The sequence below is a fragment of the Hipposideros armiger genome, unplaced genomic scaffold, assembly GCF_001890085.2.
Source record: "Hipposideros armiger isolate ML-2016 unplaced genomic scaffold, ASM189008v1 scaffold_4, whole genome shotgun sequence".
NCBI lineage: Eukaryota > Metazoa > Chordata > Mammalia > Chiroptera > Hipposideridae > Hipposideros > Hipposideros armiger.
In genome coordinates, this window is record NW_017731354.1 from 5,967,729 (window position 1) to 6,030,098 (window position 62,370).

General features: G+C 48.1%; 1 protein-coding gene and 3 long non-coding RNA genes across 9 annotated transcripts in view; 1 reads left to right on the forward strand and 3 right to left on the reverse strand.

Annotated features, from left to right (window-relative positions):
* LOC109383697 (uncharacterized) overlaps window positions 1-3,126 on the reverse strand; it is an 8,911-nt gene extending 5,785 nt beyond the window's left edge. For both annotated transcript variants that reach the window (XR_002124274.1, XR_002124272.1), the window contains exons 1-2: window positions 3,042-3,126; window positions 1,198-1,300 (exon numbers count right to left, since the gene is read on the reverse strand). This is a non-coding gene — a long non-coding RNA (uncharacterized LOC109383697). The remainder of the gene's footprint in view (window positions 1-1,197; window positions 1,301-3,041) is intronic.
* Window positions 3,127-14,348: 11,222 nt separating this feature from the next.
* On the reverse strand, window positions 14,349-38,899 carry SALL1 (spalt like transcription factor 1). Of its 3 annotated transcripts, XR_002124166.1 has the most exons (5): window positions 36,647-36,821; window positions 24,226-27,650; window positions 22,939-23,075; window positions 20,677-20,807; window positions 14,349-14,744 (listed from the first exon to the last, which is right to left on the reverse strand). XR_002124166.1 is itself a non-coding variant. In XM_019643733.1 (4 exons), exons 2-4 carry the CDS (start codon window positions 36,720-36,722, stop codon window positions 22,635-22,637), a joined length of 3,942 nt encoding a protein of 1,313 aa, XP_019499278.1. In that variant the 5' UTR covers window positions 36,723-36,739; window positions 38,568-38,899; the 3' UTR covers window positions 21,453-22,634. The 3 variants fall into 3 exon arrangements, 2 of the variants coding, with proteins under 2 accessions (XP_019499278.1, XP_019499270.1); XM_019643733.1 differs by lacking the exons at window positions 14,349-14,744; window positions 20,677-20,807 and adding an exon at window positions 38,568-38,899 and having other exon boundaries at window positions 21,453-23,075; window positions 36,647-36,739; XM_019643725.1 differs by lacking the exons at window positions 14,349-14,744; window positions 20,677-20,807 and adding an exon at window positions 37,929-37,963 and having other exon boundaries at window positions 21,453-23,075; window positions 36,647-36,739.
* On the forward strand, window positions 37,573-60,363 carry LOC109383386 (uncharacterized). 3 transcript variants are annotated; one of them, XR_002124169.1, is made up of 4 exons: window positions 37,573-37,809; window positions 48,804-48,960; window positions 57,392-60,000; window positions 60,189-60,363. It is a non-coding gene; the product is annotated as an uncharacterized LOC109383386 (long non-coding RNA). The 3 variants fall into 3 exon arrangements; XR_002124168.1 differs by having other exon boundaries at window positions 57,392-60,363; XR_002124170.1 differs by lacking the exon at window positions 37,573-37,809 and adding an exon at window positions 38,196-38,344 and having other exon boundaries at window positions 57,392-60,363.
* On the reverse strand, window positions 39,732-41,064 carry LOC109383385 (uncharacterized). The gene is made up of 2 exons (XR_002124167.1): window positions 40,497-41,064; window positions 39,732-40,110 (listed from the first exon to the last, which is right to left on the reverse strand). It is a non-coding gene; the product is annotated as an uncharacterized LOC109383385 (long non-coding RNA).
* Window positions 60,364-62,370: the final 2,007 nt, after the last annotated feature.

Consider the following 62,370-nt stretch of genomic DNA (forward strand, 5'->3'; position numbering starts at 1 on the left):
TTTTATGACAAAATTAATCTGGAGCGTGACTTATGGAGCCCAGAGGGAGGTCACTGGGGCTGGTAAATATGTAAACATGGCTTTTTCGGTTTCCGTTTCGCATGAATACAAAATAAACTGCGGCCTCTGCACGCTGGAAAGTTCTTCCTTAAAGTTAATAAAATCTGTCAACTTCCATAAAGGCTGGGAGGACGGGGGTCCACAGGTGCAGGCGCTGGGGCTCAGGCTCTGGAAGCCGGGGCAGCTAATAAAAAGCCCTGGGCACCGCGCGCCTCCTTCCCCATCAATTCCCATCAAGCGTTATTAGAGTCATCTGCCGCCTCGGAGGTGCGTCCCCCGCGCTCGCCCCGCAGAAGCGACAATGACATTTGGCCGCGCTGCAGGTGCGGCTGTGTGTGGCCGCGCGGCCCGAGTGGGGCCGCCTTTGTGGCGCTCGGGTCCTTTGATCTGGGTCACAAAGGGCCGCAGAGCTGCAGCCCCCTGCTTTCTGCTGGGGGCAGGAGCAGGGAGAGACGGAGGGGGGCCTCGGGAGGGGGTGATCCATAATATTTATTTCAACAATAGCTTCAAATCTTTTTAAACATCATAAGAACACGGCTCATTAAGCCCACAACAGCCTTGAAATTGTGTTATAAAACCGCAAAACAGAAATCAATACATTTGCCAGAAAGGAGGTAATGAAATATATTGAGTTGCCTGAGAAGTGGTTTGTATGAATCATAATATTATTATGTGCGCATCAATTCCATTTCCAATACTTAAAGTTAACCAGCTAGGGAAGAGCGCCCTGAACCCTCGTTAAACAGGCTCGCCCCAGTTACTTGCCAGGCCGGCGCATCCTATAAATAACCTGGGGAGAGGGGCCAGATCAATGCTCCGCACCCCAGAGCTTCAGCTGCCGCAGCCCTATTGCTTCCTGGCCTGATCAATACGGGCTCACAATGGCCCGGAGAGCGCCGGGGGCAGGCGGCAGGCCCGCAGCTCCCAGCCGCAGCCTCCTGACCAGAGCAACGTGGCTGCTTCCACCCAAGGGTTTTGGCCAGCTGCTCGGCCCCTCCTAACCACACCGCAGCTTCCCTCACCAGAAGCTTCTATCTCTTTCTCTACCGTGGTGTCTGCGAATCTGAAGACCCCAGCCTCTGACCCAGCCCCCAAGCAGCCCCCCAACGGGTGACAGTTTGTGTTCTCAGTTCTTACTGTTGGAGAGTCGATGTTGTTTTCTTTCTTCTGTCAGCGAATTAAAACTAGACGCATTTTTCTCCTTCTCCTGCCTGATATTATTTCGAAAGAGGACCTGATTCTGTAAAGTACAGGAAGGTAAAAATCGGGTTTAGATCCAGTTTGTGGGCCTCAAGTTTATGCAGTTTGTGGGGGGGGAGGCGTCCTCATCCAGAAAAACTCTCTTAACTTTTGAAAATTTCATTAAAACATATGAGCACATTGACAAAGTCCCTCCCGGCCTTCGAGGTGGCCTGACAAGTGGGGACCTCAAAGCTGGACTCACAGTTTCTGGGAGACTCTGACCCCAGTGAAAGACCAAGGCCCCTGAAATCACCTAAATTTCCATGCTGCCTCCACCTTCTGGAATGTCAGCTCCTGAGGGCTGCGGCCTTGTCTGGCTTTCTTCCCTCCCTGTCCCCAAAGCACAGAGCCTGTCACATCGTAGGTGTATGGTGAACAGGGGAACAGGGGGGTCTGGGAGTCGTCCGCCTTGTAGGGTGTGCCAGGGAACCAGGGGCTCATGTCCACAGAGGTTTCTCTGAGGCGCTGAGTTGGGCAGCCTCGGTATCTAACTCAACCTGTGGCCTCTGCGCTGTGCATTTGTAACTTGTACTGGCTGTCAACATGAGGGCTGGGCGACTCCTGGAGCATTAGCAGGTACTCAGTAAAACACGGACAGCGTGTGTAAATGTGTATGCACACACGCGGGGAAACCTTCACGCCTGAACACATGCACACACGAAGCTGGGTCTGTGAAGGCGCGACTCCCCAGGTGATCTGAGTCTGGGGAAAGACTCTTTCTGTCTCAGTAGATTCCAGCAAAGCAGGGTATGAGGGGCCAGAAAAGTGTTTTTCAAAGTGGAGTGATTTGGCCCCCCAGGGGACATTTAACAATGTCTGGAGACATTTTTGCTTGTCACAACCTGGGGGGCAAAGGGTTGAGAGGGGGAAAAAGTGGTGCTACCACTAGTATTGAGCGGGTAGAGGCCAGGGGTGCTGCTAAATAGCCTACAATACACAGGACAGCCCCCACGACGAAGAATTGTCCCACCCCAAATGACAATGGTGCTGGGATTGAGAAATTCTGGGCTAAGACTGCACCAAGGCTTCTTTCTTGTCAGAATTAACAGTGCTGTTGGCACTGTTTCAGCCTCAGTGCCTTTGACTCTGCGTCTCTAGAGGAGGGTGGGCGGGGGGGACCCCATCACCTCCCTTAATATCATGGCTGGGTAACAAGGCCTCATTCCAGCTCCCCACTTGATGACCACTGACAGTCATTGTCCTCAGTGTGTTGCTGCCACTATACCTCTGGGCCTTTGCTCCAGGACCACTTGAGGACGAGCCCTTTTTCTGACCCCTTCCAACACACCACCTAGTCACCCATTTGTTGAAGGTTGGCTCCCCCAGCTCCGGCCTGGCCTTTGAGATACCTGACTCATCAAAACGGCTTGAACAAATAAATCATCAATTTTGAAATCAGTGGCATCACCTCTGCTCTTCCACAACCTCCCCTCCCCCCGCATGCATACCCAACACCCTCCTCACTACACCCCTAACGCCCCTACCCCCACCAGACACCTCACAACATGTTCACCTGCTGAAGCTACTGGGATAACCATTTCCAACTGTGCAGTATAAATACAGGTATGAGACACTGAACGTGCCTGTATTTCAGAATCTAAAAGCTGGGTGACAAGATTTTTTCCAACACTAGACTTTTTCCTCTTGATCTGATTCTTATTCCCCTCCCCCCCTCCTCCCTTTCTCCCCTCCCCCACTGCCCATTGTCTCATGCTGATCCCGGAATTGATCACTCCTACCATCTTGGTCACTTGCAAACACAGACTTTGCGACAACCCAAGTGTCTGCTCTCACTGGCCAGGAAGGATCAGCGGTCACATGCACTAGCACAAATGTGATTCTCTTTGTTTGGAGAGGGGAGTGTCATCTCTTTTACATAATCCCAATTACACACAATTAGCTGACTCAGGCCAGTGCTGGCCACTTATTGACAGGGCAGATGGTCACCCAGGCTATGATTTTGTCATTGCATAACCTGGAAACCACTTTAATTTGGGCACTGAAACGAACAGACAGTCTCATATTTTCATTTGGTCTAATACCTTCAGATGATCGTTTTAAGAACTCAACTAAAAAGTAATCTGTTCTGTAGTTTTTAGGTTTAAAAAAAATGGTGTTTTTTTAATCAAATTGTTCTCACTTCCAGTATGTATCTGAATGAGACTAAAAGAAAAATCCTGCAGAACAAAAATTTTCCATATTATAGAGCTCATAAATGCCTAAGAAAATTAACCCTGATGATTGAATTTTAAAACTTCAGAGGACAAAATTTAGGGAAAACTAAAACAATCGCCCAGTCCTGAACATATTAAACTAACTCAAACAAAATAACTCAGTCATCTTCGAGTTAGGATTTGCCATTACTTGGTCATGGTTTATGGGACCAATATTGAGTAAGAAAAGTCAAAATGATTTCTTTCTCTGTAAATTTCAAGGTTTTGTTTATAAACACAGAGATTCCATCATAAAATATATAGTGTTTTTTTTTTAAACCAAGCACGCAAAACATTAGGAATGCTTCCAAAAATGGCAAGCGATTTATTCTTGTTTACTATGTTTATGATCTGCAGGATGTACATAAAGTCTGGAAACATAGGCAAATATAAACAAGTGGTCGAGAACATCTTTCATCTTAAAAACAACTAATAATATCTATGTTTCCAGATTTTATCGACATGTTTTATTACCACTGTCATGTAGACAGTACAAATGAAAATCAACTTAACATTTCTTATGTGATGCCAATGTGTACTCAAGTTGAGAGTAAATACATCTTCCTCTACAGAGGAACGTACTAAATTTGTGTACATTTTTTGGAAGGCACATCAAAATTTAAGTGAATATTATTGAAGACGCCTTTGTAAAGTGAAGAATCCTTTTGAGACATGAATTTATGCGTTTTTGAAGTTGAGGCCTGTATAGATTGGATTTCCTTAAAAAGCAAGACACAAAATGATGAGGAACACTGGGGACGAAAGACATGAAGCTTGTCATTCCAGTCCCCTGAGCTGTGCCGCAGCAGGCATTTCGCTGTGTATTGTGTATGGTTTAATCTCAGTGGATTGCCTTCCCTCTCTCCTGCCTGTATCAGGACACACCTTTGGCCACAGAAACCTAATACAGGGAAGATCTTTGTTTTACTTGATTCCTAGGCACGAATGAAGCAAGATGTAGCAGGAAGAACACAGAAAATAGGGGAAATGTGCAACCCTATGTTCTACTCCGAACTCCTTCAAATATTGAGTTCTGTGATCTTGGTTACACCGCTTCCCTTCGGGTAGGCCTGCTTCTTTTAGTGTCAGCCAAATTATTTCAGGACTAAAACTGCTAGAATTGTAGTACTATCTATCAGCTCCATTGATGAGGAAGTGCCATTTTGTTTTATCAAAGAACCCCACTCACAGAACAATACGTGAGTGAGAAAGTATTAACCACAACCTGAAATGTCTGGTCCACTGAGAGGCCAAGGTGCATCGACTGGAAAAAAATCTTAGGTACCAATTCCAATCCTCTTACTTAGAATTGAAAAGTCAGCTTGAACCAGGACATGATAACTTAATGCTACAACTATGTGTAAAACTGTCTCATGTTCCACTTACATTTTAATTCTTGAGGGCTATGCGGATATCATATTTACAGGGCATCACCTTGGTATCTGGCAGGCAGATAGATGCTGCCTAAATACTTGTTCAGTCAAAGACAAAAGTGATCCATCCATTAATTGATGATGGACCCCTCAATCCACCAAAATTGATCATCCATAGAGAGATGAATGGATAAAGAAAATGTACAGTTATACAGTGGAGTATTACTCAGCCACAAAAAAGAATGAAATCTTGCCCTTTGTGACAACACAGATGGACCTAAAGGGTATTATGCTAAATTAAATAAATCAGACAAAGACAAACGCGTATCATCTCACTTATATATGGAATCTAAAAAAAAATAAATGAATAAACAAAACAGAAACAAACTCATAGATATGAAGAACAAATTAATAGTCACCAAATGGGCGGGGGTTGGAGGGAGGGGTGAAAAAGATAAAAAGGGATTAAGATATGCAAATTGCAAGATTATAAAAATAGTCAAGGGGATGCAAAGTATGGCATAAGGAATATAGTCAATAATATTGTAATAACTATGTGTGGTGTCAGATGGGTACTGGATTTATCGGGGTGATCACTTCACAAGTTATATAAATGTCTAACCGCTATGTTGTATACCTGAAATTAATATAATGTTATATTTCAACTATATTTGGAAAAGAAATTTAAAAGGTCACCACCTGTATACTAGATTGCATACTAGATGTTACAATCTAGGCTAAAGATCGTTAACGTGGAAGCTCCCCTCTGAAAGACAACATTGATTGCAAGAATAAATCCAGATCTAACCCCTTGTGGCTTTTATGACTTGGAGTCACTGTTTTGAGGAATTCTATAGCAGGAAACATGTTTGTCCACATTTTTAAGTTGATTCCTTTCAACCTCCCATTCTCAGCACCTCATTCACCACACATACGCATTCCAGTCCAAACCATTTGAATCTTAGATTCATTGGAATATAAACAAATCCAATTTGCTGCACTGCCTAGTTTATAACAGTCTCGTGTGTGTGTGTGTGTGTGTGTGTGTGTGTGTGTGTGTGTTCTGTGCTGCCACCTGCATGTTTGGGTGCATCTGTGTCTGCAGATGTGTCTCTTTTGCCAATGAAGAGTGGGCCTGCCTTGCAAATCTTAAAAGCATCGGCTGGATCACTTTCAGCAGTTGAATCAATATTTTAATGGAAAATTACAAAGAAAATAAGTACAGTATTTGGAAACCAAAGGTTGCTGACCAAGAGCAGAAAAATAAAAGACTGCACATCACCTAGAAGAGAGAGGCTGGAGGATTGACTACCCATCCATCTCTTTTATTTCTCCACTTATTTTAGAGCCCATGTCTTCTCCTTCAGCTCCTGATTGCTTACTTTAAGTTGTCTTCCAGTTCCGTGGCTGTGCCTTCCTTGTCTCCCCACCCCCTTTTCTCCCATTGGTAGAGCCTCCCAAATGGTAGAGTCTGTGCCATTAGCCGATGTAGCTGATAAGAGCCCAGAGATGCCTCTTGCCTTCAGCCAACCCTGGGGCGAGGAGATGAGGAGGAGGGAAGATGTCTTCCTCCTGGAAAGTGATCTGACGGCAAACGAGGCTCTGCTGACCCCTCCCCGCAGGTCTGGGGCTCTGCAGATGAGCCACATAAAATACTGCGGGAGCAAAGACGCCAGCAAGGGCAGCGCGCAGCAGTGATCCAGGTCAGAGGCTGAAATCGATGTCCAGGCATGAATCTCTGACCTCAGCCCACGCCCGCCTGCTCGACATGCTGAGTCTGTGTTACTAAAGACTGCGTTTCCATTGTCACGCCCCAGAACGTGACCCCTGATTCTGTTGTTTCCCATCTCTCACCCAGCACCTATGTGGGAAGGCTTTTTTTATGTAATCTTTTAAATACCCAAAACACAGTTCTAAACATGTCCAAGTTAAACTCCTCTTCCATTCACAAGAAACCCCAGAAAGAATGAGGGCAGAAGGGGGCGAGCAGCACGCATTTCCTTTGTCTGTGTGGAACCCGTGGGATCTGGACCGTCCACAGGGAAGCGTCATAGCAAACGGCGTCCACACCAACTGTCTCCCGGAAGGAAGGTCGGGTCAAGTCCCAAAGATGGAAAGCTGGTATAAAAGGGATGAGCACATTTCTCTACAGAAGGGAAGGGAGGTGGTTTCCTAAACGCAGTTCTTCAAGTTCACACATTGCAAAAGCTGCAAAGGAGTAAAACCTCTGTTCAAGGAAAGGCATAGAGAAGAGGATTCCAAATTCAGCTGAATTTAACTAAGCACCCATCAAACTAAGTACTCATCAACTCCCCCGCCCCCTTTGGAATTCAGAAACTCGATTTCCGTGTTAGCTGTATCACTTCTCTGCCTTGGAAAGTGTTCTTGACTGAGCTCGACCTGGGACTGTGTCCACATGGGAGTATGGACCCAAACCAGGACGAACTCCAGTCCATCCTTGGAACTTAATTTTAAAATGATCGTCTCTGGTTTCATGTTTTTTCCTTGTTATTTTTAAATTTCTAATACAATAATAAAAAAAAATGAAAGTAGAATACCAGATATTCCAGGTTCTAGTAACTGGAGTTGTAATTATTCCAAAGCAGAATTCCAGGGCAAAGTCCTGTACTTTAATGGTAGACGGCTCATTTGAATTTTAAGTGGATGTTGAATATTAACCCTGACACTGCCCTGGACAGCAAGTTTCTCAACCTCAGCGCTATTGACTTTTTGCCAGATAATTTTTTGTGGGAGGGGGCTGTCCTGTGCACCGTAAGATGTTCAGCAGTAACTGTGGACTCTACCCAAACAAAATTGTCTCCTGACACAGCCAAACGTCTCCTGGGGGCAAAGCTGTCCCCAGTTGAGAACCCCTACTCTTATCAAGGGGAAAATTCATGTATTAGACATTTCTATTCCACTTAAAAGAGAGAGAACAGAAAGTTGAAGTGTTTTTCTGGACCGTAGTGTAAAAGAAATGAAGAAAATATGTATTTCCATCCATTTCGTGGAACAGTAAACCATTAAAATATGTTTTTAAAGACACTTTAGGCATGGGAATTAACTCATTGTATAATGTTAAATAATAAAGGAGCAAAATATGAAAGTATATTGCCATATATATGTATTCTGTAAGATGCACCTATTTGAAAATACTGAAAATATTCTGAAGGGAAGAAACAAAAATGAAAACCATTGTTATCTGTGGGTGATAGGATAATACAGTATATGTTTTCTTATTTAAATTCTTCTATTTGCCCAGATTTTCCACCATGAAGATACACTTCTATAATTTTAAAGTGGACACAGAAAAAGAACAAAGAATCTCATATTAGATGGCACATGAACAAAAAGCTGCAAACACTGCTATCCTCTATTCCTAATGTAATTTTCTTCTCCACTCTGAAGGACGCAGGGTGATTCCTTTCCTACTCATCTGATCCTTTTGCTCATTAAACCCTCACACATGTTTCACTGAGTAGCCTTAAGTTTCTAAGGTCAGAATTCATGACATCATTTATTTTGCTTTACACTTTGCTTCCCAACCTGGCTATGCTTATTCATTCATTCATTCATCCATCCATCCATCCATCCATCCGTCCATCCATCCATCCATCCATCCATCCATCCATCCATCCATCCAATAGCCTAGCACTGTGGTAGGTACTGGGAATTCAGCCGGGAACAAGGCAGATAGAGTCCTGCTTTCATGGAAGATGGACAGTAAAGCAAAACACACATACATGAACGAGGTAATTCCAGATGGGAAGAGGAGCTGTGATGGCAATAAAACATGGTGATGCGTTAAAGAGAAAGAATATAGGAGAAAGCACTACTTTAGACCAGGTGGTCAGGGAAGGCCTCTCGGGGGAGGTGACATTTGAGCTGAGAACTAAAGGACAAGAGGAGAGAGTCATGGGGAAAACTGAGGATATAGGGGCAGTTTTCCCCAGCACAAATTTCTAAGTCCAAACATATAGAACACAGCACGGAACAGTCAAAGAAGAGAAGAAAGTCCATCCATGGAGGCTGGAGCTTCGTAAGCAGGAGTCCGAGGTGGAGATTTGACGACTGATTACACAGCCTTGGTCAGGCTTCGGGGCAGACACGCTGAGAGGTGGCAGCGGTGAAGCAGAATTTTGGGGGCTGGAGCTCTGGAATCTGCATTTTAAAACAAGCTTTCACAGTTATTTTGATGCACTGGAAATTTTGAGAACCATGGTTCTAGAGTATTCACTTTACTCAAAAGTTGTGGGAAGGATGATGTCAGAGGCGGTAAGTGCAGCAATTCAGAGTCTTGCTCCTCAGAGTGTGGTCCATGAACCAGCATACCAGCACCACCTGAGAACTTCTTAGAGATGCTGACTCAGGCCCCTCCCCAAATTTACCAAATCAGAATCTGTATTTCAATGACATTCCACATGATCTGAATACATGAGAAAGTTTCAGAAACACTGATGTAAGCTCGTACATTATATATCTCAATAAAGCTTCTGCAGAGAAGAAAATGGCAACTGCGTGATTTTTAGTGATAAAAGATTAGATAGCAACAAAATACCTGGTTATATTATCATTTTTCTCTGGTATCAGGGAGCCCCAGTTAAAAGGCTGAGTAAACTCTGTTCTAGGTCACGCCTCTGGTCATCCTTCTTGGGATGAACTGTAGTGTCTATACCCAAACCTGCTGGCTTTTCAAAGGTCCACTTAACTGAGCAATAGATGCTGACAATTATTGTACCACTTAGATTTTTTTTAAGGGAGGGAAAGTCCTTTATTAAAGCAACTAAGCATACATATTTACTATGCCATACCAGTATTTTATATTTGAACAATATGTAAGACTTAAAGAAATACAAACACTATTGTAGCAACAGAGACTTCTGTCATTAACCCTTAACCATCATGAATCTTATTCTTGTTCTCTCTTCCTCTTACCCAGGATGCTTTGTAATACTTGACACATCTCACTGCACTTTGTATTAGCATCTAGGCATCCTTCCTTTACTCTGTAAAATCTGTCTCTCTGTTTTCTAATTAACATGGAGTGGGATTTGTTGTTTCTTTTGTTTTGTTTTTGCAACAGCTTTTGCTAATTCTAAGACAGGTCTTGCTTCTTTTCCTTCAGTGGTCAGGAAAAGACCATGTTTCTATGAGTCCTGGGTTTTCTCTTTGGCTTCCTCTAATCAAGAAGTGTTTCTTTCAACTGACCGTGGCTCCTAACTTTACCTCTTTGTCCTTTAAAGCCATAAGCTGTTATTTCTAGTAGCCATCACTAATGCAAGAATAAACACCCTGTTTTCTCCAAAAGGTCTACATTCTGTTAAGGATACCTAGAACTAGTAAAGGCCCAATTTCTATCAGTGCTCTGTTTTATAAAAAGGATATTAAAGTAGGATGCAACAGAGCTTGAGAACAGAAGCAAAGCGCGCCTCTTCCATGTTCAAAGACTGGCCCCTTCTCCCACAGTGATGATGGTTAAGTCCACCTGCCCACAGGTGTGCAGAGATTTACTCCAAACTATGAATGAGAATTCATAGATAAGAAACGCTATCTTTTTTTTTTTTCCTTTTTCTTTATTTGTGGGGCGGTGCCAGCGGATATTCTTTTTCTGCCCGCATCAGTCGGGAAAGACATCCCTGTGGGAAATCTGACCTTTGCCCTGACCCTGGTTGGAGGCAACTTCGATGGATCAGAAGGAGACAACGGGACGCTTTGCCTGGGAGAGCGCCCCCACCTGGCACAACGATGACGGCTGTGTTACTCGGGTTTCTGGGTGGAGTCTGGGGTGGTCCTGGGTAAGCTTTTGTGAGGGGCTTTTTCCCCAAGGCAGGAAGGCTGTCGTCACCTCCTGACTCCCGAAGCTGACGTCCCCGGAAATGTAGTCCCTCACTTAGCTCACTGCATGGCCTACGGCAGTTTGCTCGACTTTTCATCTCATTGGCTGTTGCACTGCTCTGGGCCCTAACCACGGAGAATATAACTATCCTACAGCCGTCAGTGTTGTTGGCAGTCCCTATTAATATTCCACTGGGGTACTGCAACTGCTTTTTGAAAATTAGCCACCTAAAACAACACAGGCCATTCCTCTAGGCATTTCATAAAGAGTGTAAGCAAACCGTGGGCAGATATTTATTCTGCTTTGGCCACTGATGTGTACCAGAACCAAGAACAGCGCCTGGCGGAGAGCAGGTGTTCACTAAACATTTGCTGAATGAGTGAATGAACTCTACCCAGCAAGCTGGCACATGCCCAGGTCTGAGAAGGCTTCTCTGAGCCCCTGTCCCTCTTGTGGCTACACTTTCCTGCCCTGTGTGCAACATCTAGGACACCTCACTGTGCTCCGTGGGCTTCCATGGCGGGGGTCTCCCCCGCTCTGCAAGCGCCAGAGGGCAACCCTGGGCCTTACCAAACTGCCTGGCACTTAGGAGGTGCTTCATAGTTTAGTAAACTTTTAAGAACCATTCGATGAAGGAAGAAAAGAGGTGAGGACACAGAGAAGGTGGCAAGGAGAAAAGGAAGGGAGGCTCTGGGTAAGTGGTTAATTAGAGATAACTCCTACTAGATCTGGGGTAAGCCAGCTTTTTTTAATCTTTGGTGTGGCTGGGTCCTAGCTGAGCCTTCCAGACTCAAAGGTGGGAGAGCGTTTCTTGCCAGAGGGCAATCACAAGTCCGAAAACAGTGTTTCCTTAGAGCGCTGGGCTAGAGGAGAGAAACACTGGATTTAAATAGTTCTCTGCCCCTTTTTAAACAACCCCAGAAAGATCTCATGGAATTCCCAAGACCTCGGTTTCCTTATCTGTTTAAAGGGAATGGTGTTACCATCTGCTCTGCCCTGTAGAGCTAAAGGGAACCTGGAATGTGAAATTGCTTTAGAAAGTGTAAAGCCTCCCGCAGGCAAAGGATGATTGGGGAAGCTTCCTTTCCCCAGCTTAAAGCCATCTCATTCTCTCCCTCCTCCCTTCTCTATCCAGCATGGCCAGCAAGGATGTCTACAAGAAATCCAGGGTTCTGTCTGAACCCAGCGATCTGCTTCCTGACGGAGCCCTTCTGAAACGGCCCAATGGGATGGAGTACCTTCTTTGGCATCTTCGCCTCTTTAGCTTGAAGGTATCTGCGTCCTGTCATTCCACCCCAACTTCCTGAATCAATCTGTAGTTCATCCATCATTAACACCAGGTGCTTCTGCCTCTGGGCCTCTTGCCTCACGTGCAAAATGAGCTGATTGGGACACCTCCTGGGAGAAAAGTCACCTGCCTACAGAGGCAAGCAGGCTGGTAGTTGATGGAGGTGGGTTGAGTGGGAACTCAGGAAAAGTGGAGAACGAATGGGTTTGCTCCATCCAAAGGGGACAGGTGTACCTTTTTTGTCAGCCAATTGTTGAAATGTGGTGAGGTTAGAACACTAGATCATCTGACATTCAAAAAAAATCTGAAAATTTGAACTTTTATATGAGATCTCCTGACTTTCAAATGTTGGCAATGCTTTCAAATATACCCTGTGAGCCAAATAAAACACATATGTGGCCGAACTCAGCCTAGGAGTCTCCACGTTGTGACCTGAGGCCTCTGGGCATCTTTTTAGCTCTGAGAGCTTTTCTGGGCTGTGGCTTTTCTTTTTTTTTCTTTCTTTTTTTTTTTTAAAGATTTTTTTTAAAGATTTTTTATTGGGGAATGGGAACAGTGCTGGGGAATTGGGGGAAGGGGAACAGACAAGTTGTGTCGTTTTTTTTTTGTTCTTCAGTCTAGTTCTGTAGGACTTTGCTTCACTGGCCCAAGTTGGCACCATCATTGCGCTCTTCCCGGGTGAGGCACATCAGTCGCCGGCTTCTGGACAGCCGCTCACTGCAGCTGCTGGCCACTCACGCTGGCTGTGGCTACACACGGTAGCCCATGGCAACCCACTGCCACAGGGACTGCAGCCTACGCCGTCGCCGGCGACTCACAGCAGCCCAGCTCCAGGTCGAGCTGTTGTTCAGCATCTTAGCTGTAGAGGGCAGTGTCACTGGCCCTCATATGTGGGATCCGAACCGGGGCCCTCTGGCATCCCAAGCCAGTTCTTAACCATCGCGCCACTCGGCCGGCCCGGGCTGTGGCTTTTCTGAGCCATGAAATCTGCTCAGAAACCCCCCATGCTCATTCCACTCTTCTTTTTCCTCTCCTGTCCTCCTGTGTCTCACCTGAGCTCCTGTGACAGCCTCCTTCCAACCCTGGGCATCTGCACGTGTAACCTTATTTGGAAACAGGGTCTTTGTAAATATATTAAGATGAGGTCATCAGGGTACACTCTAATTTAATATGACTAGTGTCCTTATAAGGAGAGTAGAAAAGACACAGAGACAGGCACACTCAGAGGAAAGATGATGTGAAGACACACAAGGAAAACACCATGTGACAACGGAGGCAGAGATCAGAGTGATGTGTCCACAAGCCAAGGATGGCTGGCCACATCAGAAGGCAAGAGAAAGGCATGGACCAGATTCTCCCCCCAGATCCTTCAGCAGGTACAATGGCTCTGCCACACCTTGGCTGACTTCTAGCTTCGAAAAGTGTGAGAGGATACGTTTCTGTGGTTGCATTTGTTACCGCAGCCCTAGGAATCTAATACACCGGCCAGATCAGCAACTCCAACCTTCTCGCCCTTCTCTCCTCCCTCGTAGCACGCCCAGACCCTGAAAACCTGACCCTCCTCTCAGGTTTCCTAAATTTCCTAAAATTTTAATTACTTCTCTACACAGTTCCTTGATTTTCCAGGAATTTTTAAATCCAGCTTTGTGTGCATAAGAAAACATGAACCTCATTGATCTTTCTCCCAGGGAGACAAAAATATACCAGCTGCTCATGTCTGCAAACTATTTCTTCACTGTGATAATTCAGACGCAACATTTCCCCTCCCCGTGAAAGACGGCATGACGTGCAGTCTGTGAAAAAGGAAAAGGAAAAACAGATGATATGTTTTTCCGTGAGAGAGGGAAAGAAGGTGGGGATAAAGCCCCCCACAGGGCTAGGGGGACGGATCATTTCCTCCAAGGAAAAGATACAAAAATAATTTGATCTCCAAGCATTTAGCAAGGTCTTTACAGGGTAGATGGTGGTTATCACATGCATCAAGCATCCAGTGCTAGCTGGAGGAAGGTACTGGAATTAGTGTGGATCCCTGCTATTTCTGTCTACACTGCATGCTGAGCACGAAGGACTCTCTGGTGAGAGAGTTCTCCTGTTTAGAGAGCAAATCACTTGCCTGTGAATCCCGGTGGATTCTACTTCTCGAGAGACCTATAAATAGAGTAAGGAAAGGGGCAGAGTTATTGGTGTAGTTAGAGAAAGCCTGGCACGCTCAGTCCTTTGGGGAGATAGGTGACGGGGGAAAAGGACGCCATGGCGGTTAACAGCTGAGCACGTGTGGTCTGCAGCCTGGTTGCCTGGGTTTAAATTCTTGCTGTTTACCAGGCGTGTGCCCTTAGATAATTCAGTTAACTTTTCTGTAGTTGCCTTATCCATAAAATGGGTGCAATGACAGAATTCGCCTGGTGGGGTCATTACAGGGATTAAGTGAGTTCAAGTAAAGCGCCTGGAACAACGTCTGACCCTTGTCATTGTTAAATACATCTTTTTGAAATGGTTAACTGTGGCCCCAGTGACACTAAGGAAAGAACTGCCTGCAAGGTCAATGGCTTAAAACAACACCCGTCTATTCCCCTCCATCTGTGGGTAGGCTCTGCTCTGTCTGGCTCACTCAGGCCCCTGCCGCCGGCTGGGATTTGGCTGATCTTGGTTGGGTTTACCTGGGAGTGGCTCTGCTCCACATGCCTCTTCTTCTTTTCCCAAGACCAACGGGCATGTTCTTCTCATGGTGATGGCTGAGGCACAAGGGCACAAGCAGAAACATGGAGGCACCTTGAGGCCCAGGCTTGGAACTGACAGGCCCTCGAATCTGCCTCCTTCTATTGGCCAAAGCAAGTCACGTGTCCAAACCCAAAGAGGCAGGATGTCCACCCTGCTCTGGGGGCATCACTGCAAGTCTCAAGGCCAGGACTGTGGCTAAGAAAGAGCTGAAGAGCTGATGCCAATGACGTGAACTGCCACCGTCCCTTTTTTTCTTACAATGTACGTAAGAAGCATTGGACTGAGAATGCAGGTTGAGATACTACATCCTGAACTTCAACTGCCAAGCTGGCCTTGGGGCAGTCACTTCTGCACCCAGACGGAGAGGGATAAATCTAAATAACTCTATAAATAGATAAATAAATAAGTAAGTAAATAAATAAATAAATAAATAATAACTCAGGCCCCAGCGCCCACACTAACTCCTGTGCATCCTAAGCAGTTCCTTCCTGGCCACCCTAGCTCTGAGGATTTAGGTAAGTGTGTGCTTGCACATGTGTGTGTGTTAGTCAGAATCTGATCTTTGTTCAAGGCTGGCGGCAACCTCCCTATCTGACCAGTGTTTCTAACAGGACCCTTTTAGGAATGATTATTCGGGACTACATACTATTAGGCTACGGGAAGCTTCATAGTTAGCACAATAACTAAGGATGCTTAGAAATGGCAGGGTTTGGGAGGGATGTTATCTTAGTTACCTAAGAGCTGGGGCCCAATTACTAAGGGAGGAGGGATCTTAAAGGGACAGTGCAGCTGTTGCAGTTATAATTAAGCTTTCCTACTCATGTTGCAGTTTTCTCTTTTGCACTCATGTGTGCGTTTAAGGAGGAATCCCCTCCATGGCAAAATGCTGTTTACATCATTTACGCCCAAAAGGCAGCCCAGGAGAGAACCGAGGCAAGCCAGCCCCGCAGCCCAGCCGCTAGCCTCTCTACCGCAGAAGCAGTCGCTAGAAGACTCTGCATAATGGATGAGTGATTGCAAAGAGAACTGAAAAGCTGTGTCACCTACCTGTACCTACAGCACCAGTCTTCCCACTCCCAGACCTGACTGCCAGACCCCTCTCTCAAGCCCCTGGTTCTGTGATTCCGGGTGAGAAATAGAGGGGAGAACCATATTTTTCAGGGCCTTTGTCAGTGGCTTTCAAACTTTTTGATGGCAACTTGTGCTAAGAAGTACATTTATCATTGTGGCCCAGGGCACACTGTGTGTGTACACACATACGCTTCATAAGCGCGTTAACAAACGCTTCATAAGACACCACTAACCCTTACTACAAAGTGTGATGTACTCTGATATTTTCTATTCAACTACATTCTAAAAATAATGCTGGTGGTGGCCTACTAGGCTGATTTCATAATGGGTTCCATCCACAGTTTGAAAAACTCTGGGCCCTTCCCAAGGTGTGTGTTGATAAGTAGCGGGGGTGGGGAAGGGGACCAGGAAAGGAAACTCTTGAAGACCCACAGGACTCACACTTGTCTAAAGCAAGAGGCAGTTGGTTAGAAGAAAACTAAGAAAGGAGATAGCTAAATGAAGCATGAGGGTGTGCTCATATCCTTTTGACCTGGAGCACATCACCAAATGGAAGTGCACTGTAAGGACTTCTCCTGCACAGGACTAGGAAGACTACTGGAGAGAGTTGATTCCAATGTCTCCTAGTCTTTCTAAAATAAATACATATCCTTAAGTTTTAAAAAGCGAGTAATTTAAACGAGATTAACAAATACGTACGTACAGGTTTCCTCGCTACTCAAAGTAGAGTGTTCCTATGAAATCTTCTGTAAACTGAACGATGTAAAGCAAAGAAGCAATTCCGTTAGGATGCATCTTGCTAACAGATGCACAAAGTAAGTCGAGATAAACCAAGGATGCTCAGACCCAGTTCAAAGCTTTCGGGCTTGACGAGATGCTGAGTGTGGTTCCCGAAAAGGAGCTCGGCGGGGCCCCCTCGCTGATCAGGCTTACCGCTGCTGCCTCTGTGCCGGCGCGCTGCAAGGCAGACGCTGAATGCTATTTTTGACTTTTGCCTTTTTCTGTAAAGCGAAAATCCTCTTCGAATTTCTTTTGATTAGTGAAAACAAGTACTAACGTAGATCTTTCATAAAGCAAAGTGGTGTAAAGCGAACTTTCCCAAAGCAAGGAATACCTGTAAGAGTCTAGGTGGTACTCCAATAATGTGAAATTGGGGACATGGTAAGATTCTGATAGATGTTACAGGGAAATATTGATGGAAATCGAACTTCTCATAGTACAGATGGGGAAACTGGTCCATGGGCCAGGCTTAGGTTTTGTCATCTGGTAAATGACAGCGGCCCTGCCTGCCTCACAGGATTGTTATGAGATAAGACATGTGGAAGCAACCCCAAATTCTGAATAAATCAATAGAAGCAGCTCTGCAGGCTAACTGGTATCCTCCTTCCCGTCCCTTACATCAGGAGAGGGGTCTGCCAGGTTTGTATCTTATCCAGGTTTACAGGTGACCGTCTGGGCCTCACGTGCACTGTGGCTGGGGTTACACCAAGAGGATGTGACCCTTGGCGCCTCAGCATCCATGTCCCAACAGACCACAGTGTGTCAGAATTCAGCTGCGCTCGGCAAGCTGGAAGGGGTCCCACCCTGGATCTCACGAGCAGGACCGACTTGTGCGGCCTCCCACATAGCACCACTGTCTTCAAAGCCCTTTGCAGAACGTAAGTAAAAAGCTGCCCTCCGCTAGGTGAGCAGCCAAGGGCCCCACACAGAAGATGGCCTGTTCCCCGCGGTGTTCATAAAGGCTCGTCACATTCCCCACCCCCGTTGTCCTGGCTTTGGACAGGGCTAGAGCCAAGCTGACAGGCGGTCCCTGAGTCTTTGTTAAACTTGAGCTCAGATAGACGTAGAAACACAAGAGGAGCCAAATCACATGTTTAAACAGTTAAGAGGAAACCAGGCTCAGCAAGGAACTACAACCCTGGATTTAGCTTGGGTGAATTTTCCTTCTCTGGGATTTCCTGTCCCTTTTCTGGATGTTTCTATCTATCAAATGTTCCCTGGCAGTTGGTTTAAGGCCATCAACTCTGCGGTGAAAGAAAGCCTTACATACACAGGCCTTCGGCTTAGCTGCTAAAATATCAACGGCTGCCGAATGGTGCAGACCCAAAGCCGGGCTTACAGGACACAAGCTCCAGCCTCTTGTCTATCTGCCCTCAGTGGAAAGAGAGCCCAAACCTGAGGAATGGGCTGAGAGTACATCCAGAACAGTAGAGGCCAGCACACTACCCCAACAACTTCCTGGGGGGCAGGGACAATAGGATTGGTGGGGGGTGGTAGGTCCTTAAGGAATGTAAAGTGAGAGAACCCAAAAGCCGGCCTCCTGCAACGTTCTTAGACTGCAGTTAAATTTTAACAATTTTTTTTTATGTAAATCATCTGGTACTCTCAGTTGTATGGGGGGGGGCTGCATAAAGAGGGAACAATGGGCTAGGATTAGATAATTTACTTAGTGCTAAAATTCCAGGAAGTATGTGTTGATCTGGGCCTGGATCTGTTACTTTTTAGCTCAAATCTAAATCTTTATCTGCCTAGTAGAGTTGCGAGGACATTTTTTTTCCTTAGTCATTTTTACAGTTGTAATTTTTACCCTCTTTCATCAAATAGAGCCGGTTAGATTAGTAGCTCTTAGCACAGAGATGAAAATATTGGTAGAGCCCAATGGGCCCTGTTTTGTTTATCCTAATGGAGCAGGCTTTGATCTAAACAGATTTCCTGGGGTCTGGAGGAGATGACCTAATTCCTGTCTTATCCGTCTCCACTTTCTGTGAATCTCAGATTGCGCTTTACTGTGGAGCCCTTTGAAATTCACTTTACATTTTTTCCCACTTTGTTACCCCCTCTGACATTTGTTTCATTTGGGGTAGAGTGTGTAACTCCTAGTAAAGACTCCAATGCTTTATTTTTCTAACAGGACTGCGAAGTTTTAACAGAGTGGGAGCTTTTTTTTTTTTTAAGTTCTCTCATTCTTGACATTCACAACACGCCAAAAACAATAAGCAAATAATCTACTGCTAGAAATTTATGTCAACTGCAAATCATTTAGGATTTTCTGTATGAACATTTTTTTTCCAATTAAAAAAAATTGTCCCTACATCTGCATAAAAGACAATTGACTAAAGGTGGCTCATGAGGATTGAGGCATGAAAACTCGAAGCTCTGAGTTAGCTTCTGGTATCTCCAATTGTTCTGCAGGGACCTGTCCCCTCCTTCACAGCCTCTGGAGTGAGGGATCTTGGGCAGCTTTGGTCTGCCATTGGTTTCTCTCCCTTTTCCCTATGTCTCTGTCGATCACCAAACTGCTCTTCCAAGTATATTTTTCAGAAAGAAGGAAGCCCCTGTGTGTGAGTGTGGAGGTGGGGAGTAGGGAGCAGTAGATGGATGGGGAGAAAAGAAAAACCACAAAGAACATAGGAAAGACACAGGAAGGGAAAGGATTAGGAGAGGGTGAGACAATGACAGCAGCAGTGAGACAGAGAGAAAAACAAAAGCAGTTACTAAAAACCCCAGGAAAACCCCAAGTTGCTAACATTTGTCAATTTTGCAAGATGGGCACAAGGGGGTTTGTTACATGATTCGTTGCACTTTTCTGTATTTTTACAATTCATTTTAAAAAAGAAAAAGAACTGGGGAAAATGTCACCAAAATGAATATTTTTAGTTAAAAAATTTTGTGAATTTAGCTGTCATGACAGGCAGCCACAATCCAGGAATTTCGGTTCTTGACGGTTCCCAAACTACTTCGGGGCACCTTAAGTTTCAGAAGGGAAAAGACACACAAGTGAAGCGAGGCTTGGCAGGAGGGGGTGAGGAGGATGGTGAGGTTCGTTACCATCATCTGCCTTAAAATAAACCCTGTTGCTTTTTAATATAAACCCATTCCTCCTCTGCTGGGCTAAGCCGAAAGGCTGAGTGTATTTGTCACACGGTGAGCGGGAGCAGGGCCGAGGGCGATGTCTTGCGTTGGAAATGCACGGTAAGGGGAACGGGCAGGTGATGATCAATGGATCAGAGATCTGACTGGTAGATGGCGAGGCGGGGACAAACGCTGAGAGGGAGGGACCGGACAGACGGAGACCCGGTCGCTCCGATCGGTTCCTAAGGGCTTCGGATGCCTCGGGAAGTCTGTCTAAACGCAAAGCTGCTTTTGCTGCCCTTAGCTCACTTTCATAAAACGCCAGAAGGGAGGAGGTTGGTGGTTCGAGGGCAAAGAAAAAAACTTGCCCGCCCACCCTGGACCGCCTGCCTCGCCTCGCGGACATGGACGCGCAGCCCGGGGTCGCGCAGGGCCGGTGGGAGCCCAGGGGGTGGGGGCCGCGGGGTTGACGCCTGGACGGGAGGGGCGGGAGAGGGGTCGGGCTGCTGGCCTTGCGCTCAGGGCTCTGCGGCTGGGCCCGTGGAGGGGCGGGTGAGGCGCAGGTTGCATGGTGTCAGCCTGCCCGGCTCGTGGCCGACAACCCTCTGACCCCCCCCAGCCCCCCAGCAGGTCCCCCAGGCTCCGTCCCGGGGCGCAGACCCTGAGACCACCTGGTCCACGTTGCGCCCATTCCTGGCAAGGAGGTGGACGCCTCCTTCGCAGCGACATCGCCCGCCTGCGGGCCGCGTGGAACCCGAGCTTCTGGCCAGAGCGCCGGCCTTCTCTCAGGCTCCCCACTCTTGAGCCAAGAGGCGGCGTGGGTTTTCTGCACCTCCTCACCGCGCACACCCCCATCCCCGCCCTCTCCTGCTTTAGGGGAACATCGCACCCCCACCCCTCTCCCCATGCCGGGGCCTGGGGGTAGCGCTCACTTTCCGGGAGGCCGGGCCTGGGCCCCCAGCCTGGGGAGGCCTGCGCCTGCTGGAAGCTTCTACGGAAGGCGGCCGGACGCTTCTCCCTTACCTGGGCGCGGGGCAGGCTGCCGGCGCTTCACTGCCTCCCTGAAAGAAAGCTCGCTGACCCCTACAGACACCGACTTCCACCCTGTCCGTTTGCTGACCCTAAACAGTGCTCAGGAGGAAAACATGTTTCCCCTAGAACAGAAGGGAGAGAGGGACAAGTGAACACTGATGACGAAACAGTCAAGTCGACTCTACATACAGATCCTTCCGTGATCGACTTTTCCTCTCAAAAATGCATGTGTTTTAATGCCTAAAAGACCAATTAAATAAAACACACGGTGACCTCTTTGGGCGGCGGTCCGGTTTCAGAGCCAGATTATATAACACCCCTGCGTCGGGGGCTCTGCAGCAGTGCTGCTCTGCACCGCCTGAAAAAAAGCTACTGTATCCCGGGAAGCGAGACCAGAACAGTTGAAATAAAGCCGAAGTCTGAATGGGTAACAAATGTCCTGTTTAAGGAAACTTACCTGTCCGGGGTGAAACCTCCAGTAACAACTCTTCATTTCATTTCATTCCCACCCCCACCCCCACCCCGTTTTTCTTGGGTGGGGGTGGGGGTTGTGGGAAGTGTGGCCAAATGAGTAATACTTATTGAGACAATATCTAGATCCTCCAAATAAAAAATATAAAGAAAAACCACAGGCCCATGCAAACCTGTTTCTGTTCCTCCCTTTACAATTCCTTATTTAGAAAGGGTTACACACTGCATACACAATTTACTGGTGTCTAGGGAAGTGTTAAAATACATTTCGGGGCCTGGCTAAATAGAAATGCACTCTAAAAACACAGACACAGTATTTTGTTTTATCTGTTGCAAAAAAAAATGTATTTGATTACTTGAGTAAAATTACAGTATCTCTGTTGTTAGTAAGTATTAAACGTTAAACAAATTGGACCCCCCTTCCTTTCAACTTTCCAAGAAAGTGCATGTAACAGTCCAATTTTTTTTTCTTCCATACCTAATACAAAATAAACAAACACTATACCTGCTCTCTTGATCAAGAAGAAGCATTTGCTCTTGTAAGGAACATATGTACATTTTAATGAAAGTGATATTTCTTACTGTATATACAAGAGCATCTGCATTTTCTCCACTGAAGGTTGTTCAAGATGCTATACTTAGCAGCATTGTGAAATTCCAGCACACATTTTCTATTGTGAATATACCTACAAGGCAAAATGTTACGCCTCAGTCTCAACTACCAAAACAACACTTGTATTTTCTCTAAAGAAGTCTGCGTGCTTATTACTGTACAGAAACCTATTAACATTGAGGACGACTCAAGTAAAAAGCACAATACAAAGAGCAGTTCAAAACGGAAACGGTTAAATCTACAAAAAAAAAACCCCAAAAAAACAAAAAAAAAAACAGGTTGAATTTTAGAATAAAAAACAAAACAAAACAAAAAACCTTTCAAGGAACCACACTGTTCAGTCTGTACTTTTAGTCCTTTCCTTAATTCTGCTTCGAAAGATTAGACAATGTGTTTGCTGATAAAATTTTCCAGCAGGATCAAAGTGTACATTTATATACAGACTTTATTAGAGATCTAATGCATCACGGAGGCATTGCATCAACACCAGATTCATATTAAACTGGATATAGAAAATAAGTTAATGCCAGATTAAGACCGCCTAGCAGGGCAACTTGCAATTGCCATAAATGTTACAGCAAGTTTACAGCACTCTAGTCAATTAGTATTTAGTCCAAAATACAGAAGACCAAAGTTAACGCTTGCATTCTGTTTTGCAAAGCAAGGTTATATCACTAATAAATAAGCTTTCTTAGAACTCTAGAAGTTGAACAAGGTACAAAAGAATGTCTTCATAATATTGTAGTTCAGAGATCTGGGGGAACCGGAAGGTGGGGGGTGGGGGGTGGGGAACCAGGCAAGGGGCAGGAGGCAACTGTGGGTCTCGGTTCTGAACAGGAATGTTCTTGCTCCAGCCAGAGTCGCTTTAACTCGTGACAATCTCTTTGCTGTCCTCCACAAAGCGGGTGAAACGGAAGTTGGTTCCGTTCTCACTGCTTGCCATTTTCTCCAGGCCGGCCAGAGGAGCGCTGGGCTCCGAGTCCTGGAGCTTCTCCAGGTTTCCCGTCAGCCCACTAATAGGTGAGCTGCTGCCACTGCCCAGGCTTCCAGGAATTGGAGGGATGCCACCGTTCTGAATGACGGAGATCTCATTGGCCTTCATGGCCAGCCCGTTGGAGAGCGCCGCTGCATACTGATTCCAGAAACTAGAAGGATCCCCGTTTCCTGACCTTGCCGCCAAATCCTTCTGGAACATTTCTGGGAACTTGACGGGATTGCCTCCTAGAAATGTCATGGGGCCGTCCACTGAGAGCCGCCGGCCCCGTCGTGCAGGGGTGCTGTTCCACATGTGAGTGCCCATGTGTACCTGAGAGGAGAGAGAGGGAGAGAGAAAAAAAAAAAAAACCAAAAGGGAAAGAGAGAGGGTAAGGAAGGGAGAAGCTTAATAGTTGAATCTGTCTCAAGTCACATCCCAACAACACTCAGCAAAGCAAACGGCCTGACTGTCTGTTCTTATTACATGCCAGACAGTGGAAAGGGTAATGGGGACGTCCACTCCCGTCGACTTGTAATAATGTGTTCGCACTCTGCAGCCCTGGGCCACCTCGCCTCTTCCTGGGCCAAGATGCCTTACTTACTCTTTTTTTATTACCCGTATTTAGCTTATAATGGCCTCAAGCGAGCCAGTCAGTCGCAGATAGCTCCTTTCAGGGTCAGAATTGTTATGTCCACTCTCATTGCAATGGTAAATATTGTATCTGACACCCTTTACCCTATAAATGTCCTTTTCAGATAGGAAGAAAGTACCCCTCGCTGATTGCCCATTGGAGGGCCCGTGCATGGAGGCAACCGCCAGAAAGTCATTATTCATCTCACATTACTGGCAGCAATCTCTAGAGAAATACTCTGTCAACAGAAAAATGTACACAGTAAGAGAGCTCAACTGTTGCTCTAGAACTTAAGCATATTTGCTTTATTTCCAACACATATCAGTAGGAAGTGCTGTATAATCAATTATCATAATACCCATTAGCAGATGAGTGACGCTGTCGTTTTTTTCCAAAAAACAAACCATGCCGGACTGCATAGTTATGAAAAAGAGATGCATACGCTGAGGAGAACTGTAATTATTAAGTGATATGGGCCGCATGCAGGCCACATGGCGGCTTCCATCAATACCTATGGCAACGCCGGGCTGTCTCCCCTGGCAGGTGAGGCAATTCATTTGGTGCACTTAGCGAGACAACAGAGATGGGCCGCTGTTTCGCTCAGGTACCAAATTATTCAATGCACTCTGACATTCAGCCAGCTGTAGCCTGCCCCGGTCCCGGCCACGATCCCGACCTGCACAGACACCCACATTTCCGCAGTCTGCCATGTGCAGCAGGTTCCCTGGCCAGAACTGTCTCCCTGGGTATCTGGGCGGCTGACCCCGGAAGCATGCATTACAAACCACCAAGGGCAACGAGGGAGGGGACTGATGCCCGGCTGGGGGAGGCACAGATGGAGTAAGGTACCTTAAGATTGCCTTTCGTTGTGAAAGCTCTTCCACAAATAGTGCAAGCAAAGGGTTTCTCTCCAGTGTGAGTTCTCTCGTGGATCTGCAGGGCACTCGATGAGGAGAAGGTTTTGCCACACGTGTTGCAGTAGTGCTGTTTGGGAGTTCTCCTGGGCAGAGCTGGCAGCAGAACTGGGGATGTGGCAGAGGACGACAGAGGCCCAGAAGGGACGTGACTGGTGGGGGTGTCCTTACTGTCCTGAGGAGGAACATGCACAAAGCCGTTGACCTCTGTTTTGATGAGAGATGACAAGGAGTTGGCGGGAATCACCGCCGAGTTCTGATTGGGGCCAAGGTTGGAACTGGGCTCAAAGAGCTGTGATGGTAGATCACGCATCTGATGTGTCAACATGTGCTGCTTCAAATTACCCTTTGTGGAAAAGCCACGATTGCAAACTGTGCAAATAAATGGTCTCTCTTTGGTATGACTTCTGTAGTGAATGTCCAAGGCACTCTGACAAGCAAATGTTTTGCCACAAATGTCGCAAGCAGTGTTTTTAAATTTACCCCGGTCTCTGAAAGGGAAGAGGATCCCCAAAGAATCTTCTTTGATGATTTTCTCTGTGTGACTAGATGTCAGATCCAAAGCCCCGCCATTCACTGGGGTGGGAGACAAACCATTGGTGAATTCGCCTGGTACTGCTGCTCTCTGCGGCTTCTCCTCCACGCCGGGTGACTTGTGGAATTCCTGGGTGCTGTTGGATGGGGACAGAGCCTGCATGGAAGAGGTAGACTCTGAGATGGCCGGGCTGCCAGCACTTTGGCTCTCCATGTCGCCACCCACCGAGGACGAGTCATTGGTCAGGACGTCCCCCTCGACGGACCCGTTCTCCACCGACTTCAGGCTGGCCTGCAGCTGCTCTGCCAGGCCGGCATTGATCATCCTCATCTGGTTTTCCAAAGCAGCGATGCTTGACATCTCCAGGGGCAAAGGTGAAGAAGATAAGCTGTCCTGGGACGCGTCTGCGGACTTGGGCGTGTCGGGGATGCTGCCCTCAGGACAGTCCTCCATGTTTTCATCGGAAAAGTTGTCTAGGTCATCAAAATTTTTCTCATCAAAGGAGCCTGTGTCAGACTCCATGGACTCAGGGTAGCTGTCAGGGATGGGGGTGTTGGGGATCTGGCCTCCCATATGCATCCGAATGTGCTGCTGCAGGACGACGGCGTTGGTGAACTTCTTCTGGCAGATGGGGCAGGAGTGCTGGACTCTGAGCGGGGGCATAGCGCGGTGGACACTGTAATGGGTTTTTAGGTTCCCTTTCGTGGTGAAGGCCCGGCCACAGATTTTACACTTAAAGGGCCTCTCCCCGGTGTGTGTCCGGTAGTGCATCTTCAAGGCGCTCTGACAGCTGAGGACCCGGTGGCAGATGATACACTCATTGGGGTCAGTGGCCTTCTTGTCAATGTTTTCTACCAGCTGCTGAAGCTTGGATGTCTCTGATGCCTGGGCTGAGTCCAAGAGTCCCCCAAAAGGAAACTTCGCCTTGAACTGCTCGGACATGAGCGGCAACAAAGGGTTGGCGAAAGCGGTGGCACCGCCTGGGGTGCAGTCCGCCGCTGGGGAGCTCAGAGCGCTGTTGCTCGCTGCTTGGACCGAGCTGGCGGCCATGCTGCTCTCTTCGCTTTTGCCACCGGAGGGTGGCACGGTGGACCCTTCCACTTCCTCCGGAAGCCCACCCAGGTTTCTTGTGGCGGGCTCGGGGGCCCCAGAGTCACTTTTGACAGAGCCTGGGGGGCTGGCAGCAGAATGGCTGATGGGGATGGGGGCTGGCTCTTCCGTCTTGATGAAGGGTGTGAGGCTCGGGAGGGTAGCGGGCAAGGGCAGGCCGACGGAAGTGGTGAGAGTGGGCAGGACCGGCTTGGTGTCCAGCCAGCTGGTGACCGGCTTTTCTGGAGGAATGGACATGCCGTAAGGGATGCCAGTACTGGTGGGGATATTGTCCAGATGCTCAGGCACGGGGTAGGGGTTCATCTGGATATGAGGGTACTTCTCTTTGTGGCGCTGGAAGTGGACTTTGAGGTTCCCCTTGGTGGAGAAGCGGTTCCCGCAGATGTTGCATTTGAAAGGCCTCTCCCCCGTGTGGGAACGCAGGTGAATCTGCAAGGCACTGTCGCTCCCAAAGACCTTCGCGCAGAACCTGCACTTGTGTTTGAAGAATGCCTCGTCCGAAGTACTTTTCGCTTCGAAGGCAGTGACATTTGGTGGCTTGCTTTTTCTTTGCTGGGCCAAGGCAGACAAGGAGTTCAAATCCTCTGCAGTCGTTCCGATGTTGGGCAAAGGGCTGGGGAAAACCGAGCTAGCAGGGGCCGGCTGAGGTAGAAGTGGATTAGACGCAGGACTTAGTAAGCTGCTTATTGCGAAAGCTGGTGAGGACGCTGCCGAGGCCGCTGTGTTGCTGGCATGGGAGGCACCAGCGCTTGAAGCCACTTTTTCCGAGGACGGGGTGGTCACTGCCGCCGCCAAGATGTTCACGTTGGAAGAGCCGCTGTTGGGTGGAATGATGGTGTTGCCAGAGCTGCTCTGAGGTAGCTGGACTGGGGGTAACTGCCTCATGCCGCTGATGCTGGCAGATTGGCTGGCGAGGCTCTGTGCTAATCCAGCTGCTGCCGCCAGCTGCTGAGACAAATGGGAACTCAGTGTGGACAAGGGGTTGGCAGATGTTCGTAAAGTACCTTGAGAAGGACTAGAAGATGTTGGCAAGTCTGCATTCTGAGAAGCCAACAGCAATATTTGGTGACGAATCTGTTCGATCAGTTGCAACTGGTGAATCTGCTGCTGCTGCAGAGCCAGGAGCTGCTCCATGAGTGCCGGCACAGCCAGCTTGCCTCCGGGGGCCCCACCGCACCTCGCCTCCTGGGAGAACTGGGCCACCGCCACCTTGGTGCTCTGGAGGTTCTCGATGATGACGTTGCTGTTGATCACGGAGAAGTTGCCCAGTGTTGTCAGGTCCCCGAGTTGAGGTAGAGAGGTTGTGATCGCTGAGGTACCTGTGGAGGAGCTGTTGGTGCAGCTGGGGGTGGCACTGCTGTTGCTGCCACTCAGAGTGCCACCGCCGCCTTTGTTAGCCCCTGGGGCCTCCACCTCCATGGACTCCACGTCCCTGTCAAGTCCGTGGTGTTCTGAAAGGTCGCTGCCGTCTCCTTGATCTGCTTTGTTAACCGTGTCATTCATTTGCTCATCGGGGTTATCGGGAGGGGGGCTGGGGGAGGTTTTGGGTGGGGAGACCGGACTTTCATTGACGATTAAAACTAATTGATTTTTAGTACAGTTCTTCTTGTGGAGCAGAAGATCTGATAATTCAAAGAACTCGGCACAGCACCGGCCACAGACATGAGCGTCCTTGTTCTTCGTGATGCGGTTTGGTTGTCCCTTCTCTGTGTCTCCTGCAAATATCAAAAGGTGCAGGGTTAGGAAGGGAGCCAGGACACACACAGTCACCTATGACTTCAAAAAAAGAAAGAGGTGGATCAGTTGTTTTCCACCCGCAAAACTCCAAACTATTGCTCTTGAAAACCAGTCAATATGACCTAAGAACATTCATAATTACATTTTAAGGATGTTGGAGGAATTCCTATCCATCTGGTATCAAAGAGAGCCATGGCCTTCAGATAATCCATCAAAATATAAAATACTATGAACTGAAGACATTGGTGTATAATGAAATTCCATAGCTAAGTATTGATTTCCAATATTTTATACACCGTATTGTCTACTCATCCAGAGAGGGTCCAGCAACCATTCTGAGGACTTATTAGGATCCTGAGCTTCTGTCAACCTTATTCATTTTCAACCGATTCAAAGATATCTGTGACAGTTTGTTCTGTCACTAAACTAATTTGTAGTCATTCAGGTTCCAATCAATTGTTGACAAGGGGGAAAAAAATGCGTATCACCAAGCTGAAGACTGACAACTTGAAAATCACCTCCAGCCCCCACCTAGAACCCGAGCTAACACGGAGCTAAGTCTGATCCGTGACACACACACTTTAGCCACATCTCAGTAACAAACCCTCCAGACTGTTTTATTTCTCAAGACTCAGTGGAATACAAAAGAGAAAGCAACACACACATACACACACACAATGAAGAGAAACAAAGTGATCATAATCCGTTACAAGGCCTGCCTGGCACCTATATATCACCCTGTGGCATGTTTATTTTTAAAATTAAAGAATGCAACCCTGGCTACCACTCACTAATCAAGGAATATATGCCACTAGGCTCCAAATGGCAACATTACGCCTCTAAATATTTTTATCAACAGTGCTCTTTATATCTATAAAACTGGCACAAGATTTACATTTCTGATTAAACATCAACTTAAAGAAGGATGTGCAGTTAAGGGGAAGTGAAGAAATAATTCTTAGTTTAGAGTTTGGAAATGCTTTGCCATTCTCCTTGTCTGAATGCCTTTAAAAACAGTTTGCTCTTAACTGTTATCAATTGTTTAACAGATTGTCCTGAACCTTTCATTATAAAAATCCCTTTATTTCATGTTTGTTTCCACTGGTTGCTCAGATTTCTTCTCACTAAGATCCATTTGTAAATTAAACATAAAAATCTCCAACTCCAAGCTAACATCCTATTCAAAGACAGGATGGCGTCCCATTGTTTGCCCAGCATGGGGAACACCAACTTCTGTTGTACAAATGGTGTGTGGTCATCTCTGAAGGCTGTGGAAAAAAAAAAAAAAACTGTTTAATTCAAGGATTACCTCCCTGCATGCTTTTCTGCAGAACTGAGTCAGATAATAGTTAGTTTCCATGACTTCCAAATTGAATCTCCCAGAAAACTTGCAGGGGGGGAGAAATAAAAAAACTAATTGTAAATATGAATAAATGCAAAATCAAAATGCTGCTTTTTTTGGTAAACTTAAGAGTCAACTCAAAAGAGCCAGTCATTTGCCTTTTCGTAGTGAACATAAAAATTAAAAAAAAACACAAAAAAACAAAAGCCTTGAGTTGGTTTGCATTCCAGAAAATATAATTAATACCTAAATACTAACTTCTAAAAATTCTTCAACTCTTATTTGCCTTGAGTGATGCTGAAGTTTATTAGAAGCCCTGGTCAAGTACGCCAAACGTATGCACACTTTATTCTCTGGGAGTGTTATTTGAGTAGCTAAGTTATACTTAACAAGCTAGCTTTCCTAATACCCATCTTTTAATCTCTGTGAGGGTATGGTGCAAAATGCATTAACAATACCAAACAAATCTTTGTGGTAGCAGAAAATATGAATGATGATTCTGTTTTAATTTAATGTTTAATCACCCTAATTGGTACCGTATTCCTATGTACATTCGAGGTGCTGTTTTAAGCATTTTCTGTCTCTCTCCATGCCTTAAAATAATATAAACAAAATATTAAACAAAATTCGCTAAAGTTCTGTTGCTTAACTTGGGACAAAAATAATGTGACAAAAATTCTGTTTAAAGCTTCTTATTTTGACAACCAATTTTAAATGATGCATCCATTTCAGATGCTTATTTTAAACTAGGAAATGCAATTCCTAATATATTCAACAGAAATGTTATTTCTTTCTCTTTGCACATTTCCATATGTAATGGTTATGTTTCCATCTACTTTTACAGCCAATTATGAAGGAACAAAAGCTATTCTGTTTGTTCACACATTTTCAACAAAATGCATTAAAACTATTATGTCAGCATGTTCTATTAAGCTCTGCATTCAGTGGAAAATACTTTTCAACCAGCTCACATTTATCAAAACATAAAGCCACTTTAAAACACAGTTTTGCTTGGTCAGCTGGGCTTAGACAAATAATGACAGATTCAGAACTAAATAACTAGCAAGGGAAATCAGAAAACTGACTTCATCAATTGTACACATTACAATGTAGTTGCTTCAAATATTTAGCACATCTGTGCTCACGATTAAAGGGCATTTTAATTCTTTGTAACTTGCAAACATCTGATATTCTCATAATATATAGAGAAAATAAAAAGAAGGTTACTTTACAGGATTTAGCCGATTATTACTTTCCTGTGCTTGAATTCTGCATTTGTGCTGCTTCAAGACTCACTTGAGAATTTTCAAGTTTTTCAACCTGAACATTTTTATATTTAGGATTGTGCTAACTGGACGGAAAATATAGATGCTTAAAAATAAATGCCTACTTGCTTCTAAGAAAGAGACTGTGTTAAAAAGATGCCCATATTTTAGCTTAGATTTTCACAACATTTTAATAAGCTGACATTTGATCTCACTGTAGAGTCAACTAATTTAATTTCCTGATGTTTATGAACACCAAAAAAAAAAATTCCTGGTATCTATTTTGATTTATTTCAAAAGCAGGTGTCGCTACACTGTAATAGTTCTTAACTTTAAATCTATCTGCATTCTAAACAGAATTCCAATGACATAGCTTTTAAAAAAGATAAAACATGAGCACTAGTTTAAATCTTTAACTACTAAAGGGAATATTTTAAGTTGTGATAAGACACACATACACACACAAACCAACATGTTCTAATTCATTTTCCCGACTGCTACCTTGTATCTTTCTGAATAATCTGTTACACAGGATTGCAACTGGTGACCCCATTGTAGTAAATACAGTTGCCTTGTTCCCTGTACTATGGTAAAAATAACATTCCAGTTCTTTTTTTATGGATTTTGCATGCAAATTCATTTTGTAATCCTGGTCAGATAGGAAGATTTAAGAAGTAGTGGTTTTTTAAGTATGTACACACAAAAAGATATTTGGAATGTTCTGGGTTTTTTTTTTTTTTTCCCTGGGGGAGGAGGATGGGGTGATCTTACAGCTCCATCCAATTTATACTAAAATCCCAAATGTCTTAGTTCTTGTTTTACTATTTAGGTACTTGATTTCCCAATTCAAATTTGTCCGTTTTTCATCATCTGAACCAAACACTGAAGAATAGGAGGCAGAAAATTGAAGTGTTCCAGGATATCTGTCTACTGAGAAAACAAAAATAAAACTATGCCCCACACAGAAAGGTTTAACCAGCCAGGGGGAAAAAAAACAACAAAGCAAAACAAAACACCACCACCACTCTTCTGCCACATTTAGTTTTCTTTTTTGGAGCTTCTCAGAAAGAGTTTTCACTTTACTCCCCTTTACTTTAAGATCACATTCACAATTTCAACAGAACCTCTTGTGATCGTGATTTTGGAGCCCATAATTTTAACAGGCTGTTCCTTTTCGCAGGCCAATTTAGAAAGGCTATCACAAACATTTTTGATTGATTGGTCTTTTACCTTTTATCTTTTTTTTTGCACAGACCTGAGAAAAAGCCTGAACCTCAGTGTTCAGCTTAAAATTCCAAAGAGATTTTAAACACTGCAACATATGCCATGCATATTTTCTGTAATGTCTTAAGTTTCCTCTGTGTGATATGCAACCAAATGACAAATTTACTGGCACCTTTCAAGTTTCCTCAGTGTTGTGACTGGGATCAGTGTATTCTCCAGTGGAAGAATCCAAGTGAAATCTTTGAAAAAAAAAAAACAACACGGACAAGACACTCCTTTTAAAATAGTGATACAAGCCCACCTAAGGTACACCAGAAATGAAAGGGGGAAAATGTCTTCCCCTTGGATGAATCAAACTGAACACTAGATGGGGTTCCAGTTGCAAGGGTTTGTTCAAAAACTTCTTTGTGGCTTTCCTATTCCAGTGACGCGTAAAAGAGAGACTCCTTAAGACGAGATCTAAACTTTGACTACATAAACATTGGCAAAGGCACAAGAAACTAAATCCCTGTTGTTTGAGGGTAAAACTGGGCTATGGGAACTACCTGTCAATCTTCCCCTTTGGGGGTCTGGCATCTGAGGGTGACAGGGGAATAAGGTTAGGAAAAGAAGCCAAGCTGATAAGGTGAAACTAAAATAAACTACTAACTTCCTGCTAAGTGACTAGCAGGACTCAATTTGGGGGTCACTGGGAAGATACTGAAGGACATATTATGATCTGGACCTTGTCACCTTTGCATGGGAGGGGGCTAGCAAAGGTTAAAACAGCCCGACACATCTAGGTTTTCTGAAGCCTGGCACACAAAGTTTTTTCTTTTGCGGGGGAGGGGTGGTGGTTCTTAGGATAATTTACCATCTCCTTCGCAATACTGCTAAATTACTTCAGTTTGGGTAATCTAAGAATATTTTGGAAGACAGGCTTAGCTGCACCAGGACATATCTTAGAAAAACCAAATTAAGACTGCAGGAGGAATTTGATTCTGGTTACTACACAGAGCTTGGCTTTTCACAATTTCAAAAAACTTGGGGAACTGACTAGCCTACCAATTTCTTCCCCAATTTCCCAGTGAGATTTCCACATTAAAAAATGTTGGTTTCTGTCTTTGAAAGGACTGTTGGTAAAAAAATAAACATAAAAAACTTGCTACCTACAAACATAGAGAGGAATGAAATAAAGTCCCCCAAGAATTCCCTATAAATTGTCACTTGCGCCCATAAACTATAGGACAAACTTGATGTAAAATAAACCACAAAACATTCAGTATCACAAATTTACTTTCACACATCCTCTCCCATGCCTACATACACTTTGCTTGTTTGTGTGTTTTTGTTTTTAACATTTTAGGAAGCATATGCAACCCGAGGCAAATCCCCCCCAAAACAGTTCGCATCTTTTCATTCAGAATCTTCCATTATGCCACAAACTTAAGGTAGGCCTGATTAAACATAAATTCTTTCCAATTGCCTTATCTTGCAGGTGTCGGCATTTTGAAAAAAGCAATTCATTATAGTTCTCTCTAACCTTTTAGGCCCAGAAATCAATGTGTTGCCATTAAGCTGCTCGCAATGAGTAAATTACTTTGGTAAATAATAGAATTTCATTATTAATATAAATGAGAAGAATTTTTATGACAGTCAATGTTTCATCTGCAGTTCATGATGTTTTAATCTTTATTCCAATATTATCATTTCCTTGAAAAACAGCTGAGCACCAAAATACTTCCTTAATAAATAAAGGGAGCCTGAATGGGCTCTCCACGTTTTACAGGAATCTTGAAAACACAACACAACCCAAGGAAGAAGAACCCGAGACACACACACACACACACACACACACACACACACACACACACACACCCCTGAAATCCAAATTTCTAGTAAAGAACCCACATACAAAATCATTAGACTCTAATATTCCCTTTCCTCAGAATTATTTGTCTCGGTACACACTTTTTCCAATGGCAGTCACCATTCTACAAGTAATTCAAGACTTGTTGAATATATTTAAGAGACAAGTCATATTTGCCATAATCTTGGGTTTCATAGGAAACAGAAAAATCCCCAGGTTTATTTTTCAGAGTGTTTCTGGTATACCAGATTCACTAAAGTAGAATTACAACATGAACACTGTAAGATCAACAAAAATAATCTTGTTTTCTTGAACTTGTTCCGATGAAGTTCTCAGTGTGGTTGTTGAGCATGGCTCGGGTTTTCTTTGTACGTGCACACACACTCACACACACACATGCATGGCACCCAGAACAGTGGCCCTGGCTGGTCCCAAGGCTGGGGAGTCACCTTTTCAGGGCTACTGTAACTGGGCGACACAGAGTTTTCTACGTTCCACTCGAGGCAGACAGTGTAAAACGTGAAGGTGCTAGCCTATGACAAGAGCATCAGCTAGATTTAATTTGGTATGCCCATATTTCCTTTGCCACATTTTAAGACCATTTCAAGGTGTAAGAAAAAGTAATCACATTGCATACAGGTTTGTCTTCTAAAAATTTAACAACCTTATATTTCAGTAAAAAAAAAAAAAAAAGAAACCCCAAAACAAAAATTCCCCCAAAGCCAACAACTCCTTGAAGCGTGTGTTATGTGTGGGGAGAAACTGGATGGCTGAATCCACTGCAGGAAAGGTGGTGACTTTTTAAAGGTAACTTTGAGATATAGCACCAACTCCCAGTTCCGTTTAACTCACAACTATTCCCAAATAAAAAGAACTGGAGTGTGTAAGGCCCTGCTGTAAGTCAGACCTTGAGGAGGATTAGTTGTGTACTAATATTATTACAACATACTAAATCCTGTAACCCTATTACAAAATCTACCCTCTAGGCAGCTTCTCCCAAACTTATTGTTCAACCATGTAAAAACAGTCATAACCTAAAATCATTACTACCAAAGAAAAGGGGGGGGGTGGGCAGAGGGGAGAGAGGGGCTGGGAGGGGGAGTGTTTCCTACCGCGCCCCTCAGTTTACTGCTTCTTAGGACAATGAACCAGCTTTGGGGGGTAAAAAAGAAAGAAGAAAGAAAGTAAAATAAAGAGGAAAAAGAAGGGAAACTTGATTCAGTTCCTTAATTAACTTACCTCAAAGCTCAAATAAACTAAAAAAAAAAAGTCCTAATAAATAATAATGGTAAGAGGTAGTGAACTCCTTTTATGCTATCGATTTATGAGAAACCTTAACTATTAAAAATTCAGGATTCAGAAGGCCATAGGAAAAAGGAAAAGACCAGGCAAGCATCACTTCTCCGCGAAGCCCGCGTGGTTTTTTTTTCCTGAAAATGTATGGAACCAGTACAAATTTATAAAAAAAGACTAAAAAGCCTTTTCTTTGGTGTTTCCTATATTCATTGTTAACTTTAATAGTATTACAGTGCGGATGGTCTCATTAGAAACTTCAGGAAAAGATGAGTGAGGGGGCGAGGACACATGAAGCCAGCTGAGAAAACCCGGAAAAATATTCGCAGCTGCTGCAGAGGCCCGAGGTCATTCCACCTCGATTTACCTCGAGTACCCAGCTTCGCCTGGGGTGGGAAACGAGGTTCAGGGGGGCTCTTCTCAGCGGACTGAGAAATCGCAGAGACTCTGTGTAAGGCTTGAAGCTTGAGAAAGTACGGGGTGGCGGTGGTGGGGGGAACAAACGCTGTAAACAATTTTCTCGATCAGTCTCAGTGCACCCCAGTTTCTCACAGGGACCCCCACGCCAGGGGTTCCCTTTCCCGACTGCCAGCGGGTGCAGGGAGCTGGGGTCTGCCGGCTTCTCTGCGCCGGTCCTCGCGTCCCAGCTCTACTGAGAAGCAGGCCTCTGGGGAAGGAGCCGGGAGCGTGGGGCCCGGGCGGCGGCAGAGTTGAGTGGACAGAGGTGCCGATCGAAGGGCCGCTCCTGAGCCCTGTCGGGGTCCAGCTCCCTCCTCCACACCCCACAATGCCGCCCGGGACTCAAGCATCCGGGGAGACATGAGGAGCCTCTGAGACCACGCCAGGGCTGCCCCTGGTCCTCATGGGGCCCGGGAGCCGCTCCATCGCCTCCGGCGCGGGGCCTGGGAGCTCGGAGGCCCCTAAACCGAGACCCATTCAGGGACAAGGAGGGATCCGCGGTGTCCTCCGCCCGTACCCCAGATTTCCCGCCCGACCTCGCCCACTCTTGGCCTCAGCCCCCTCACACAAACTTTGTTCGGGGCTTGTTCGTTCCCTCCGGGACCCCGCAGTTGTCGCTTCCAAAGGAGAAAGCGAGTGCCTCCGTTTCAGGGGCTTCTCCTCGGGCTAGAGAGCCCTCGGGCCCTGGAAAACGACCGCTGCGTCTCTTGAAAAATGGGGTACCACGGCCCTCGGGGGGTAGATTTCTTGGGATTGGGGGGGATGCATGTTTTGGGAGGAAAGGTGCGGGGATGACCGTGGGCAGCCGGAGTCCGACCCTTTCTCCCGTCCGCCGGCACTGTCTCCGGAGCGACCAGCAGCCAAGAGCCCCCCCAACCTCTCCACGACCCCAGCGTGTCAGGCGCGGGCGCCCCGACATCGGTTCCCATCTTCCTGTAGCTCTGAACCCCGAAAGGCACCCCATTCGGCGGTGCGGACCCAGGTGGAACGTGAGTGGGGTGGGGTGGGGGGCGCAGGGAGCTCCCCATGCTCCGAGTTCGGCACGGAGCACGGAGTCAACTTCCTTCCCGCCAGCAGCAGGGCCGGGCGGCGGAGGCCCGGCCGGGGGCCCCGGGCGCGGCGCGGGGAGCGCAGGACCCCCGCGCGGGTCGGTGCGGACCGCCTCTGCCCGCCCCCCCGCGGGACCCCGGGACCCCCGCCGCGGCTTCGCGAGTCCTGGGATCCGCTCCCCGGAAGAGCCGGGACGGAGGCGCAAGGCCGGAGTGCCCTCTCTCCCCTCCGAGGAGGACCCTGCAACTCCGGAAAGATCCCGCCGGGATAAGTGTTTGCTTTCCCCGGGGCACAGGGAAGCCCAGCGGAGGCAAACTGAAAATTAAACAGGAAAAAACAACAAAAAAAAATGCGCCGGGTCTCCAAGGAAAGCGGGGCCGCCGCGGCGGGGCGGTGGGCGCGGGAGCCCGCCGCGTGTGCGTGGGTTCCCGGGGTGCGTGGATGTGAGCGCGCGTGTGCGCGTGTGTCCGCGCCGCGGGCCGGAGCACTCACCATCTCGCCGGGGGAGCGAGGCCACTTCGGGGTCGGATTGGAAATGTTGAGGCTTCGCTTGCTTCCTCCGCGACATGCTGGCTCAAACATCAGCTGGGGCAGAATAAAAAATTACTAAAAAAAAATCTTCTCAAAATTACGGAAATCGAGCGGCGGCGGCGGCAGCGGCTCCCCCCGCCCGCCGGCCCGCCCGCCCCCTCCCCGGCTCCCCGGCCCCCCGGCCCGGGGCGCAGCGCGCATGTGTCCTGCTATAATTATGATTATCAATAATGCATTGCGATTAATCATAGAGGGGCTCTTTGAAAGGCGATTGGCACCGGGCCAGCGCTATTCAAACCCGCTCGCCTTAATCAATTAGTTCGTGATTTGCTGCAGACCCCTGTCTCTCCGCGCGCTGGCCCAATAAGCCGGCCGCGGGGCTGGCTCTGCGCGCCGCGCCGCCCGGCACTCGGTTAACCCTCTTCGCGGCCGCCCGGGACTCCGCGGCCCGGCCGCGGGGGGCCGGCCTCCTCGCCTCGCCTCTGCGCCCTGGGCGCTCCGGCCCGCGCCCCCCTCCCGGCAGCACCGCCCCCCCCCATCCCGGGCTGGGCCGACCCAAATTAGCATGCCCTCCCCGGAGTGAAGCTGCCCGGGCGGGGGGTGGGGCCGGGCCGCAGGGGCTGGAGACCCGGGCGGCGGGCGCGCCGCGAACTTCCCAACTCCGGCGCTAGGCGCGCCGGCCGGCCGGCCTGGGGGAGGAAGTCCAGCGGCGGGAGTGTTTCTTCGTTTCTTTAAGAGCTACCAGAAAGCAGTCCACCCCCCACCCCCATAAAAAAAAAAATAAGCGAGTGGGGACGAGCCAGCCCCANAGACCCGGGCGGCGGGCGCGCCGCGAACTTCCCAACTCCGGCGCTAGGCGCGCCGGCCGGCGGGGGGGGGGGAGGAAGTCCCGCTTCGTGAGTGTTTCTTCGTTTCTTTAAGAGCTACCAGAAAGCAGTCCACCCCCCACCCCCATAAAAAAAAAAATAAGCGAGTGGGGACGAGCCAGCCCCACGCCGGTCCGCCTCCCGCCCGCGGTCAGGCCTCCCGCCCGCTCGCCGCCTGGCTCGGCGCTCCATCGCCCCGAGTTCTCCTGCCCCTGGATCCCGGGCTCGCGGGGGCGCGGAGAAGAGGACCCAGGAAAGGTTTGGGAACGTAATGGGTTTGGGGCCGGGGGGGAGGGGCGGCGCTCCCGCCACCCCGATCCTTCTCGAAGGGCCCGGATCCGCCAGCCTTCGCTTGCTCCCTCGCTCCCTTTCTCTACCTCGGACATTCCCAGGACAATTAGGGCTGAAGTTTTCGGGAGAAGCAGCCCCGAGCCGTGGGATAAGGGGCGGCACGGCTCCGCCCAGGTCCCCTCCTGGACCTCCCCCCCGGCCGCCCGGGTTGGCTACGGGGCGCGTCACTCCGCGGGGAGGCGGTGGCCGCGGTGGCGCCGCCGAGCCCGGGGCGGGCGGAGAGCCGGGACCGGCCTGGGATCCGAGTTCAGCTCCCGCCGGGGGGAGGGGAGGGGCCGCCGCTTACCCTGCGCGCTGCAACCCGCCCCCGGCCGCGAGAGGCGCGGCCCGGCCGGGCTGGGCCCTGGGCGAGGCCAGTCCCCGCGACCCCCAGGCTCCCTGCCCCGGGGGTGGGGGCCGTGCCCCAGGCTCCTGGCGACAAGGTGGCCAAGCTGAGCCCGGAGTGAGTGCGTGCGTGTGTGTGTGGGGGGGTCCCTGTCCGTTGCTGCCTGGCCCCGCGGAAGCTCGCCTCCACCTCGGGCACTTGCCGAGCGCGGCACCCAAACTTTTCGCACGAGCTCCATCTCCCCAGGCGAGGAGGCAGCCTCCCTACCCGCGCGCCCCAGAGCCCCGAATCGGGAGCCCGGGTCCCTCACTCCCTCCTCTGGGCTCGGGCGCTTGCGAACCTGAGGCTCAGTTCTCGGAGCAGCCTAGCTCTTCCCCTCGCGCCTCGGGGTCTCTTCGCTCCAGGGTTCCCGAAGTCCTGCGCCCGAAGGACAAACTAAACTTCGGCTGAGTGATGGGGAGGAACGGGGGGGTGGGGGTGCAGATACACAATCCCTGCCCTATCTCGCGATCGGGAAAGGAGAGGGCTCATAAGGACGCCCCAATTCGGGAGCGCCCTTGAGTCTGGGTAGCACCACGGTCGGTTCGCGCGAAGTGGGCACGGATCTTCCGAGTAGAGTTTCGGGTACTCCGGTCCCTCACCGCGCTTCCCCCAGTGATCTCTCTCAGCGTCTTGGGCCTTTTAAAATTATATATATGTATAATCTAAATCTTTTGTGTATGGGTAAATGTTTCTGTTTTTCTCCTGCCGACCATTTTCCCCCCCGTTGGTGTAACTTCTTTCTTTCTTCTTGTTCGTCCTTTCTTCACCTTTTTCTCTTCTCCCTCTTTATTTTTCCTCTCTTCTGCCCTCGCTTGGTCCCTAACACACACACACACACACACACACACACACACACACACACCATCTCCGCCTTGTTCTCCCTTTCTCCCCAGGTCCTGTTGGTTACAGTAGATTTTGATAAAAAGACAAACGAAGCTATCAGTGAAGCTGATGTTGAAGAATGAAGATAATAATGTTTCCATAGGTGGTGCCTCAAATGCCATTATTTCTCACTGAATATTTAAAGAGATCCCTCAGCAAAGATGGATCTGCGTGCTCCTGGGGTGCGGGCCGCTCGCTTTCCCCAGCCCCCCGGGAAAGTGTACAGGAGCACGTGTAAATCCCGCACCCACCCCTCCCCGCAAACGGTGGTCCTCGCGACTCTCCCAGGTACACGGACGCATCCGTGTGCACTCGCACACCCGTTTATCTGGATAAGCCCGCGTTAGGAGCCGCCCGCTCCAATCTTGGCCTCTTGGAAGTCCGGGCCTCGGGGCACCGCGTGCCTCCAGGAACCTAGCAGAGCCGGAGATCCCGCAAACGCTTCTGCCCGGGACGCGCCTCGTGTGCCCCGGGGAGCTCCCGGGAATAGCTTCACACGTGTAAGATACTTGCTCTATGTGTGAATAAGATTGGGGGGGGGCCTTCCCTCCCCCCAAAACATCAGAACAAACAACCAAACGAATGCACACGCAAAGGCAGCTTCGCGATGTTTAATTAAAAATGGGCGAGCAGAGACTAACTAATTCGGGGGATCCAAACTTTAGTAACTTTTTTCGTTCTTTTGCGTCCTCGACGGCGTACAGGCGGGCGTCTCGCTCTGTGCGCCGCATCCCCCGCTAATTTCTTGTTTGTTTTCTTTCCCTCTGTGGCCCGGAGAGGAGAAGGGAGGTGGAGGAGGGGGGATGGGAGGAGGGGAATGGTCGAAATGGCGGGGAGAGGAGAGTTAGGCTTTATTGTTGATGGCAATACATCAATTACGGGCCGTTGTCTCGGGCCCAAGTTTCTTGGTTCGCTGACGCGAGCGCCGCAAAGTCAGGACGCCGGTGAGGCTTCGCGTGCTGCGAGGCAAAAAAATAATTAAATTAATAAAAACAAGAGACAGAGTAGGGGTTGATTTTTACTTTTGAGCGGGTAGAAAGAAGGCGGCGAGTGCGAGTGAAGTGCTCCAGCTGGAGCCCATCCCCACGGCTTGCTCACCCAAGGGATCAGGGCGCTCTGCAGGGGCTCGCGCGGTGCCAGCCTTGGGTGGGGCAGCTGCTGGGGAAATCGGGGTGACGGGATTCGGACTTGCCATTTCCACCAGACAGCCTGACACTTTGGGGCCGATCCACGCTAGACAATGGGGGTGGCCCGAAGTGAGGCAGCGGCTGCGCCAGGGTCGTGACCTCGTGGGTCGACAAGAACCGCGCCCCGGAGCGGCGCTTGGAGAGTTGTGCAAACTCACATTTTGGGGGCGGCCTGATGCCTTCATTTCTACCAGTCCGTCCCCTCGGGTTTCCCAAGACATACAGCATCCTTGGTGAGTTGGCAAGGCCCGAAGGGCTGTGCCCCAAGGCCGCGGGCCACAACTGAATTCCCAGCAAAGGGGTTTCCGAGCCTCTCAGCTTGGTCCCCGATCCTGGAAAGGGGAGAAGGGGTAGGGCCTTCCCTTCCGGAGGCTCGGTTGTTTCACTCCCCAAAATATCTTCTTCTGGCCCAGTCTGACCCCGGGGTCTGGGATGGAGCCTGGAATGAGGCCTGGCCTGGGCCCCCGGACCCCCCTTCTCTTTCCGCGGGCGCTGGTTGGGCACCCGCGAACTGAAGGACGCCCCCACGCGCTCTGCGGGTGCCCCAGCGCCCCTACTTCCCCAATCCCCAGCCCCAGCCCCCGCTGGCCCCTGGCCTGAGCTCGAAGGGCAGTAGCGGAGGTTTCGTTTTCTTAAGCCACGAAGAGAGCGGGGAAGAGGCGGCCCCGGCGCCCCGGGGGCGGGGGTGGATGCACAGCGATGGTATCACATTATTGATGGGGAAACGTTCAGGGCGGGAGCCCGGAGATCAGGTTCCCAGTCCCTCCCCTCCCCGGAGGTGGGAGGGACGGAGTGGGTGGTGGCGGTGGTGGCGGCGGCGGCGGCGGCGGCGGTGGTGGTGTATGTGTTGGGATGAGGACACCTGAATGCACCGGCATTAACCACTCCGCGTTTATTTGTATTTTTCTCATCTGAAAGTTTGGGGAGGGGGAAAGGGAGGCAGCATTGAGGTGGTTAGTACCCTAGCCCTTGGTACTCTCTCCTTGAGTTGGGGTGGTGGTAGAAAAATGACAGAAAGCAAAGACCAAGATTGGAAAGCTCTCCGTAGGCTCGGCTCTTTTCCAAGCCCTGGGACTTGCCTTTCCCCGGAGTTTCAGAAACTCCTTCCTTAACCGAACTGCTGTCGCTCAAATCCTAACGTCTCCTCCGCCACTGGAAAAGCTTCGAATCCGAGGCCTTGGGGAGCAGGCTTGGTGGGCACCCCCGGTCTCGGCACGGCGAAGGCTACGCTGTGTGCACCCTGCGCGCTGGCTCTCCAGCCGTCAACTCCCGGTGGCGCAAAGGCGCCCTTTCCGGGGGACTCCGCCGCCCACAGCCAAGGGCTATCTCCAGCCCGGCGCCGGGTGCAGCGCGGGGACCAGGCTCCCAGGCGCCGGCTCCGGCGGGAAATTCAGCGGTGGTGAGCGGAGGGCGGACTTGGTAACCAGCCGCACGCGTCCCAGCCGAGGGTCCCACACCGCCCGCCCGCCCGCGGCAAACTTCGTCTGTCAAATCTTGCAGGACCATCCCCACGCAGGCATTTAGAATCTCACTTCGCTGGCGACCGCAAGTGCTGGTTGGTGCCTGCGAGTTTTACTTTCCGTCCACCTCGAGTGTCTTGCACTTAAATTCACTGCGCCCCGCATGCAACAGTGCCTCACTAAGGGGTGTCTGGGTATAAAATTCCTCCCAAAGGAAATGTCTCAAGGTAGAGAAAGTGGAAAAGACTAATCGAATTTATAAGGAGAAAACCTTTGCTTCCTTCTGGTTGAAATCCCTTTGCGGTTTTCTGAGCGTGGCAAAAGAAAAAAAGGACAGAAATCATCACCATGCAAACGAGTGTAGCCAGTCTCTGGAACCCAGTGCTAACTAAGTCGGCTGAACCCCAGAGGGCTCACAGACCCCCATTTTCGAGCTCAAGAAGTAGGATTTAGGGATCCAGTGAAGAGTGATGATTTCTTACATGGCATCTGTTGGGAAGAGTGTGAGATCTGTATGCTGTGTGCATTTGGGTGGGAGTGGTGGGGGGTGCCTGGGGGTCTTCCAGGAAACTTATTTTCATTCATAGAGTCCCTGAAATGACCTCCCTATCAGACGTTTAGATGAACTAATTTAGCAAATTTCTTGCAAACTTTAAGAAAACTATACTCTTGTCACTTTCTCTAGCAACACGTACCTTTCTAAAGAACAGATTTAAAAAAATCTCAGAGATGTGCATCTTGGTTTTATGAAAAGCTTGTGTGCAGTGAGTCCTTGCGTGGGGATGACTTCTCCTGGGGCCGTGTTCATGGAGGAAAACACCTTTTGGTTTCTGTTCCGTAGAATTCAAATGGCCAGGTCTGATTTCAGAACCATCCTGGGGGGCCAGGCCCTTGTCTGCCTGGCAGCCTGTGAGCAAGGCCTGCCTGCCATTCACATTATTGGTAATTTACAAATCCCTCAAGTCTCTGCTGAGCTGTGACTTTCATAGGGAATATTTCTTTGGGTTTCTCTCCGCTGAGAAAGTGCTGCTCAGCGTGAGGGAAAGATGTGTTTCTCCTGGGGCTGCACTTTGAGTCAGAATTGTAGCTTTCCCCTGTCCCCACGACAAACTTTAATTCATCAGTCCTGTGCCTTCAGACCTTCTTAGCTCCCTATGTGTGATGAATAAGAACGGGTGGGGGGGAGGGGGGCAACCCCCATCCCTTCTCCTTCTGTTTCCTTTTCTGACTCAACAGTGTTCTTAATTATTACACTATCATTTCTTTCTCTCGGTTTCCAGCTTCATCTGTCCAGCCGCAGGAACACCACTGCTCTCTGGAAATTAATATACATTGTAACATGCACCTTTCAATTTTAGAACCTGGCATCTCCCGGTTCCAAACCTGTGTCTCCCTGCTTCCTTGTGTCTTCTCAAAACAGAAGCAATTATCTAAGCCATAATCCTGAAACCATCAACACTTACACCCTAATGTCAGGAACTAGCTCGAACTTCTTCCTCTTCCCGTTGATAATTCTCATTCTGTCCTGGCCTCCACTCTTTCGTCCTGGGCTCCCCACCCCCACCCCCACCCAAGACTCTGACATATTTTGTAGTAAAACCTTGAGAGGCCTCGCTCAGCACTTGGCTCAGGCTGGAATGGATGTAACTTTTGCTTAGTACGTGGCTCAGGCTTTGCTGTGCCTTTACCCAGGGACTGAAAACAGAAAGATGCCAGCAGATCTCTTTCTCCTACCCAAACCATAATGATTCCAGGGGAATTGGAGATGGAGCCCCCATTTTCCAGGTTTGTTATTATTTTCCCTCTCTTTCCTGGACCCCACAGAACCTCCAGTTTGGGGGAATAGCAGTGAGAAAACCTGCCTCGTATGTCAGCCCCCTTCCACAATCTCTCTCTTTTTTTTTTTTTTTTACTGATTTCAGATATTTGCCACAGACCAGCTTCATTTCACATTTCCTGCATGGGCATTGGAGTCAGGCTGTTGGGGTTCACATCCTGGCTCTGTCATTTAACAGTCCTGGCTGTGCACCATGTAGGGGGTAGCCTTGGTCAAATTAATGTCACTACCCTCTGTTTCCTGCTCCATAAAGTGTAGCTAATGGAGAGGGAACACAATGCTTGCTCTGCCTCTTCCTAGCAGCGTGACCTCCATATGTCTCCAAGAGTTCCTTCATCTGGTAAATGGAGATAATAAGAGTCCTTATTTCATAGAGCTCTTGAGGGTTAAAAGAATTAATGTGTGTGAAGAATTTGGAATAGTGGCTGGCATATAATTAGCACAATGTAAATGTTAACTATTATTGTTATTACCTCACAGGGTTGTTGTGAAGATCAAATGATGGTTAAAATGTCATCATCCATCCATCCATCCATCCAATCCATCCATCCATCCGTCCGTCCATTTATTCACTCTACAGAGTGAATGTGCTAGGCTTAGGCGATACAACTGTGAAACAAACCCTTCTTTGCCTGTCCTTGTTGGCGGATGATGAATCACAGATTATTTCCTGGGAACATGTTATTGTGTGACTCAGTATTGAGGGTGAGTGGAAGGTACAGGAGCAAAGGTGAAAGGGGTGCTTGATCTCAGGGAATTGCTAACATTTTAACAGGAAGCCCCAACTAATAAAGAAAATTGACACTGGAGTAGGTTATGCATGAGCCCAAGCCCAATTGTGCGGAAGGGTCACCTGGGCCCTGGACAAACCGTCTTCCTGCTTCTGGAAAGTTTATGAGCCCTGGTGGATGTGTAAGTGGCCTGTTGCTTAGGCACAGCCTGTGTTCACCTGGCTGTTTTATTTGGATCACATTTGTTTTGATCTGTTTTGGTTTTTATTTTTTTATTTTTTTCAATTGTGTAGACTCCTCGAAGTTTATGCAGAAAACAATAAAACAGGTGCTGTTTTTCTTGGGGCCCCTTGAAAGGTATAAACTACTTACAGTGTTGACTTAGGCCTTACTTTTCTGGCTTTTTTTTGCTTTCCGTTTTTGTCAGATTCTAAAAATTAATCATGGTCATTACAATAGAGCATTCTGCAGCCAAAGCTAAGGTTTGGGCTGGAAAACCTTCCTATTGGCCTGTCCTACCCTCCCAGGTGTGTGTCTATTCTGGACTGAGAGCCGCTAATGGCCGCTGCATGGATCAACTCATTATTACCATTAGAACCATATTGTGACCAAATGTAATTTAACATCCACTGGCAGGATGCAAAAAGTGCTCTTGCGAACACTCCCACCCCCACCCCCATGGTTTGAGATTAAAACACTTTTTATGGGCAGAATCTGGAAAAAGAATGAAAGTCTGAGCAAAACTACCTGTTAGCAGTGGGGCTGTGTGAAGTGGGAGAGATGAGAGTGTACGTGCGCGGCTGTCAAGGTCATAACGGCTTCCCGGGAAGCACAGCAACTGTAGTTTAAGACATTCGCAGATGTCAGAGAGTGGAGGGCGAGGTTTCTTTTTTCCCTCGTGTTGAGGGAGTAGACTCGATTTAATCTGTCACTTGATGTCCTCCTCAAAAATAGTGCCCAGGGGCCTCCAGGGGCTTTATTTAGAGGCTCTCAGGAGCTTGGCAGTATGTAAATTATGCATGAGTGTCCTTCATAGTTCCCCGTGGTCACAATCTGGGGGATTTAAACATGATTTAGCATTTCAGATGATTTGTAGGAGTGCTAGAGCCAGCCAGGGCAGCGCGAGAGCCCAGGCTGGTTTTCTCACCATTGCATTAAATAGGTTTCCATGTGTTGGCTGCTCAGCCGGTTCTCCTCCTGGCTTCTAAGTGAATCTATGAGAGGCCACCCACTGTTGGTGGGTGGCCTTTCAAATGCCTTCACTGTATCAGGGAGTTCTGAGATTTTTTTTTCCCCAAACCAAAGGTTTTATAAGTTAAAAAAAATACAATTCAGTCTACAGTGACCCTTCACCTTCTCATTAATTCATTTACTTACAAATTCATTTACCGACATTTATTGAGCACTTACTATATGCCAGTCTAGGCATGAAGGATACAATGGTGACAAGACAGGTAAGATTCTTGCTCTTCTCATGACAGGGATTTAGATAACAAAAAAAATTCAGTAAGTTCAGGGAATGGTATGCACTTTAGAAAATATAAACTATGTGTGAAGTGATGGGGAGTGATGGGTGGAAACACAGGGAGCAATATTAGGGGGACCAGGAAGGCCTCTGAGGAAGTGACCTCTGAGATGTGAATGATGAGAAGACGTCAACTTTGCCAAGTTTTGGGGACATACACATCCCAGGCCAACAACAGAGCACATGCAGACATCCTGAGAAGGGGACATGCTGAACGAAGTTTGCTCCGTTTTCTTCTCCCCTTTTCCCCTTCTCCTCCTTGTTAGTACACTTTCAGGAGGATTAGGTAAATCAGTTTTCCTTATTTTAAAAATTGGTTTCCCCAGGTGAATGGCTAAAATAAATTGTGGACTCTCTGCGCTGTGGAATACTACTCAGCCATAAAGAGGAATGAAGTCCTGATTCTTGCAATGATGTGATGAGTCTCAAAAGTACTCTGCCAAGTGATAGAACCAGAACCAAAAGAGCGCATTCAGTTATCATTCCACGTAAATAAACTCCTAGAAAAGGCAAACTATTCTAGAGTGACAGAGAGTCAAGCAGTGATTTAATGGTTGCCTCGCAATGGAGTGGGAGGGAAGGAGCGATTGCTAAGGGGCACAGGGAAACTTTGGGGGGCAATAGAAATGTGTGTTATCTTGATTATAATCATGGTTTCATATACTTACATACATATTTCAAAACTGATCAAACTGTACACTTGACATATATGTGATTTAGTATATTTCATTTATATCCCTATAAAGTTGAAAAATTAGGTTTCTCACTTCAAAAAATGTTGGAAATGGCTGTTATGGAAACAGAATTTAAAGAGAAAATGGAAATTGTGACTGTCATATTTAAACACCTGAACCCTAAAAGTTCTCTGGGGCTTGGTCACGTTTGATCTGGGGACAAGTATTGCCTTGGGTGGGGATGGGACTGGGGTTGGTATGAAGCCACCTACATTGACCCTGGAAAAAGCATAAGGTTTTCCTTGTGTTTCTGAGTAGTAGTGACTTCATTATTCTACCCAGAAACAAAAAGTCCTTTGAAAGCCAGGTACTAATCTTGTCTCAGAATGAAAGGCCCTGCGCGTGGTGGGAGAGAAGGTCACAGCCTCCAGTGACAGGCACATCCAGATGTAGTTCAGGGTCTGAGCCTGGACCCACACTATTTGGAACCCCCAAACTGACTTATGGTTTGCTGACTGGATGATGGTTTCTCAATGCCATAGACCAGTTGTGATGGAAGACCATCTCTGATGAAGGACCAGATTCCTCCCCCCCCCCCCCGTCTGTCATGGACCAATACTTTTGTAGAACACAGAAAATACAGATTAGTAGAAACAAATTGGACTAGAAAACCCAGTCACACAAAAATATAAGCCCCCAAGTTGTATTAGAGTCAGCAAACTTGACAATTATTCTGGCAAACTGCCCAACTAGCTTCTAAATGCAGTCTTGATTTCTCTAGCTATGGGGGTGCAGACAGACAAGAAGCAGTTCATGGCTGGACCACAGTGTGAGTAGCCCTGGAGTCACGCAGAACCTTGCACACACGGGGTAGTGGTGTGTAAAATATTGGCTTTCATTAGTTCTCAGGGCAGGTGCATGGGACCCAGAGCAACCAGAGTCCCCCAGGGCAGGTTTTCTTTGAGCCATTTGATGGTTATAGTTGTACGTCCTGAAAGGGTTAGGAAGTGGTTCTTACACTTTAGTGAGCATAACAGTTGGGGTGAGGAGGAAGGTTGCTAAAAATGCATATTTCTGAACCACAGCTCCAGTATCTGCAGAGTGAGGGCCAGGAGTCTGCATTTTCATCAATACCCTGGTGACGCCATAGTTGCCTCTGATGCATGTGTTCCGAGGACCTCATGTTGACAAGTACTCATGCAGACATAGTGGAGGTGGCCCAGTTGTGGGAGATTCTCTATCAGTATATGCTTACTTCTCTCTATAAGCTAAGTTTAAGGTGAGATCTTGAACTTGAGAAGCAAGGATGCTTCTATTAGGGTTCTTTGCTTCAGCAAGTGACCCTGTTCAATTTCAACCAAGAAATAACCTATTAAAGGACTTGGGGAGTTCACAGATTCTTTAGGAGGCCAACAGAATCAGGCCCAGCCTGTTGAGATTCGATCGTCAGAATAGTTCCTGAGAAGACATTATTAGTGCCCCTGGAAACAGTGGCACTGCTGACGCCACAGAAGCTGGGCACCGTGGCTGCTGGGTGTTCACTATAGATCTCACTTCTGTGACGCCCTTGGCAGAGCGGGTTCTTTACAGGTCCTGGCTCCTGAGTCAAAGTCTTGCTGGGGAGTGTTTGAAGGCTGCTTCATAGCTGCAAGGGAAGCTGGGAAAACGGATGCCTGGCATGTTCAGCTTCTGTCTTGGGAGTGATGTAAGACTCATGTGGTTGGGAGTGTCCTGAGCTGGGTGAGCCAGAAGGATATCAGGTGTTTCTACAGACGCTCATAGTCCTGTCCCCCATGGGAGACTTTCACAGCTGTCTCCTTATTTTCCTAAGCATCACAGAAGGCCCACAGAACACATGTCGAAGATGGCAGCAAGCTTACTTTCAAGCATGGAGGACAGCAACAGCCCTTCTGTTGAGGTCCGTCCTCTGCATTTGAGTGGGGCTGTCCTCCTTTGTAACCCCAGCAGCTCAACCTGATGGGTTGGAGAATCTCTTAGGAGACTCATCAAGCACCATCAGCTCTCAGCAGCCTTGTGGAATGTTCTCAGAAGAAAATGAGGGGAGAAGGTAGTGCCAATGGTCGCTTGCTTGCCAGGACTCGGGCTTGGGGCTGAGCACAGTACACACATTAGCTCCGTGAATTCCCCCCAGGAACTCTGGGAAGTGGTTTCTATTTTTCCCCACTTTATTTTATTTTTAATTTATTTATTCTAATCACTATTTCCCCCTATTTACAGATGAGAAAATGGAGCCTCTTGAGTAATTTCCCTGAAATCACAGAGTTTTGGAGCTGCTGGATGCTTAAACCAGGTCTCGTGACATCTTTATGAGAAAACAAAACTAAACTAAACGGAACTAAACAACAATGAAGCTTTCATGTTTTAGGAATCCCAGGTAAGGAAGGGACTTGGGGTAGGACTTTGGGCATAACCCAGGCCCCCATTTTGATTTAAATTGATAAGAAGATATATAGTTGAAGGTGGAGATTCATTAAAATCTCGGGAGCTGTGGTTGTGTTGTATTTTTTTATGGGTGGTCTTTAAATGCCTTTAATTTGGAACTGATGAAACTGATGGAGAGCTCTGAGCAAAGTGAGCCCGTCCCAGTGAATGAAACTGGCTCTGATTCTAAATGAGCTCATGGCTGAAGTGGGCAGTCCGTCTGAGTGACTCCCCAGCCCCCAGGAGGATTCAGAATTCAAGACCGGCAGAAGTCTCTGCTTCTTTCTTTTGCTCTGATGATTATAGGTGAAAAGTGGAATGCACAAAAAGTTGAAAAGTAAAAAGCACCAGGAATTGGGAAAAGGCTACGAGTTAAAACCCTCGCTCTGGTTATTAGTAGCAGGGTTTCCCCCAAGCCTGTTAAACTGGTGCAGCTTCATTTCCCTTCATCGGTGTAGTCACCTGTCGGGGTTGCGAGGGGCCGCCAGGTGGTCAGCTCCGCATGGGTAGGACACACAGTACGGTTTCAATACATGTCTATTGAATGAATGACTCTAGCGAGAGAAGGGCTGTTGCAGTGGGTCTGCATACACTGAAATGCGGACAGGCGCTAGCAGCCTTGCACTGTTGTGATAGGGGAGCATCTCAAACTTGATTGCACTCAGAAATAACCTGGGACCTGGTGACAATGTAGATTCTGAATCAAAAGGTCAGGGCAGTGGGTCCAAGATTCTGAGGTTCTAACAAGCTCCCAAGTGATGCGAATGCCACTGGTTATGGACCACTCTGTGTAGTGAGGGTGTAAGTAAGTGACCAGCAAATGTACCAGTCATGCCAGGTGAGAGTGGGGGTGGGGGGAGGGGTCACCGAGGCAGTGATCTGCCAACAGGAGACGGGCTCTGTGCTCCAGCGCATCTTGTGTCCAGAAATGCCCCCAGCCCGACGCCACGCCTGTGAGGGAGCACGAGGCTCGCCCTCTTTCTCCTCAGGCAGCAGCTCGTGCGGCCTGGCCCTGGTGTCTCATGTTTGCCATATTTGGTGAAATTGATGGCTCTGGCTGCCTGTCACTCTGAGTCACCAGTGTGCAGCGCTGGCATTAATAACCACTAATACTTGTTAGACATGGTGTGTTGAGCACTGGGCACAAGCTGGACACGTGATAGGCACTCCAAAAGAGATAGCTGATGATGATGGTGGTGGTGGTGATGGTGATGGTGATGGTGGTGGTGGTGGTGGTGGTTTTATGAAATCCTTTTGCATCTCTTTTAGTTCTCTTGGCAACTCGATGATGTATTAATTGTTCAGGCTCTGGATTGTCTGTAAATCCTGGACATCGCAGGCTCATTCCCATCTCTACACCTTTGCTTGGAGCAGTGGTTTCCTCCTGGGGGCAATTTCTACCCCCAGGGACAAAAATATCTGGAGACATTTTTGGTTGTCATGATGTTAGGGGGAGGGGCGCCACTGGCACCTAGTGGGTAGAGACCACAGATGATGCTAAACGCCCTGCAATGTACAGGACGTACAGGACAGGCCCCCAGGCCCCCCGCGCCCCCCCACACACACACAAATAGTTACAGGGCCCAAAATGCCGTTGTCATCTCAGCTGAGGCTGAAAAACCCTGGCTCAGATGGCTTCTCCCCTGGAGGCTGCTTTCCCCGGTTTTACCTGTGAATCCCCCCACAGGTCTCTAACTTGACTTTGGCATGGAAGAACCTCATTAGGTTATTTCCCTAACTTTTAAGGCCTATCACCTCTTAATGCTAAGGGTTTAAACCCAGGCCAGCCAGAGCTTCCCTGACATTCTCATGCCCTAGTCCTCTGCCTTTTACAGTAAGGATGGGGGTGCAGGGGTTGTTTTCCCCATTCAAGATGTGTAGGGAAGAAGGAAGAAAAGGTTCCTGGGTGTGTGTGTGCGCGTGTCGTCTGTTTCAGAACTGGACTCTGTGGTCCCTGTTCACCTTGCTCTGCCCGAGGTCGGTAGTCTGCCTGGATTGAGGAGGCACAATGCTTAGCCCGGCCTTGGCTGCAATGCCCAGGCTCATTTTTTGTTTTGTTTGTTTTTTTCTTTCAAACACAGAAGAAGAAGAAGGAGAAATAGAAGGAGAAGAAGAAAAAAAAAAAAAGCATGTTAGGCAACTAGCTTGGCAGAATAATGCCTTTTCCTCTCCAAAAACCGGGGAAGGCTGATGAGGTGTGGCCTCCCTGGAGTAATTTAATTTGGAATGTCTCTGGACAGCACGTGGGTCTCTGCAACACCTCCCCCAAGCCAGGAGCAGCCCCAAACCCTCCAGCAGCATATCCAGTGAGATCTGCTCTCTCAACGCGACACACAGGAATCCAACGTGGGGATCCTTTGGGATCCCGGGAGGTGGCCCTGCCGGTGCCAGCAAGCCAGGGAAAACCTGTTGAACAACACGCGGAAATGTGGCTGGGGAGTGGGAGGGCGGGTGGCAGGCGTGTGGCACGTTGCCTCCTGGAAACGCTTGCTATGCTGCACGCTTGTGGGGGGGATGTTTATCAGAGAGGGACCGACAGCAGACGGGCCTGCCTGCAACGGGATGACCCAGGATCTGGCCTGAGAGAAAGAAGGATGCGCTTTAGCCACCTCCGCCAACACATCTTATGGATCGGCTGTGCTCCCACCTCCCTGGAGTCGGGGGAAGAAGAGTAAAACAGTCAGGCCCCAGCAGGGTGGTACTGGGGCTGAGGCCGCCTCCTGGGGTGACCGTGTACACGGTAGTTGTCACTGCTGCTCCCCTCCAAGTCACCATTCTGTGCCCCCAGGCAACCCAGGCCTGCTTGCACAGTGACTTTCAGAAAGAAGCATGCCTCTTCTGATGTTTTTTTCCTCATGGAAAATTCATTTTTCTCCCATTGACACACTGGACCTCCCTTAAATAGGACTGAAAGCAATTAATATGGAGTGTGAGGGGAGAGATTTCCAAGCCCAAAGCCTGCAGGCCGAGCTTGCAGAAAAGAGTGTGTGCCCAGCCCTCTGATTTTGCGTGTGAGGTTAAATGGCCATGATCAATATATTGCCATAAGCACCGAGAGGACATTTTCATGGCCTGTACATAAGCGTCTATAATGTAGAAGAGACGGGGTCTGCCACCAGCCCCAACCAGGGTGTAAAAACCATCTTCCAAATAAAAACACAAAGTCACTTTAGCAAAAGTTCTGTTCTGTGGCTGCAGAGCAAGGTTGGCTGAGAATCAGGCAGGCTGAAACTGGAGTCGGGAGGTGTGGGTGTGCGCGTGGGGAGAGGGCTTTCCTGGGACGGTGGGCTGAGGTACCCGTATATAGCTGCGTGGTTCAGCGCCTGGCCAAACCTGGCAGTGAGCTGTGGCTCCGTCATTGTTAGCTTCATGACCTTGGGTAGGTCACTCAAGTTCTCTGAGTGTCAGTTTATTAATGGCAGCAATGGTATTAATACCTGGCCTCATAAGGTTGTAAGGATGAAGTGGACCAATGTGTGTACAATGTGTAGCCCGTCTCTGGGGTTTGATAACAGCTCACTAAATGGTAAGAAGGAGGAAACATGCTGTTGGTGGCATGGATCGCTTGTGTCTGGAATGTCCCAAATTACAAAGTATAACCACACACCCTCCTATCCGACTCGGAGCCTTCACATAGGAAGCAGTATCAAGCACTTGAAAGCGAGCTCGGTGGCCGAGTCCAGGCAGAGCGGTTGTGGAACATGTCCCTGTGATGACTGCTTGAACTCCCGAGCTGGGCTTGGACCCCTGCCCTGAGCCTTTGTCCCTTCACCACTCTGTCTTCCTGGTGCTGCCCATTGGCTGTGTGTCCCCAAGACCAAGTAACTTTCACATTAGGGCTACCAAACCATAGTTAAGAAGGAGAATTTGTGGCTGAAATTGTCCCTCCATGTTCTTGTTTGTTTGGTGTGACTTTTGGATGGTCTGTGCCTTACATTCTGTTGTGTTCATCCAGGGAGGCCAATTCATGGTGACGATGGCAGGCGGGGGACCCCGAGCAGCCAGCGTCTGAGTGCGGAGGGGAAAGTTGCCAATTCAGCAACTAGGATTCTGTGTACCCTTTCTGGTCAATTCAAACCTTGTGTTTAACTCAGATCATCCCTTATTGGGGGCCATCTGAGTCCGTCATCATCTCAAGAGCTGACATGTACTGAGCCAGGCATTCAGGGCAATGCTTTACAAGCATCATTTCAGTTGAGCTTCACAGCAGCCTCACAAAGGAGGCCCTTTATCAGGCAGCCTTCTTGGCTGCAAGCAACCAAACCATCTTGCTGTTCAAGAAGGAGGGGGGTTATTGGAAGGACGCTGGGGGCTTCTGATAAAGCTGATAACTGTTGTGATTCAGTAAGATGGGTGGCTGCATGGTGATTGTAAGAAGGCTGGAACCCAAGGTTATGAACAGGGATAGGGACCCAATGAACCCCAGAGGGCCAGGTGGCAGGAGGGCCATTCTGTGCGCCACCTCTGATGCTCCGGTCACAAAACGTCCAGTCCTCTCCACTCCCTAGAGTCACTCAGCCTGGTTTTGCTGAGCTCACACCAAGACCTGCCATGTGGCAGGAACAAAAGATCTTGTCCATCAGGCATCGGTCATGCCCTGCAGGCTCTATCTTCCATCAAGCATACACGCCTTTGGGAGTTCTGAATGGGGCAAAGCTGGCTTGTAGATACTCAGATTGGCACATAACCCCCACAGTGACATTCCTGTCCCTGCTGTCCAGATGAGCTGACGCTCGGCAGGGTTGGGCGGACTTTCCAGTTTCTCACAGGCATCAAGTCGCAAAGCCGGATTTGCTCTCAGAATTCTCGTACTCTCAACCCGGAACTCCTATCCACTAAGTGTCTCTCCCTTTCATTGCAGACAGCATCGGTTAGGAACTATTGCATAATATATACTGTGCTATTCTAATCTATTTAATGAAGACAAAAATTTTCTTTTTAAGCCAAAAATTTGGGCGTAGCTTGAAGGCTACTTTAAATAAATAAATAAATAAATAAATAACCTCTGAGGCCCCTCCCTGCCTGGGGTCCCTTCCTACTTTCCTCTCCATACTCATCTTGTCCTCTCTGCCCTTGGCAGCCGGCGCCAGCCAGCGCCAGCCAGCGCCAGCCAGGCCCACCTCCTGCCTGGCCCCTTTCTGCCCCTAACCCTCTACCTGCCATGCTGCACCCCGGGCAAAGGCTCTCCCCTCAGCTCTTGCAGGGCTGAGGAGTCCTGGCTCAGATGCCCTTCCCCAGAGAGGCTGCCCTGTCTAAACTGGTCTCAGCCAGTTATTTTCTGCTCAGCATGGCCTTCAGCACAACTGACACTTGTCTGCTGATTGTTAGCTGCATTGAACAATGCCTAGCATATAGAAGGTCTTCAGTAAATATTTGGGGAATGAAAGAATGAGTAACTCCCACCAAGATACACCTGGGAACATAGCGTAATCACCTGAGGAGCGCTTTCAATCTGCGAAGCCCTGTTCCTGCTCCGACTTGGCCCTTCCCAGTGAGACGCTCTGCCACTATTTTGGAAGGCGATGGTGGGGGTGGCGGGGAGATGCATAATCCGCTCTCCTGATGTTTCTTGCTTATCCAGTCCTCCACCTTTCTCTGTGTGTAATATTTTAATCAGGGAAATGTAGAGTAAATAGCACCAGATTCAAGTTAGGGCTCCTGGGTTCAAGGCTGGGTTCAGGGCAGCCTGGCTGGTTGACCTTAGGCAAGCTCTTCACTGCCTTGAGGCTCAGTACAACTGGGGTCATAAAACTTGGTCAAGCTCCCTTATAGAGTTGTCAAGTGTCAAATAGGAGAGAGATTATGAACATGCCATGTACCGCAAAGGAGTCACATACTTAACACCTAAGGTATTGACCCACAAGCCACACTGGCAACGCAGCGCCACAACCCTCCCAAGGAAGTGGCAAGAACTTGGGCATGAAGTCCCTGGTGGGATCAAGCAAACAGGAAAACACCTTCCTGTCTTCTAAGAGGGAGTCCCTGAGCCTCAGAGTCTAGAAGAGGGCTTCGGTGCTTTGCATAATGATTTGCATATCCTTTGCAAGTCACCTGAGGCAGGTGGGACTGTATCGTGGTCCATAACACTCCCTCCAACCATCCTTCACATCGGCCCTGCTGGAAAAATGGTGGGTTGAGCTCCCCCTGGGGGCTCCCAGTGCTGTCCCCTCCTTCTAGAAGCAGGTATGGGGGTGAATCCAGGCCTGAGAGCTCCCATGCCACACGCTCTGATGGATGGCAGGCCTTCAGCGTGACTGAGCTTTCACAGCTGAAACCATTAAAGGTTATTCTCCTTTTAATTCTTTGTGGTGGTTCTCACTCCTTGCTTAGAGAAACCTCTGATTTTCACTTGCGAGATGCACGGTTGCTCTTGTCATAGCCTACAAGGCGATTTCAGTTCTCTGATGCCAAGGAACCTTTCTGCTAATCAAAACACAGCTGCAGAGGCCCGCCTGATCTGCCAGTGGGCACCCCAACTTGGGGCTATGCCTGACTGTACCTGGGAAAATAGATATAATTAAGATAACAGATATCATATGTATATGCAAATGCAGCAGGTAAAAATGACTAGCAATGAGACAGCACTCGACTCTGCCAAATCCTATCAGACCAGTTGTGTGGTTTAACCAGAGGCTCACGCTGTCACCGCCACGCCCGCCCCACAGCCAGCTCTGGTGCTCTCTCCCCGCTATGCTGGACCCTTCCGGCAAATGATTTTTCCTTTTCATATAAAAATAGATCCCCATAATTTTCTGAAGAGGCTCATCCAATAGCCCCAAGTCTTATGAGCCTACAGGGGTCCCAGAACCTGAGAGATAAGTGAGGGAAAGAGGGACAAAGAGGGAAAGAACACTATCAAGGTTTGACCTTTAGTGAGGGGCGTGTCCCCAAAGTGATAGCACCATGACCACAGAAGACCTGACAAATCATTATGAAGACCAAGTTTCTTTTTTCCAACCATCCTACATGGAGGGCCTGGAAGTTTGATGCCAGGCGTCAGCAGGCTTAGGTTTAAGTTTTGTGCCTGCCTCTTCCCAGTGTCGTGAGCTTGGGCAAGTGACTTATCTCTCTGTGCCTGAGGTTCCTCACCCTAAAATGGGCATCACAACAGCACCTGCCTCAAAGGGCCTGGCAAGCCCTGAGCTCTTAGATTATGTTGTCTCTTGCAATGGGTTTGTAGGAGGGGAAGAGCCCAGGATCAGGTCTAGTGTCCCCACTCCACTCTCTCATTCCATCTGTGCGCCCTTGGCTAAATCGCCTCATCTCTCTGAGCCTCAGTTTCCTCATCTGTAAAAAGGGCTAACAATGCCTACTTTCCTGTGCTGTTAGGAGGATCAAACAGACAGTAGATGGGTGTCACCATGTTGTGTAACAGTAAACAACAGAGGCAGGTTTTGTTGTTGTTTTTGTTTGTTTGTTTTTTAGATTTTTTTTTATTGGGGAATCGGGGAAGGGGAACAGACAAGTTGCTGTCCTTTTGTTCTTCAGTCTAGTTGTGGAGGACGTCGCTTCACTGGCCCAAGTTGGCACCATCATTGCGCTCTTCCTGGGCGAGGCAGATCAGTCGCCGGCTTCTGGACGGCCGCTCACAGCGGCTGTCTACCGCTCACGCTGGCTGCTGGCTACACACGGTAGCCCATGGCAACCCACTGCCACAGGGGCTGCAGTCCACACCGTTGCTGGCGACTCATGGCAGCTCAGCTCCAGGTCGAGCTGTTGTTCAGCATCTTAGCTGTGGAGGGCAGTGTCACTGGCCCTCATATGTGGGATCCGAACTGGGGCCCTCTGGCGTCCCAAGCCAGTTCTTAACCATCACGCCACTCGGCCGGCCCAGAGGCAGGTTTTGTATTTGGAGTAATGGCGGCTGCACCTTTCAGGAGCCCGAAGCCTGATGTGATGGCGAGAATCTCATTTGTGAGACTCTGGGTCTGAGAGGGGCTGAAGAGGTCCTTGCTCCCATGCAGTCTGTCAGAAGGGTTACGAATCTCTGCAGATACACAACCCACACACTTTTACCCAGCTGTGCACGCTTCAGTGTGGGCGTCCACCCTTACGAACCCATGAGGGTCTGCATGAGGATCCGTTCTCATTTCCATGCACTCTGTGCCTACTACACTGCCTCATCCACCGTAGATGCTCAAGAAATATGTATCTAAGGGCCAGCCGAGTGGCTCAGTTGGTTAAGAGCTCGCTCAAGAGTTTGAGCTCTGAGCAACAGCGGTTTGATTCCCGGCCCGAGCTGAGTAGCCGCTGAGCTGCCAACAGGTGGCAGGATGGCTCAGCTAAAAAAAAAAAAAAAAAGAAATATGTATTTATTGGTTGCCTGAATCACTGGATGAATAGATGGCTGAATTACACCATAAACTTGTTTGTCTGCCCTATAGGTGGAGTAGAGACAGCTGTTAGCATCCTGACCCCTCTACAAATGGTGAGGACGATACTTGTATAGGGTCAGGCGGGCTTCCGAATCAAACCCACATTGAAATCTCAGTTCTGCCATATCCTAGCAGTGACCTCGTTTGAACTTCAGTTTAAGAAAACGTGCTGAACTTCAGTTTGCCTCGTCTGTGAAATGGGCATAAAAATAAGCCCTCCTCGATAAGGTTATTGTGCAGATTGCTTGAACTTGGACAGGCCAGTGTCTGGCGTGTTCGTCAAAGGAAGGCAGTGGAATTGAAATGCATCTCCTTGTCCCTCCTCCTCTGCCCACCTTCCCGTATGCACTACATGGATTCCAGGCCTTTTCCATACCCAGGACGGCCCCAAGCCCTAGCAGTGAATCTGATCCTTCATCTAATCATGGCATTGATGTTTTTTATTCCATTGAAGGCATCAATATTTGTTCAATAGCATAAGTCTTAAATAAGCATCTAAACGACATGTTACAGATGATGAAAGTCATTTCCGCGCAGAAGATTATCTCACACAATCATGCTCCCATCGTTATCTGGGGCCTCTACAGTTGGCAAACCTCCACGGCTACTTAAATGATAACATTAGTCCTAATACCGTGCAAAATGACTGGTTCCTCGGGGTAGGTTTAGTTTTAATAGTGTATGTCAGCAGCAAATAGCTCGGAAGACCCCAGAGGAAAAAGCACAGCTCATGCTCTCACTGAAGCGATGATATGGATATATTTAATATCTGTATTAAAACCCTTTTAGGCGCCATGGTGATATTGAACTGGATAGTTAGACATGTGCAGGCAAAGCCCTTGGCTGTTTATAGGGCACGACGCAGTGTGCATTACAGAAACCTTTTGAGGTTGTTCAAAGTCGAATTTGGGCTTCAAAAATCTTTGACAGACATTTGACCCCAGTTGTAAAATGCTCTGAAACAATCTGGGAGAATGAAATCGCCTCCTTTTTATTTCTTTGGTTTCTTGGTACTGATAAGTTTGCTGCACTGTTAAAATGTCTAATCACTTGCCTCCAGCAGCAGCAAGCTTCCATCAGAAGTTGCAATTTATTAGGGCACCCAGCACATACTTGCTGTTTATGCAGAAGATGGCCAGGGATCCTCAGAGGGAAAGCAAACCACAATTTGGAATCCAGCATAGAGTCATGGATGAAGGGATGGAAAACGAAAGTTACTTGGGAGTCGATGTCAGGGGAGATCATGGAAAAGCTACACCGATTTTCTACTCCAAATGCTCAGGGTGAAATCATAGAGTCCAGCCTGGACCGAGAGGGGTGTCTGACCTGCACCAGGGAGGGGAGAAGGGGCTGCGGGGGACAAAGACGCTTGCTAGGGATATACACCTTCCAAGAAAGGGCAGTCCTCTCTGCTTCAGGGTGTGGTCAGAGAAGACCATAGGAAGAGCAATGAACAGATGCAAATTTTAGCAGATGGCTACTCTCAATGTCCATGCCCATTGGCCCTCGTAGGTGTGGACCTCACTTCAGCCTTTGTACCTTAACCAAGGGCAAACTGAGTTCTGTAGCAGGGGACCGTCTCTGAGACAGCGAGGCCATTGGACTATGGCAACTGCAGGCATCTTGGGATGGCCTCATTGGCACAATACCACAGACCTCGCCCTTGGAGAAAGGGTCGTGGAGGCCCCTTGGATGACCACAAAGAGTTACCTCCTTCTGGTAACCAGTCACCCAGGATGGTGCCTGGGAGGGCACCTGGAGATACTGAGCCAAATTGGGACTGTCAGGTCACTATTCTCTAAGAATGGACGTATAAAGATATAGGGGATTCCCTACATATCATCCTGGGTCCTTGGCTGGACAAATAGCTCAAGTTCCTTTAACATTTTTGATAACTGTATTTCAAACCGGGTTATAAGGAATAACAGGTCTTCCGGCAGAAAAGGGTGCTATAGCTGTCAATTTGGGAAATGTACACCTTGAAGAGTCACAGTGACATATTAATGGCTCTGATATGTGCTGAAAGGAGAAACTAGCCAACAAAAGTGGTTTCACTCTGTTTACCCTGGCGTTTCCACCAGTGGTTTGGCTATGAATTCCTTTCTTCACAGGAAGTCTACCATCATTGAACCCCTGTGATACTCAATTTAAGAATCACTGTGTGGTAGCAGAATTCTAAAAATGCTCCCCCCTTTCCAAGACCCTCTCCTGATCATTCAGTTCAACCCAAGTATGGCTACTGCAGTAAAGAGATTTTGCAGACGTAATTAAAGTTAAGCAAACTGACCCTACGATACAGATTATCCAGGTGGGCCTGACCCAATCAGTTGAGCCCTTGATTGAAAGGATGAGAAGGAGGGGAAGTGCCCTCACCGCATTTGGAGGTGGAAGGGGCCCCCTGAGAAGGAACGTGAGCAGCCTGGAGAAGCAGAGAGCAACCCCGGCTGACAGCCAGCAAAGAAATGGGGGTGCCATATCTGCAGACACAAGGGATGGGATCGTGCCAACAAACAACCTGAAGGAACCTGACAGCACATTCTGCCCAGAGCCCCCAGATGAGGAGAACGCGGTGGCCAGTACCTTGATTTTGGCCTTGGCAGATTCTGTGAGAGGACCAGGTGAGCCCGCCCACGTCTGACTCACAGACCGGTGAGATAATAAATGGGCGTTGTTTTAAACCACTAAATTTGTGATAATCCGTTATGCAGCCATAAAACACGAATACGTGCTCATTCAGAGAAATGAAAGCAGGGTTAATTGTGGTACACTCTTCCCGCCTCCGTTACATTTATAAGGTGTTTTACAGGTAACAAAACACTTCCATCTATCGATGCATACCAGCAATGCTCAGATGCGGCCGGACAGGTGTTTCCATTTCTACAGGTGAGGAATAGACTCGGGAAGGTGGAAGGACTTGCCCAAGACACAAGGCTGCTCAGATGGGGCTCTTTTTGTGACGTGTGTGTGTGTATGTGTGTGTGTGTGTGTGTGTGTGTGTGTGTGTGTGTGTGTTCCTTTCCTCTTTCTTGCTTTCAAATAGGAAAGAATGTGACCATTTGGAGACATTGCAATTGGAAGCTTGCAAAGGAGGATGACAAAAAAAATTCAGAGAAGGACACATCAGGCAAAGGGTCCGGCTGCTTCATCAGAGAGGTCCTTTCTTTCATCTCTTGTCTCCGACCAGAAAAGCTTGTTAAAAAAAGGGCCCGCAGCTATGAGCCAGGGACAATGTGTGAGGCAGGGTGCTGGCAGCCGCCGGAAGTGGACTGCTAGGAAGCTTTATTTGGAAGACGAAGGGCAAAGACACAGAGGACTGTCATATCAAGAGAAACAGTATCTGCAGGCTGACCTCTCGGATGGGTGGTTTGCAGAGGTGGGACTGCCTGCGTGGCTGATCCGTTTTCTTTGCCACAGCCAGCATTTCTACTTGTGCTGTTGGCACTTTTTAAAGGAGCCCCTAACTTAGCATCATGGAGCAGACACGTCATCGAGGACCTCCCCGCTCCGCTGCCCCTGCCACGCACACAAATGGAGACTGAGGTCCAGAAAAGGGATGGGACTTGTTCAAGATCACAGGTGCCCTGACTTTCCATTCAAAGATTCTCCAAAACAGCACACACACACACACACACACACACACACACACACACACACACACACACACAACTACTTAGCTGTGTTATCGTGGCAAGTCTCCATGCTGGTTAATGACCACTTCCTGACGAAGCTGAGTTCCTTAGAAGCAGATTTATTGTGCGTGTGTGTATGTTTGTTTTGTGTCCAGTGTGAGTCAGAACTGTGTGTTTACTATCATCCTAATAATAATACAGTCTAACCCTGATAGAGTGCAGACCCATTGCTGGACACTGTCTTAAAAATGCCAGGAGTCAGGTCGCTTCACCCTAAGAGCAGGCCCATGAGTTCGTGGGGAAGTCATCGGGTTCTTACCCAACGTTTCTGGCCAGAGACGGATCCTGGTTTTGTAGGGCCTGAAGCTTCTATGATTTGGGAGCCTTCTTAAAGGAAAAAAGTACGAAGTTACAAATATGAAATTAGGCGCAGAGCCCTGGAAGGTGCCCTTGGTGGAGAAGGGCTCTGAAGCCTTACAGCACACCTGCCTCAGTTTCCCCCTTCTCCCTGGCACAGGTTAGGGCTGCATGTTCCTGCCCCCTTGTGAAGTTAGGCAAGACCATGTGACTTGTATTGGTCAATGGGACATGAATAAACTTCCCATGTGTCAACTCTGAGCGCAAGTTTTAAGAGTTAGTGGGTGTCCCTCATTCTCCGCCCGCACCCTGGCGCTCACAGTCCCCAGACTGACGATGGACGCGTGTGCTACGTGGAGCCTCCTTTCCCTTGAGACTCTGAGTCATGACAGTGAGTACAGCTCCCTCTCCCCTCACCCTGCCCTGTGTCCACCCACAGGAACAACAGCATGAGTGAGAAATAAGCTTTTGTTCTATAAATTTCCTAAAACCTTGCAGATTATTATTATTTTTTTTTAACCATAGCAAACCTAGCTTAACCTAACTGATATATGTAGGACGTTATTATTGTCCCCGTTTTCCAGATGAAAAATCGAGGCACAGAGAGGTCTAGAAACTTGCTCAAGATCATACAGCTGCTTAGTGGCAGACCTGGATCAATGGTCTGTTTCCTAGTTTCCCCGTGTCCTTACGGAATGGCGGGGGCTCTAGAAAACTGAAGATACTTGTCCCACCTCCAGGCAGCTACTCAGCTCCAGCTGATGGTTGTCAAAAAGGAATGTGGGTCAATGGTTGCCAGGTCTTCTGATTTTTTTAAATGGAGGCCATAAACCCAGAGTTTTCATGTAAAATCCCAATTATTAGACATAGGCAACTGAGTGAAGTCTTTTCCCCGTTTTGAACACTTCAGGCCCAAGATATCAGTGAGGTAGATTTGGTTCACCAGCTTTGAGACCTGACAATATCCAACTTTTCATTAAACAAATAACAAACCCTGAAAAT

Bases quoted from the DNA above. Each gene is read 5' to 3' on its own strand.
- SALL1 (XM_019643733.1), bottom strand. From the start codon at position 36,722: ATGTCGCGGAGGAAGCAAGCGAAGCCTCAACATTTCCAATCCGACCCC. The intron at 27,651-36,646 runs GTGAGTGCTCCG...TGATATTTGCAG, and splicing joins CTCGCTCCCCCGGCGAGATG to GAGACACAGAGAAGGGACAA. The intron at 23,076-24,225 runs GTACCTTACTCC...CTCTCCTCTCAG, and splicing joins CAACGAAAGGCAATCTTAAG to GTACACATGGGCACTCACAT.